Source organism: Nicotiana tabacum, chromosome 1, assembly GCF_000715075.1.
Source record: "Nicotiana tabacum cultivar K326 chromosome 1, ASM71507v2, whole genome shotgun sequence".
Taxonomy (NCBI): domain Eukaryota; kingdom Viridiplantae; phylum Streptophyta; class Magnoliopsida; order Solanales; family Solanaceae; genus Nicotiana; species Nicotiana tabacum.
Window position 1 is genome coordinate 76553508 of NC_134080.1, and position 72089 is coordinate 76625596.

At 37.6% G+C, this 72089-nt stretch overlaps 2 protein-coding genes across 2 annotated transcripts; one reads left to right on the forward strand and one right to left on the reverse strand.

Moving 5' to 3' along the window:
• Positions 1-24896: 24896 nt before the first annotated feature.
• On the reverse strand, positions 24897-27198 carry LOC142162908 (uncharacterized). Its single transcript, XM_075220012.1, has 3 exons — positions 26435-27198; positions 25442-26186; positions 24897-25169 (listed from the first exon to the last, which is right to left on the reverse strand). The coding sequence occupies exons 1-3, from the start codon at positions 27196-27198 to the stop codon at positions 24897-24899; spliced, it is 1782 nt and encodes a 593-aa protein (XP_075076113.1).
• Positions 27199-32493: 5295 nt separating this feature from the next.
• LOC107763904 (uncharacterized) lies at positions 32494-40617 on the forward strand. The gene is made up of 6 exons (XM_075220018.1): positions 32494-33363; positions 33624-33807; positions 33914-34203; positions 40094-40119; positions 40248-40404; positions 40522-40617. Exons 1-6 carry the CDS (start codon positions 32494-32496, stop codon positions 40615-40617), a joined length of 1623 nt encoding a protein of 540 aa, XP_075076119.1.
• Positions 40618-72089: the final 31472 nt, after the last annotated feature.

Sequence of the window (72089 nt, forward strand, 5' to 3'; positions counted from 1 at the left end):
GATTCTTTCAAAGCTTCATTGACTTTCTTTGGCTCTATTGAGATATGAGTTCAACGTTAGCCTTTTTCTTTAGAGCTCCTCTTGATTTTATTCCATCAGTTGGATTTCCAATGAAAAACTTTTGAGGATATTCAGGCTCTCTTCTCCATTCGTTGGGTACTGCTTCAGTATGTTGAGTAGTCGGCTTAGTTTGAGATTTATCATGCTCACTAATTTCTTCATTAGTCGACTGTGGGATTTTATTTGCACTATCAGCAGTTTCGTTTGGATTTATCTGTTCACTGATCATGGATTAATTTTGACTGATCTCTTCATCACCTGCAACATCTCTTTTCTTGGCCATAGAATTTCTATAATCAAAGATAGCATGAAATGATTCTTATACACATAAAGTATGCTTATTATTAATTCTAAATGATCTACTATTATTAAAGTAACCGAGAAATATACTTCATCACTTCTTGGATCAAACATATCAAAATTATCATTACCATTATTGTAGATAAAGCATTTGCTTCCAAAAGGATGAAAGTGTCAAATATTAGGTATCTTACCTTTCCGTAGTTCATATGGAGTCTTTTTTGGGATAAGTAGAATTAAACACCTATTAAGATTGTGACATGTTGTGCTGACTGCTTCTGCCCAAAAGTAATTTGGTAGGGAGTGCTCTAGTATCATGGTTCTAGCTATATCTTGCGGAGTTCTATTTTTACGTTCAACCACTCCATTATGCTATGATGACCTTGGTGCTGAGAAGTTATGAGTGTATCCTTGGTCATTGTAGAACTCCTCAAATTATCTGCTTTCAAATTCTCCTCCATGATCACTCTGAATAGTTGAGATAAGGTACCCCTTTTCTCTTTCTGTCATTTTGCAGAAAATCTCAACGTTCTTTAGAGCTTCTTATTTGTGTGCCAGGAATATTACCCATGTAAAACGTGAGTAGTCATTAACAATAAAAAAAACATACCTTTTTCCTCATATACTAGCAGTTCTAGTAGGTCCAAATAAATCCATATGCAGTAGTTGATAAGGTTTGCTAGTGGAAACTATATCCTTGGGTTTGAAAGAGTTTCTAGTTTGCTTATCAAGTTGACATGCATCACATACATGGTTCTGGAGTAGTTTAGCTTAGGAAGACCATGACTAAATCATGTTATAGATAGCTTTTCAATCAAATGCATGATGGCATGACCAAACTTTTTGTGCCAAAGCCAAGGATCATCAGTGATGGATGCTAGACAGATATGACTTTCCAAATTATCAATGCAATCTAAAATGTAGACATTTCCATACCTCTTTCTTGGAGGGATGATTTTACCTGATTCATCTTCAATGGCACATCCAATTTTCTTGAATTTCACTTCATATCCAGAATCACATAGTTAATTGATGCTTATCATATTGTAATTTAGTTTGTCTACAAGATAAACTTTAGCGATATCACAGTTATTGTCAAATGAAATAGTTTCGGTACCGATAGTTTTGCCTTTTGAGTCATCAGCAAACTTAACGTTTCCTCCATTGATTTTGGTGACTTCTTTGAAGAGATTTTTAGCGCCCGTCATGTGATCGGAACACGCACTATCTAGATACCATTTTTCTTTTTCACTTTTCATGTGTTGTTCCTGCAAAGAAAGATTATTACCTTCTTTTAGGTACCTAAGCTTTCTTTGGTCCTTGTTGGTTAGTTCTACTAGGATCAGGGCTATTTCTGGGTTTCCAAATCCATTCTAAAACATTTGATTTATGAAATCTACAAAATGAATACTTATGTCCAACCTTGTTACAGTAAAGACACATAGGGTTGATCCAGTTTTTAATCTACCACTGGTGTTAGTACTTCTAGACTCCGTTCTGACAGGTCCTTTTCCAGTTGACTTTACGTCACTTGGTTGGACTTGATAGAACTGTGACTGGTGGATTTGTGCATGCCATTAAGTTGCATTTGCAATTCGTGAACCTCATCTTGAAGAACGTCTCTTTCAATTTCACAGACTTCAAGTTTGAGTTCCCAGTCCTTATTTTCCCTATTGAGTCTCTTTAATTCATTTAGCATTTTTTAGACTCTTTTACGGTAAGATCAAGAATATCCTATAATTTGTTACATTTATCACAGTTATAAGGTCTTACCTCACTTGTTTCACCTTGTGCCATGAAGCAATTTTTAGTATCTTCTTTACAGTTGTCGTCTGATACATCTTCATCAATCCAGCATCCAGAGTATTTATTCATATCATTTTCTAAAATCGTCATGAAACACAGATTTGCTATTTCCTCATATTCTGAATTATCTTCATCGCTTCGGCTTCCAAATAATTTTCTTTTTTTGAACCCTCTAGAGACTTTTCTTTTAAGATCAGGGCATTCAGCTAGAACATGGCCATACTTTCCACATTCAAAATACTTTTCATCATTTTTGACTTGTTCATTGTATTGTCTGTTTCTCCTGGATGACATCCTACCCTTTTTGTGTTTATGTATCTTCTCATCAATCCATTCATATTCTTGAAACCATACCAATTTCTTATTCTAGAGCTTCTGCATCGTCATCAATATCATTCTCAGGTCCTTTAGTTGTAGCTTTGAAGGAAACTGTTTTCTTTTTTTCTTCCTGACGTGTTTTATTGAGATGTGTTTTCTTAAATGCTATAAGATCTCCACATAGCTCATCGTATGACAATTTGTCTAAATCTTGAGATTCAAGAGCAACTACTTTTGTCTGCCATGTCATAGGCTTTCCATAAGATTTTTCGAACCTAATCACCACGTGAGCAGGGTTTACGAAAAGCTTTCAGATCGGCAATGATTTTGTTGAAACATGCAAACATTTCCTCAATAGATTCACCTTCTTTCATCTGGAAGAGTTCATAGTTGTGAACCAATAGATTTATCCTGGTTTCTTTCACTTTGGTAGTTCCTTCATAGGTAACTTTCAGTATGTCCCACATTTCTTTGGCCGTATCACAATTTAAAACTTTCTCATATTCTTCTCCACTTATAACATTGTAGAGCAAATTTTGTGCCTTAGCATTCACTGGAACAACAGTCATTTGATCTTCCGAGTAGTCGTCTATATCTTCAGGATCAACGGGTAATTGTCCTTTTACTAGGAGTGGATAGTTTTCTTTTTTGAACACGCCATACTTTGACATCATAGGACTTTGCATAAAACATGCGCTCCTTCCAATGAGAGAAGTGTTATCCATTGAAATACGATGACCTTGCTTGCGAGGTCCCTTCTTGAAAGAGTGCACTAGCAGTTACTTGAGTTGACATGATCTTTATTCACTTGCTGTTAAGCAAATATTTTAGTCATGCTCTAACACCAATTCAAAGTGCAGGGGGTAAATTGTAATTTTTCTTTTCTTTTATGGGGTAGTCGACTAATTTTTAGTCGACTAGACTCTCGATGTGAGATGTAAACAAGATACAAAAAAGTAAATTATAGAAAATAAATGACACAGGATATTTATACTGGTTTGGATTCAAAATAAATTTTACGTCCAGTCCACTTGGATTGTAAGAGTGTTCTCTTTCAAGTATTTAAAGTTTCTTGGTATAGGATGGTTGGTGTTGTTATACACCAACAACATCGTCACTATTTGTTTTTTCCTCTCTTCTTAGTACAATGCATCACTAGTGATTTTTCTCTCTTTCTTCTCTCCTTAGTTACACAGTAAATCTATAATAGACTACAATGCTTGTTTGGAGTAGAACAAAAAGATTGATAGTGGTTCGATCAAAGTATATCCTTCATTTGTATCTCCTATATTATATATATGAATTGGGCTCCATTCTTCAAAGCGCGGCAGATCCATAGATGGAGGGCAACCCAAGGGAGTTGATTCTCAGAATCAATAAAGATTGATTTTCTTCCAAGAAAAAAATGGAGCTTCCTTTACTAGTCTGTTGCTTTCGTGACTTCCTTTCCTCCGCAAGCCATTGTGATTGAATATTCTCTGTGATATGTGATTGAATATTCTCTATAAATCTTCTACACTGATTGATGAATGCCTTCAATAAATAGCTAGATTAAATATTTGTTTTCCAAGAAGCTCGACCTTGATTCTTGCTTCTGGATCTTGACTTGCACATTTTGAGTCATTGATTCTTGCTTCCAAATCTTTACTAGAATCGTTCCATTTCTTGTAACTTCCTTCTTTGGAATTATTTTCCTCCAAATAGAATTAAGTTATTTTCTATCATTAAATTATATATCTAACATAGGTGTGGGCATGGGATCCGTACCGAAACTGGTCAAACAATCTTAGGTATTTTGATCACGGTGGACAAAAAACATCGAAACAAGATACAATTTGATTCCCGAAATTAGAACCAAAATTAGGGTAAATTTGAAGAAACTAGCATACCTTATCTAGGAAATCACTCTTTAACTTATCTACAACTTAAGAACAAATAAGAAATCCACACTTTACAAGCTATACATAAGTATCTCACAATATTTCTCATAATTTTATTTTTTTTAGCCGGAGCCTCGCGCTCGTATTTGTGCTAGAATCCGTATCCTTGAATCTTAGAATTTACATTTTGAAGGATCTGACCTCTAGATCCACATCCGTGTCAAATACCAGCACCCGTGTCCGAGAAACTTAGACTATAATTGTCATGGAGTTTACGATTTACTTCTATGATAATATTACGTATGATAATACTAATATAATAATATCAAATAAAAGCAAGAAAGAAATAAAGTAGAATTAGCAAACTCAGACTTTCTTTTACGTATGATATTAGTCATATTACTATAAATGAGAAATGTCCCGATCATTCTGGCTTGAATGCAAATTAACTTGTAAGTCGTTATCTTTCTCCTTCAACCTGTCCAAAAGAAACTTAAATTTCATAACTTAAATATATGACATGGCAACTCCCATACCCTTCTTATTGAAAGTATAAGGAGGGGAGTGAATTATTTATTTTTATATTTTAATCACTACAAGTTAACTAGTTTTATAATTAGTCGACTAGATGCAATAACGAGATAATAGTAAGAGCAGAATTTAAGGTGCATAAATAAAGTGCAGGAATTAAAGACACCGGAAATTTTATACCGGTTCAGATTCAATGTGAATCTTAGTCCAGTCCCCTTGGGTTGCAAGGGAGTTCTCTTTCAGTGAATGAGTTTCTCGAGTACAACTTGAATGGTGTGGTTTACACCAATGGCTCAGTTTCTATGTCACTCGTTTCTTTTTGATACGATGCCTCACCAGTATTTTTCTCTCTTTCTTCTCTAACTTGTTATACAGTAGATCTAGTAGAGCTACAATATTTGTTTGCAGTAGAACAAAGAGAGAATATTTGGTTCGATCAAAGTATATTTGTCTAAAGCTTAAGGAAGTGTATAAATACTATGTAGGAAGCTGTTTCTGAAGAGATTTGACAACCCAAGAAATTTGATCCTTGAAAAGAAATTGATTCTTTCCAAGAATAAGGTTATTTGTTGTTGCTCTTTCTTGATGAGAGGACTTTAATAACTTTCCTTCTATAGGTCTTGATGGGCCCGGGTTTACTCCTTAATTTTTGGTCCTTCTAGAAATAGCAGCTTGATTGATCATCTTGCAAGATTTTCGATGCTTCTTTTCCGCTTCAATCAATCTCTTATTAATTTCCTTGCCGGATCTTTAGTTGGTTGATTGATTTCTTCATTGTGGTTTCTTCGATCTTGGATGCTTTCCTTGAGTCCCTATACCCAAAGCAACTATATTATTTTTCATCACTAAAACTAAAACCTAACAATCTCTCCCTTTTTAGTGATGACGGAATAATATTTGTAAACATCATATATGTAAAAATCAGTTGACTTTCCTGTATTTTACTCCCCCTCAATAGGGCTTCCTTTAGCCGACTGCTTCTGCAGGATCCCTGACTCCCCCATTGGGACTTCTTTTAGTCAACTTTTCATGTAGTATCTATAGTCAACTTCCCCTGCAATGGATGTACATGCACTACCTGCACGAATATACATATCCTTTTCCCCTTTTGGCATCAGCAAAGAAGGGACAAAATAACCACACACTATACACTAAAACACGATTTATAGCATGATATGCTTGCAGAGTTATGGCAAAATAAAACATATTGTCTAAACAGCACAAACAAAAGCAAACAACAAAAAAATTATCCAACGACTGGTTATCCAATCTAAAACAGTACAACAAAAAATATTGTCTTAAACATCCATATCAACGATGCAAGAAATAGGTAAGACTGTTGCAAATTGCCTCCCTCAATTGATCAAAGATGGCATTGGCTTAGACAATCACTCCATCAAGCCTGTCGTGTACCTCCTTGAAAGCCTTGACTGCGTTTTCCCTAACTCTAAGAACTGCAACTCTTATCTTCGAAACATCAGACCCTATCTCTTTTGAGATTGCATGAATATCTCCAACAGTTGATTGCATAGAAATAAGAAGATCTTTGATGGCGGACAGCTGATTGTCAATGGCAACTAGTTTCTCAGAAAAAAGACACTTGGACTATGATAGGAAATAGAGGGTTTGGATTTTGGATCAGGTTGAGCATGTTTGACCTCACCTTCTTGTTTATTAACCCATGAGCCCTTCACACACATATACCCCATACTTGCAAACGCTCTAGAATTGTAAAATTTTAAAATAGAGATGAAGGTATATTCAAAGATGGAAATATTATGAGCTTCCAGAATGTGAGTGATAGCCATACCATAAGGCAGACTGGTGGGATCATCAGCACTCTCAATCATAAAATTGATGTCCTAGGAGGACAGTTTGATCTTGAGTTTTGTCACAAGGCAATAGACAAGAAAAGTATCTCTTTGAGAGAAGGTGGAGAAAGAGCCAGTACGAGGAAGTAGAGTAGTTGCAACAATGTGGGTTAGAACACGAGTTTCAAAGCTAACATCACTTGGACCTAACTGGTTTGGGAGAGATACAGATGGACACTCAGCAATACATCGGTTTGCTTGACCAAAAGTGATTTCAAAATCATCAGGCCGGGAATTTTTGAAAAGCCTGGGAAAACCAGAATACTTACACTGGAAAATTGAATCAAACATGACACAATCAAGAACAATGTGATTCCCTAACACTAAGGATTCAAACTTATCAAACTTACTGGAGCGAAGATTTGCATAAAATATTTTCACTAGGGATTCATAGACTTTATGAGGGGGAACAGAAAAGAATTTAGACCAGCCTTGATGAACAAACAAATCTTTTACCTTACAGTTTAGGGCTTCCATGTCATCAAGGCCGACTACTCTCCCATGAGCAATTGGCTTGTCTTTCAAAGTAATGAAAAAATCCCTATTTGGAGAATCCTAGAAATTTAGGTCATTTTCACTAGGGGTTCATAGACTTTAGGAGGGGGAACAGAAAAGAATTTAGACCAGCCCTAATAAACAAACAGATCTTTTACCTTACAGTTTAGGTCTTTCATGTCATCAAGGTCGACTACCCTCCCATGAGCAATTGGATTGTCTTTCAAAGCAATGAAAAAAATCCCTATTTGGAGAATCCCAGAAATTTAGGTGAGACTCCAAAGAACTAGAGAGATCTATTTTCGACTTCTTTGGAGTAAAGGATTCAGGGGTTTCTTCCATAGGTCTTTTTCCCAGGGCTTTTTCTCCTAAAGTATGAGAATAATCTGAGAGGTCTTCCTGAGATGAGGCAAAACCTTCTGATTGGTCGAACCCTAGGTCTACTTGTTCTGGAGATTGAGATGGGGGTTTTGCTATGGAGTGAGTACTCTTCCTGGCGGAAGCAGAAGGATTACTTAGGAGCTGACTGAAACCTGACACATTTACAAACACTAAACATAATATCTGGTCGAATGGCAGTTAGATAAAGAAGTGAGCCAATCATTCCACGATACTTAGTTTCATCAACAGGAATTCCCTGTTCATATTTGTCGAGACTTGTTGAGGGACTCATTCTCATACCGAACTTTTGAATCAACTCCTTTGTATATTTTGTTTGACATATGAAAGTTCCTTCTTCAGATTGTTGAATTTGAAGTCCAAGAAAGAATGCTAGCTCTCCCATCATACTCATTTCGAACTCACTTTAAATAAGATTTGAAAATACCTTGCACGGAAGAGGATTAGCACTACCAAAAATAATATCATCAACGTAAATTTGAATAATGAGATTACCTTCTGATGATCTTTTAATAAATAGGGTAGTGTCTACTTTACCTCTTGTAAATCCGTGATCAATAAGAAATGAGATAAGTTTTTCGTACCATGCCCGTGGAGCTTGTTTCAGTCCATACAACACTTTGGTCAGTTTATATACATGGTAGGGAAACTTTGAATTTACAAATCTAGGAGGTTGTTTCACGTATATTTCCTCTTCAATGAAACCATTCAAAAAGGCACTTTTAACATCCATCTAGAATAGCATGAATCTTTTAAAAGATGCATATGCAAGAGAATTCGTATAGATTCTAGTCGAGCTACTGGAGCAAAGGTTTCATCATAGACGACTCATTTTTGTTGTGAGTATCCTTGAGCAACTAATTTGGCCTTGTTTCTCACAACTTTTCCATCATCATTCAGCTTATTTTTGAAGACCCATTTTGTTCCAATTACGGGAGCATTTTCAAGTTTGGGCATCAGTTTCCATACTTGATTTTGTCAAATTGGTCTAGCTCTTCCTGCATTGCTTGCAACCAGCTTGAGTCTTTCAGAGCTTCCTCTATTTTCTTTGGCTCAATCTGAGAGATCAGTGCTATGTTTGCTTTCTTCTTGAGAGCTCCCCTGGTTTTCATTCCTTTGCTTGGATCTCTTATGATGAATTTTTGAGGATATTCAAGTTCATTTCTCCATTCATTTGGACGAACTGTATGAGTAGTTGACTCCTTCGCAGATTCTTGTTGACTGTTGTTGATCTCATTAGTTGACTCTATCATACCATCAGATTTATTAGTCAACTCTTGAGATTTACTTGTCTCTTGAATTTTTTGAGTTTGATCTTCATCACTTGCGATAATTCCTTTCTCGGCCGAAGTGTTATTCTCATCAAATATAACATGTATTGATTCTTCCACAAACAATGTGCGTTTATTATAGACTCTAAAAGATCTACTATTTAATGAATAACCTAGAAAAATACCTCTGTCACTTCTTGGGTCAAATTTTCCAAGATTTTCCTTACCACTATTGTGAATGAAACATTTGCTTCCAAACGGATAAAAGTAACTAATATTGGGTTGTTTACCTACAAGTCATAAGGTGTTTTCTTCAAAATGGGCCTTATGAGACATCAGTTGAGAATATGACATGTAGTACTTACTCCTTCTGCATAGAAGTGATTTAGCAATGAATATTCTAGTATCATAGTTCTTACCATATCTTTCAAGGCCCTATTTTTCCGCTCAACGACTCCATTCTGTTGGGATGATCTTGGGGGTAGAAAAGTTGTGGGTGTATCCTTGATAATTACAGAAATCTTCAAATGCTCTGCTTTCAAATTTTTCTCCATGATTACTTTGGATTGTTGTAATCAGATACTCATTTTCTCTTTCAACCTTATTACAGAAAATCTCAAAAAAATTCAAAGCTTCATCTTTATGAGATAAGAAAATCACCCAAGTAAAACGTGAGTAATCATCAACAATAACAAAAGCATATTGTTTCCTCCTATGCTAGCAGTTCTAGTAGGTCCAAATAAGTCCATATGAAGCAAATGCAAAGGCTTAGAAGTAAATACATTATCTTTGTTTTTTTAAAGAGTTTCTAGTTTGTTTTTCAATTTGACAAGCATAACATATATGATTTCTAGAGAAATTTAGTTTAGGCAAACTAATAACTAAATCATGCTTGGAAAGTTTTTCTATCAAATGCATGCTTGCATGACCAAGTTTCTTATGCCATAACCATGGATCATCAGATATAGATATTAAATAGATATGACCATCTATATTTTCAAATCCATCAAGAATATAAATATTTTCATACCTTTTACCTGGGAGGATTATTTTACCTGTTTCAACTTCAATAGCACAACCTGTTTTCTTGAACCTTACTTCATACCCCGAGTCGCATAGCTGACTTATACTCAGAAGATTGTAGTTAAGTCTGTCAACAAGATAAACCTCAGTGATATCACAATTATTATTGAAAGGGACTGTTCCGGTGCCAACTATTTTTCTTTTTGAGTCATCACCGAACTTGACACTTCCTCCGTCTAATTTTGTAACTTCCTTAAACAGGTTTTTGTCACCTGTCATGTGACTGGAACACGCATTATCTAAGTACAATTTTCCTTTGCAACTCCTCCTGTGGTGTTCCTTCAAAACATAATAATTACTTTCTTTTAGATACCCAAGCTTGCTTGGGTCCTGGTTGGTTAGTATTACTCGACTCGGGATTGTTTTTGGGTTTCCAAATCCATCCTGAAACATTTGATTTACAAAATCGACAAAAGGATATTTGTGTCCACTTTTGTTACAGTAGTGACAGGTAACTCCTTATCCATTTTTGGATCTTTTATTAGTGTTAGTACTAGTGGACTCTGTTCTAGCTGGTCCTTCTCCAGTTGACTTGTAAGTCGCCTGGTTTGACCTGACAGAACCATGGCTGGTAGATTTTCGCATGACATTGAGTTGCATTTTCAATTCCTCGAACTCTTCTTGAAGTACTTCTTTTTCAATTTCACATACTTCATGCTTGAGTTTCCAGTCTTTTACTTCTTTGTTGAGTCTCTTTAGTTCATTCATCATTTTTTGAGACTCTTTCAAAGTAAGGTCAAGAATATCTTGCAATTCATTATACCTTTCACAGTTATAAGATCTTATCTTGCTTGTTTCACCTCGTGCCATGAAACAATTCTCATTATCATCATTGCATTCATCGTCTGAAGTGTCCTCATCTGTCCAGCACCCTAAAAGTTTGTTCATGTCATTTTTCAGAGTTCTCATGAAGCAAAGGATTGCTATTTCTTTGTGTTCGGAATTGTCTTCATCACTCCAGCTTCCAAATAATTTGTTCTTGTTGAAGCCTCTGGAAATTTTCCTTTTTAGATCAGGGCATTCAGCTTGAACATGTCCAAATCTTCCATACTCATAGCATTTGTCATCATTTTTGTCTTGTTCATTATATTGCCTAGTTCGCCTAGGTGGAATCCCTCATCTTCTACCATTCATGTATCTCCTCATTAAACCATCCATATTCCTAGACACCATGGCAATTTCTTCTTGAAGATCTTCAGGGTCATCATCAATATCATTTTCTGCTTTTTCAGTTGTGGCCTTGAATGCAACTATTTTCTTCTTTTCTTCCTGGTTTGTTTTCTTGAGATGAGTTTTCTCGAAAGCTATGAGTTCTCCTCGAAGTTCATCATATGATAGTTTGTTCAGATCCTGTGATTCAAGTGTAACCACTTTTGTCTACCAAGTAGTGGGTAGACTTCTTAGAATCTTCCTAAATTGATCACCTTGAGTATGGTTTGCCAAAAGCTTTTAGATCGCTAATGATTTTGCTAAATCTGGCAAATATCTCTTCAATAGATTCTCTTTCTTTCATCTGAAAGAGTTCACAGTAATGAACCAACATGTTGATATGAGTTTCTTTTACTTTACTGGTTCCTTCATACGTAACTTCAAGTTTATCCCATATCTCTTTGGCTGTATCGCAACTAGAGATTTTCTCATACTCCTCACCATTTATAGCATTATAGAGCAGATTCCTTGCCTTATTGTTAACTTACACAACTGTCATTTGCTCATCTGTATATGAATCTATATCTTCAGGATCAGCAAGTGATTAAGCGGTGGCCAGTATAGGGTAGTTCCCCATTTTGATAACTCTCCAGACTTTGACATCATAGGCCTTTGCATATATTTCCATATGCAGTTTTGATGAGAGAAATATTGTCCATTGAAATACGGTGGCCTCACTTGCGATGTTCCTTCTTGGAAGAGCGCTCCGATAACAACTTGATTTGCCATGATCTTTTTCTCACAAGCTGTTAAGAAAAAGAAAAATGTGAGTCTCGCTCTGATACCAATTGAAAGTACAAGAGGGGGTGAATTATTTATTTTAATATTTTGATCACTACAAGTTGACTAGTTTTCTAATTAGTCGACTAGATGTAATAACGAGATAATAATAAAAGCAGAATTTAAGGTGCAAAAATTAAGTGTAGGAATTAAAGATACTGAAATTTTTATATTGGTTCGGATTCAATGTGAATCCTAGTCCAGTCCCCTTGGGTTACAAGGGAATTCTCTTTCAGTGAATGAGTTTCTCGAGTACAACTTGAATGGTGTGGTTTACACCAATGGCTCAGTTTTTATAAAACTCGTTTCTTTTTTATACAATGCCTCACCAATACTTTTCTCTCTTTCTTCTCTAACTTGTTATACAGCAGATCTAGTAGAGCTACAATATTTGTTTGCAGTAGAACAAATAGAGGGTATTTGGTTCGATCAAAGTATATTTATCTAAAGCTTAAAGAAGTGTATAAATACTATGTAGGAGGCCGTTGTTGAAGAGATTTGACAACCCAAGAGATTTGATCCTTAGAAAGAAACTGATTCTTTTCAAGAATAAGGTTATTTGTCGTTGCTCTTTCGTGATGAGAGAATTTTAATAGCATTCCTTCTACAGGTCTTGATAGAGCCAGGTTTACTCCTTGATTTTTGGTCCTTTCAGAAATAGCAGCTTAATTGATCATCTTGCAAGATCTTTGATGCTTCTTTTCCGCTTCAATCAATCTCTGATTGATTTTCTTGCCGGATCTTTAGTTGGTTGATTGATTCCTTCTTTTTGGTTTCTTCAGTCTTGGATGCTTTCCTTGAGTCCCTATACCAAAAGCAGTTATATTATTTTTCATCATTAAAACTAAAACGTAACACGTATTAGCTAGCTTCAAAGATGGGGCTAGCTCTTGGTGCCACAAGTTACTAATTCCGCTAGTTATAGTGATTATCTTGTATTATTTTTAAGGTGATATGAGTGTAACAATATTTTACAGTGTTAGTATACAAAATTTAAACCTTTTCTAATTGAGAATAATTTGCACTTAAGTGTTGAATAAAAGGAACACAAGCGAGCGTATGTCATTCAACTACTTGGTTCATCAAAAAAAAATTAGATTAAAGGTCCAGTTTAGATGAAAAGGCTGTTTTTGAACTTTATTTATATAATTTCATATTACATGATTTAATTTGCTGACATGAAAAGTGTAAATACAGCATACGAAATGAAATTGTCATGACCTCAAAATCCCACTTTAAGAATCGTGATGGCACCTAGTCTATAAGATTAGGTAATTATAACATACATTGAGAATTTAGCATAAATAAACTATTAAGCCATTAAGTTAAACTGATTAATGACATAATAAAATCAAAGCGGAACAACAGTCATATAATCCCCCAAAACTAGTGACACTGAGTCATAAGCTCTAAAGAAGTACACTATGAATCTCTAAATATAACACTATTTTGATATGAAGATAAACAGTAGTAGAGACAAAAGCAGAAGGTGACTCTGAGGCCTATGAGCATCACGCAGGTATACCTTGAAGCCTCTGAAATGTCTGAATCAAATCACTGGTGTTCAGCACGGGCGGAAGTACCTGGATCTGCATAAAATATGCAGAAGTGTAGTATGAGCATACCATAACGGTACCCAGTAAGTATCAAGTCTAATCTCGGTGGAATAGTAACGATGTCATGTCAAGACACCTACTACAGGTAAAAACCTATGTAGAATATTAGCATAATCTAAGAATAGAGAAATAAAGGCAATAAATGACAAACAAAGTAATTTACTAATACACGGCTAGCAACGAAAATAAAAGCAACAAATGACAACAAAGAACGTATATATTATAAAGACAACAAGTAATCAATTATAATCAAAATACGAATGGAATAATGTAACGAAACAAGAACAATAACCATTCAAATCAGCAAGGCTTTCCAACATAGTATGTACAACAAGAATCACAGCGAGGTACTACACCTCATATTCACATTTCACAAGTCACAATCACAATTTTTCTTATATCGCCGCGTGAGCGTTGCATTTAATTTTACAAATATTTTTTCTGAAATAGCTTCACACGCTTTAGCCCACTTATCTCACCGCGTGGTTTCAAGTAATTCTCTTACTAGCAACACGTGCATAAATCTCACCTTATCTCACTGCATACGTATCAATACACTACTCTTCTACCACTGCATGCACATCAATATCACAGCACAATAATTAATTCGTATCACACGTGCCCATATGCCACAATATTGCCAAAATCAACAATATCAATGTCACCACAACACATAGTCCATGGCTCAACCACAATGTGTACAAGAATCTCAACAACAATAAATAAATAAATAAATAAATAAATAAATAAATAGGGAATAACTCAACAAGGAAATATATTCTAATAATCAACTACTTCAACCACAAGACGTATTAATAGTTCTCAATAACTACAACTTCAATAAACTAAACAATGGAAGTATTTCTATGAAATGGAAACTTCAAATTCAAGTGTATAACATAAGCTCAACAATAAAAGAGATAGTGTGAAGTAGCAACTACGATTAAATGCATGAGAATAACTCAACAATGGAGAAGATGGCATGTAATAACAACTATAAATAAAACATGTAAGAATAAAGTTGACAACAAACGATAGAATGAATAATAACAATTTCAATTAGATGATTATAATTAACCTAAGAGTCGAAACGGGTCAGTTTTTACATATACTTGTTACTTCATGTACACGTCTTTTACATAATTCAATTAGTATAATCAAACCAAATCCTAAGGAGTAATTTCCCTCACACAAAGTTATGCAAGATACTTACCTCAACTAGGCCATATCAATACTCAAAAAATGTTTTCCCCTTAAAATTTACCTCCGCACGGCTCAAATCTAACAAAAAATGACTTAATATCATCAAACAATGCAAGAGAAACCAATTTCAATTAATAAAATTAAGATCTTTACACAATTTCACAAAAGTCAACAAAAGCCAACCCCGGACCCTCCCGGTCAAAACCCGAGTCCAAGAGTAAATCCCGACTACCCATAACCCTACAAGTCCATATATGTATGTTATTTTCAAATTTGAGTCCAATTCGACTCTCAGATCTCAAATTTTTATTTTTCAGAACATAGACAAAATTCTCCAAAATTTCTCTTAGAAATTCATGAATTTGATGTTAAATCTCATAGATAATCATATTATATAATTGAGAATTGATTAAAATTACTTACACAATAGTTGTAGGTGAAAATCCCTCCTCAAAATCGCCTCCTACCATGCCTAAGATTCTAAAAGTATGAAAATAAGACTAAGTCATGTTTTCCCGGCCCTTATGTTCAGGTGCAGGAATTGCGAACCCTCGCAAATGCGGCGCCTGACAACCCAAGGAAATGTCACATATGCAACAATGACTTCACAAATGCGAAGTTTGTCCCTCTCACAAATGCGACCAAATGGTCACAAATGTGACCTACCCATCCTAAGCCTACGCAAATGCGATACCTAAGACCCCCTAGCAATTGCGATGCTGGTGCTCGCAATTGAGATAACTGGAGCACCAACACAACAACAACCTGGAATGAGTTCAAACCAATCCGAAGCACGTCCGAAACTCACCCGAGCCCTCAGGGCTCCATACCAAACATCCACACAAGTCTAAAAATATCATATGAACTCGCTTGCACGATCAAAACACCAAAATAACATCTAAAAAGTCAAATCGGACATCAAAACACATAAAATATTAAAGGAAACTCAAAAACCTCTAGAATCACAACCAAGTGTCTGAATCATATCAAACCAATTCAGAATGACACCAAATTTTGCAGACAAGTTTCAAATAACAAAAAGGACCTATTTCAATCCGAAAATCAAATTTCGAACCCGATAGCCATAAAGTCAACCTACAGTTAAACCTAAGTAATTTCTAAACCATCAAATTGCCAACCTTCGGCAAAACAAGTCAACTCAAGCTAAGGACCTCCGAATTCAATTTCGGGCATATGTCCAAGTCCAAAATCGCGATACGAACCTATCGGAACTATCAAAATACCGTTCTGGAGTTGTTTTCTCAAAAATCAAACATTGGTCAACATTTTCAACTTAAGCGTCTAAATCAAGAGCCCAAGGATCCAAGTCATTCCAAAATATTTCCGAAACGAAACCAACCATCCCCGCAAGTCATAAACCACAAATACGGAAAGTTCCAAAAAAGGAAACGGGGCTCAAATACACAAAATGACTGGTCGGATAGTCACATAAATATTCGGAGAGATCCCATTTCTAACCAAGAAATTAATTTTTCTGGTACCAAATATTAGTCTGTGAAATAATAGTCACAGACTCATCAAATATTGTGCTGAGGACAGGCACAATTCAGTGTATCAATATCAATTCCAAGACAAGGTGGCTGAATAGTTCCATCTTGGTACCAATATCCAACCTTTTGTTGGCAAATTTAGATACGAAATTGTCAAGCATTTCAGGTGTAACACCAGGCATAACGACCACATGAGCCATATCTCTTTCACATGAGAGCTTCCATTTAAGAATAAACTCTGTGTCCATAGGTCTCTAGAAAACGACTGTGATGCTAAGCTCATTCAGCATCGCGGTAGCTAATTCCTGACTTACAAAGGATTTCCTTAAAATAACGAGCATTTCTGAGGCATATCTTCTTGAAGTGTCAAATATATAACACTTTTTGCTCAACCGTACAATAAGAAAACTGGTGCATGACCACCTCTCTGATATAGTGGTATCTGTAGAAGCAATATACTCAATATTTGTAGTCTGTAGAGAGTATGTCACCGTGCTTTCATTTCTTCTTGCTATTTGTAGGAGTTTTTCCGTTCTTAAAACTCAACTATCAGTTATAATACTTAATTAATGCTATAGGGCAATAGGTGGGTACTTTGAATGCTTACTAGCCAACAAAATTCAACTCTTCTTGTTCGATATTTTTTGGTAATTTGGATCAGCTCAATAATTAATATTGGTGATATTTCATAAGATATGGTAAGATAGTCATCGTCATGGATCGTTGAACAGTTAAAAAGAGTTTCACAAGTTAAGAATGAAAAAAAATGTATACGTATTCCACGTTTATACCAAATCACATAAATTTATTATGGTTACGTAACCAATCAAGTAAGAATATATATTACCTATGTTTATGTAACAAATTCACTAGTTTTTTTATTTTTCAAATATTTGGTTGGAGTATACATTCATATGAACTTTTAGTGTATTTTCCTGGAAAGCATATGCACAGAATACAGATACAAGAAAAGGGTTCTCTTGTCTCTTGCGAAAATGGATGACAAATGTGACTTTATTATTAAAAAGAAAAAGAAGGAAAAGCTTCATTCAAAATTTGGAATTTGATGAAATAGCAGCTGGCTAAGTAAAGTTTATTTGTTTTTTGGGCTACAAAAGCACGTAAGGCCTAGAATTAGCTTTGGACCCCTTAGGTCTCTTTACTTCTTAAGGCCTCTACACTTTGATTATGATTTCTGCTAATTGGACTTGGAGACCCAAATTCTACGTAATAATAAATGGGCTGAAAATTTGTGCTCAAAACCTCACGGAACTCAGCAACTAACGTGAAAATGGCGTGTAGTAGCCACTACATAAGGGTGTATTTAATTTTTATCCACTATTTAAAATGCTTATCAAAAATAGCCACTACTAAGGGGGAAAAGACACAATTACCCTTTCTCTATTTCTTGTATAATCCCAAAATCGACGAAAACCCTTATTTCATTCGTTCAGAGTTCTGAGTTTCTTCATCTTCCTCGTATGCAAACTGCAATCTCAGTTAAACTTCTGCTCCTTCATCTTCTCCGTCATCTTCATCTTCATCTTCTCCGTCATCTTCTGTCCTTCATCTTCTCCGTCATCTTCGTTTTTCTTTATTTGTAAGTTGGTTCAATGCCGTGTGAAGTATGTGTGAAATTTCAAAAATTAGCATTATATGTTGATTCAGTGTAGTATATTTTGTGTGATTCTGTTTTTGATAAATTTTTAGTGTGTGAAATTTGAAATGTGTTTGTGGTTGATTCAATATATTTGATTATGTAGGTATATTTCATAAAAATAGTCGTAGAAATTCATAAGCTTACTGATTATGAATTTTCAGTTAACTGTGTTCATTAAATGTAAAGAAGAAACGACATTAAATTTTGTAGTTGGAATTCAAAGTTAAGGACTGATTGTCCTTAACTTTTGCACATGAAACTTGAAGTTAAGGACAAAGTGTCCTTAACTTTGGATGTTGAAAGTATATGTTAAGGATTGTATTTCCTTAACCTATGCACTTACAATTTAAAGTTAAGGACTGATTGTCCTTAACTTTTGTACATGAAACTTGAAGTTAAGGACTAAGTGTCCTTAACTTTGGATGTTGAAAGTATAAGTTAAGGACCGTATTTCCTTAACCTTTTCATTTACAATTTAAAGTTAAGGACTTATTGTCCTTAACTTTTGTACATGAAACTTGAAGTTAAGGACTAAGTGTCCTTAACTTTGGAAGTTGAAAGTATAAGTTAAGGACTGTATTTCTTTAACGTTTGCACTTAAAATTTAAAGTTAAGGATTGTATTTGCTTAACTTTTAAACTTGAAATTTTAAGTTAAGTCCTAATCTTTATTTGTTTTTCCTTCTTTTCTAGTGTTATAATGGAAGGCGATCATTTTTTTGATTTTGACGATTGGCGTAATTTTCTGGTATATTGGAAAGGAGATTTTCAATATAAGGAAACAATTAAAAGTTTTCTGTCGAATAGCCAATGGAAGAAATTGAGGGAAAATATGTTTGGCAACTTCTTCAGATTACAAAGTGTGAAGTTCTCGGGTAAACTTATGCACTGTGTATTGCTTTCTGAAATTGTTAGTAATGAACCTGATTCGATGACCTTCAAGGTATTTGACCGCGATATTAAGTTTACTCGTGATGCATTCCATATTATTACTGGTTTGAAGTCTTATTCGTCGCTTGACATGAAAGGTTTAAATGAGCAAGAGAATAGGCTTTTAAGAGTCTATTTCCCTGGAAAGGACAAAATTGAGTTGGCTGATTTGTATAGTTTTATTTCTAGTCGCCCACATGGTACAACTTCATCATTTGCTGGCAGTGATGATGATGCTTTGAAGTTGGCAACACTCTATTTTGTTGAGTCGGTTTTGATGGGCAAGAGGAAAAATAGGAATGTGTCGGAGCAAATAATGAAAATTGTTGACGATGATGCACTTTGCGCTTCCTTCAACTGGGGCTCTCTTGCTTATGAGACGCTATTAAAATCATTGAAGAGTTGCTTGAAATCAAATGAGAATGATGTTCAGAAGGAGAAAGAGAAAGAAAAAGATATTGATAGCTACACTTTAGTTGGCTTTCCTTTTGCGTTTTGTGTCTGGATTATGGAAGTACTTCCTATTTTCCAAGAGAAACAATTTGTGAACTTCAAAGAAGTTGGTTATCCTCGAATGTTATGTTATTCTGAAATGAAGTCTCCACAATTTGATTCTCTTTGTAGAAAATATTTCCATAATAAAAAAGTAAGTTAATGTAATTACTATCTCTTTTTTTGTTTATTTGTTTTAGTTATGTATACTTATGTTTAGTTTTTCTTATATAATAGGTGTTTAAGTTGATTGAGGTGTCACCCTTTATTTCCGTGGAAGAAGAAGATACACAACCTCTTTGTGTGGAGGAGCCAGTTTCACAAGATCAAGGCTCAAGGTCTTCTTCCACACAATTTGACGAAGACGTACTTAAGGAAATTGTTAGAGTATGTGTTTCTGCCTTTGAATAGTATTAGTTTTTTATTTGATTATTTCTTGCTTACGAACACCTTTTTTTTATATTATGTTTTTTGATTCAGAGATTATCAGAGAGTTTTAAGAAGGATTTGCAAGCAGAAGTTACCAGAGTTAATCAGAAAATTGTTGTATCAGAAAAAAAGATTGAGAACGAAATCAAGGTAATTTCAGTTAGTCCAACTTTAGGATTTTGTGTCCTTAAATTTTGAACTTGGAATTGAAAGATAAGGACTTCTTGTCCTTAACTTTTGAACTTTGAAATGAAACTTAAGGACATCATGTTCTTAAGTTTTGAACTTGGAATTCAAAGTTAAGGACTTCTTGTCCTTAACTTTTGAACTTGGAGTTCAAACTTAAGGATTGCATTTCCTTAAGTTTTGAACTTTAAGTTCAAACTTAAGGACTGCCTGTCCTTAAGTTTTAAACATGTCCTTCTCTTTGTAACTTAGTTGCTTTCTCAGGATTTAAAGAAAACTCTAGGATCAAAGCTTGATACTTTGATGAACATGTTTGGGAAAGTTGATCAGATGAACACAGATAGAGAATCTAGTGTTCCAATTAGAAAATATGGAGTTGATGATCATTGTCGTGCTACTGAGCGTACTGGCATATTCAACCAAGATGCAGGTGGTGTTGAACGTGATTATATGGATGTGCATGCAGAGGGTCAGTATGAAAAAGAATTTAGAGATGCACATCTAGATGATGAAACTGAAATTGTTACTGATATTGGGAAAGGTTAGTTATAGATTTTGATTTTGATTTTCGTTGAAATGTATATTCAATAGATTAATACATATAAACTATGCATGTGCATGCAGAAGTTTGTGGAGTGCCGGAGAAAATTTGTAGAGTTTGTGGATTGCAATCACAGGAGGATTTAACAAGTCCATTGGGGACAAGTGTCAGCGAGATTGTATGCAAATACTTAGAAGGAACGTATGATCTCTCTACACCGCTATCATACAAAGAAAAATTTGGAGTTCAAACTTGTGCCAGTCAAGGTTAGATAAAATTTTTATTATATATTGTATCTTTATTTCATTATATATTGTATCTTTTGAAGCAGCAAGCGAAGAAGCTGGAGTGCAGTATCAAGAGAAAACTGGACTACAATCTCAAGACATAGGCAGAAGTGAGATTGGTTCCAAATCTATAGATGCAACTTGTGATGATGATGATGTAGGTGGAATGTTCTTGGATATTGCAAATGGTTAGGTAGTGCTTTTTTAATTTTATATATGTTTGTTTTAATTAAAGATTATTAACATGTTAGCTGTTGTAAATATTTTTGTAGAATCTTGTCAACAAGCATCTAAAGATCATGGTGAACAACTGCAAGATAAAGAAAATGTGGAATTGCAAGAAAAAGAAAATGTTGCACGCAATATTTTAGCTGAGTTGTCTCTTGAAAAAACACAAGAAGGTACTGCGGAGAAGACAGGTACTGATTGTGCCCTAATTATTATATGTACAATTGAAATTTTGTCTCTTCATTTGACCTGTTGCAGAAAACTAATATGAATATGTATATATATATATATATATATATATATAGTGTCGCCAGCAGAGGAAAACAAAGAGGACACCAATGATGACAATCTTAACCAATATACAAGGAAAAGAAAGAGAGACAGTATTGGTTATGATGGTCCGTCATTTTCTCTTCTTACTCCTACTCCTCCAAGTATACAAATGGACATTGATGCGACTTTGACTATGGAGGGTGAAGGAAATGTTGAAGAAGAACTTTGTCGAGGTAAAAGGAACAAGAAGTTAAGCTGGCAGTTGAAATCTCCTTTTGATAAGGAAGGAAAAGCAGTAAGTTCCAAGGCAGACAATCAAAATACTCTGAAGAGTTCAGGTTGGATAAAATCAACCTATACTCGTAGGTGTATTTTTCATTATGCCAAAGAAGATGAAAAATTAGTGAAGAAATTCATTGTGTGGTTGGGCAAGGAGAAAAGGAGAGGTCGCAAAAAAGAGTAAGTCTCTTAATGTGTTTCACTACATCCTTAACTTCTGTGATTGTAAGACTAATTTTAGGACTAACTGTCCTTAACTTATAGATTCAAGTTTAAAACTTAAGGACTTCTTGTCCTTAAGTTTGAATTCAAAATTCATAAGCTAAGGACATGCAGTCCTTAAGTTTGAGTATCAAATTCAAAAGCTAAGGACACTTGGTCCTTAAGTTATAGATTAAAGTTTTCAAAATTCTAACTTGACATTTTCAAAATTTTCAGGGGACAAATTGATTTATATGCTGATGATAATAGTTTGAGGAAAAAACCATACAAATTGTATCATCAAAAAATCAGTAGCAAAATGTTTTTCCTTGAGCTTTCAGATAACAAATTTGTTCTTGATGATAAGGTTAGATAATTCACAAGGCATTTATTTTTTCTATTATTAATTTATCATTTTTTTCATTATTTTATGACTGATTTGTTATTGATTTGTTTTATTTTTTTGCCTTTTTATGAAGCATATTGACATTGCTCTCTATTATCTGAGAAAGAAGGAATTCTACCACCCTCGCGATCATCATTTTCGATGCACAACTACTGATGTTCTTTTTGATAATTATATGACACTTGTGTATAAAGATTTCAGTGAAGATGCTAGTGATGAGTTTTGGTGTACTGGTGATAATCAGTTATTTCTGACACCATATGTGTGGGGGGACAGCCGTAGATGTGGAATTGCATGGACTGAGGGTGACAAAATCTTTTTTCCATGTCGGCTTCCTTCAGAAGATGATGAAGCTGTGACACACTTTTTGTTGGGAGTATTGGACTTGAATCAAAAAAAGATTGATGTATATGATTCCATATACAGTGAGTCATATGAAGCAGGAATGAACTACATGCAAATGTATGCACGCATGATCCCCCATTTGCTAAAGTTCTCACAGTTTGACAAAAATCACAAGTCTTTTGGGAATGTCTTCAACAAATTTGATATACAGTGGCAAAGATCACCACACCAAACTGGATCGTACGTGTTATTATTTGTTATATTATTTATATGTACTTAAGATTTATTGTTTAATTCACTGCATATCTTACATTTCTCTTAGGACTGATTGTGGTGCATTCCTGGTCAAATTAGCCGAGTTGCTGATGATTGGAAAGGACGTGCAGCAATTCCAATCCGAAGACATAAAAGACTTTCGAAAAGAACTTGCTGCAAATCTTTGGGCACATGGTGAATGGAAAAGAAATTCTAGTTATGATACTCCACCAGAAAATGTTGGTGATGATTATGAGAGTGAAAATCAAACATTTTGTCCAAAGAAGTTGTAAAGAAATTGTGGTGTTATTTTTGTATAAAATTGCTGTAAAGGTGACATCGGAATTATGCCAGTTTAGGATAGTTCTGAAATATTCTGTAAATTTGTGAAAAGGCACTTATATTTTGTTTTGTTGGCATAGCGTAATTTTTTGTAACAGCTATGCAAAATTACAATTTCAAAAGTTATGTCAAGGCATTTTGTTATTTATTTCGTTGTTTCTCTCAACTGTTGATTTGTCCATTGAGTTCGTTAGTATTTGTTCATGACTAAGTGTAAGTGAACTTCAAATTCAAAGTTAATGACCAAATGTCCTTAACTTTTGAACTTGAAATTCAAAGTTAAGAACCGACAATCCTTAAGTTTTGAACATGGGACTATAACTTAAGGACCTCATGTCCTTAACTTTTGAACTTGTATTTCAAACTTAAGGACTCCTGTAGTTAATGACAAACAGTCCTCAAGTTTTTAACATGGGACTATAACTTAAGGACCTATGTCCTTAACGTTTGAACTTAAAATTCAAAGTTAAGGACAGACAGTCCTCAAGTTTTTAACATGGGACTATAACTTAAGGACCTCATGTCCTTAACGTTTGAACTTAAAATTTAAAGTTAAGGACAGACAGTCCTTAAGTTTTTAACTTGTATTTCAAACTTAAGGACTCATGTGGTTAATGACAAACAGTCCTCAAGTTTTTAACATGGGACTATAACTTAAGGACCTATGTCCTTAACGTTTGAACTTAAAATTCAAAGTTAAGGACAGACAGTCCTCAAGTTTTTAACATGGGACTATAACTTAAGGACCTCATGTCCTTAACGTTTGAACTTAAAATTCAAAGTTAAGGACAGACAGTCCTCAAGTTTTTAACATGGGACTATAACTTAAGGACCTCATGTCCTTAACGTTTGAACTTAAAATTTAAAGTTAAGGACAGACAGTCCTTAAGTTTTTAACTTGTATTTCAAACTTAAGGACTCTTGTAGTTAATGACAAACAGTCCTCAAGTTTTTAACATGGGACTATAACTTAAGGACCTATGTCCTTAACGTTTGAACTTAAAATTCAAAGTTAAGGACAGACAGTCCTCAAGTTTTTAACATGGGACTATAACTTAAGGACCTCATGTCCTTAACGTTTGAACTTAAAATTTAAAGTTAAGGACAGACAGTCCTTAAGTATTTAACTTGTATTTCAAACTTAAGGACTCCTGTAGTTAATGACAAACAGTCCTCAAGTTTTTAACATGGGACTATAACTTAAGGACCTCATATCCTTAACTTTTGAACTTGAAATTCAAAGTTAAGGATAGACAGTCCTTAAGTTTTTAACATGGGACTATAACTTAAGGACCTCATGTCCTTAACTTTTGAACTTGAAATTCAAAGTTAAGGACAGACAGTCATTACGTTTTTAATATGGGACTATAACTTAAGGACCTCATGTCCTTAACGTTTGAACTTAAAATTCAAAGTTAAGGACAGACAGTCCTTAAGTTTTTAACATGAGACTATAACTTAAGGACCTCATGTCCTTAACTTTTGAACTTGAAATTCAAAGTTAAGGACAGACAGTCATTACGTTTTCAAAATTGCAAGTTGAACTTACTGACTCCTGTTAATAACTTTTAATTGTTGAACTCAAAAGAAATTAAAAGAACGTAACAAGATATAAATATTGAAAATCTAGGCATCCGCTCAAATTAGAATAATAATGAATACAATCTATAGAAAAAACTTAAAAGAGTCGATAAACATAAGTGTATATTTCTACTCTTCTCTATGCTTTCTTGAAAATGGATGGAGTGCCGGAGAATATATACAAGCTGTTCTATTATGACCAATTCTTCTGCAACGACCACATTTGAATGTTATTTTTGATGGCTCGGTAGCAGGAATATGCCTTTTCTTTTGCCTTCTACCTGGTGGCACTTTGAAATCTGGAGGTTTAACAATTTGTGACTTAACACTCTCTGGTACAATCCATGAATCAGTATATCCTACAGGATGTATTTGTCTTTCATATGTTTTCAACCAAGATTCCTTTAAGTACCAGTGCGAACAAAAGTCAGACTTCTTGATGTTTCTCTTCTCGATAGTTGCAATTGCATGTATGCATGGTAATTCATCAAGTTGAAATTGAAAACAATCACATGTTCTTTTGTTTAAGTCCACCAAGAAAGTTATTCCTTCTTCTTCAACTCTAGAACGCCATGAATCAACAGGGAAGACCTTCAATGTTGAAAAATTATAAGTTAGTACATTATGTTAAAAAATGTCAAAATCATAATATAAACATAAAACATAATACTTACGTTCAAAGTAAATGCTAAATCTATTCTGTTCTTCAATTCCTCCTCTACCCAACAAGAAACATCATAAAATGTTCCTTCTGCTTTATTTCTTCTTTCATAAAACCAATGTTGTAGCTTCACTTGAATGAAATCCATCATTCTTAGTATAGGCAGCTCCCTTGCTTCTAATAGCACTGAATTTATCGACTCAACTATATTTGTTGTGAGCATGTCATATCTTCGTTGTGGACTACAAGAACGTGCCCATCTTTCCGGTGGTTCTTCCATCAAGTAGTCATAAGTTTTCTTATCTACATTTGCAATATCTGACATGTATATGTCAAATTCTTTACGCTTGTATACTCTTGCAGCACTTTGAAAAGGTTTTATGACCTCACTTTTCACCTTTCTTCGCTTTAGGTTCTGCTCCAAATGATAGATGCAAATCCCATGATGGCTTTCAGGATATACCTTTACAATGCCATTTGCAATAGCTTGATGCCTGTCTGATAAAAAAATCAAATTCTCACGGCTCCCAATTGCATTGCGAAGCTGACTAAAGTACCACTCATATGAATTGTTGTTTTCAGATTCTGCTATTCCAAAGGCTAATGGGAAAATTTGGTTATTTGCATCTTTTGAAACTGAAATCATTAAAACACCACGATATTTTGACTTCAAAAAAGTCGCATCAATAGCAATCACTGGTCTACAATGATTCCAACCAGCTATCGATGATCCATATGCGTAAAACATATAAAGAAACCTGAAAATACAATATAAAACAAGGTTAAAATACCCGAAGTTTAGGACAGTCAGTCCTTAACTTACATTTACAAGTTATAAAGTTAAGGACATGCTGTCCTTAACTTTTATTTCAAAGTTCAAAACTTAAGGACTGGAAGTCCTTAACTTTTAATTACAAGTTCAAAACTTAAGGATAGGCAGTCCTCAACTTCTGGTTATAACTCAAAAGTTAACAAGGCTAAAGACAGCATGTCCTAAATTGTTTACATGTTGTTGTCGTCTATCTTTATGTTAGTATAAGTTCCCGGGTTTTTACTTGTCATCATATACAAGTATGAACACAATAATTCATAATTTTCTATGGGACTTCCTCTTATTAAAGCGGAAGCATGTTGAATAGCACGCCACGCCTTGTGATATCCAATGTCTAGTCCATGCAATTTTTGCATCTCTGCCATGACAAAAGCTGGTGTAACTTCAAATCTTGGGTCCCGAAGATTATCGATAATGTAACCACTAATCAACTTTGAAGTAGCATGCCTTTGATCTGCTTTCCTAGTGTTAACAGAGCAGTCATGCTTTTTCTCAAGCTTTACTATCTTGAATAATGTTGAGTCTTTAATTCTGAAAGCACGCACACACCAACGACACCTATCATTATTGCATGTCAACGAATATCTTGTTGATCTTGATCTAACAACTTTGAATTCAAAATGTCCTTTGATTGCTACATTAGAAAAACAATTAATTATGCTCTTCTTCTTGTCAAATACTGATCCGACTTTTATTTGATCCAAAGAAGCATTTTCTCTTAATATCATAGTTGGGGATTCTTTTTGTTTCAAATTTGATCTTCGTTTAGTTATTTGAGTGCAGGTTTTGTCAGCAACTACTTCGATTACCGGTGCACTCTCTAAGACTTGATTACCCAAAGCTTGTTCGTTGTCAATCTCTATAATGCTTTGTCCTTCTACTTGAATAGAATCAAATATTTGATGCACCTCTTCATTTAATGGTTGAGCTTCAACCATATCTACTTCAACTATCTGTTGGCATCGCTCTTGATTGTCATGTTAAGTTTTTGTGTTGGCATGTTCATTGCTTGTTGATGCAAAAACTCTTTCCGAAATATCAACTATGAAACGACAGCTCTTGAAGAGTGAATGAGTTTTTAGAAACTCTATACATGTGTGAAGATCTAAATCTTTGGATACAAGCATTCCTTTGCTTGTTCCAAGGTTGATATCAAACCATATCACTATTTCAAACTTTTCACTATCCAATTCAATAAGCTCAAAAATCTGTTTAACAAAATCTTCAAATTGAATTGACTCAGGTGCTAGGAAAAGCTTTGTTTGATGATCAAGATATTTATAGTCTTCAGTCCATCTACCATTAAAAGCAACTATTATGTATATTGTTTCCATCCTACAAGTCAAGAGAATGGGAAACAAAGGACATACGTTATAAAACAATCCTTGTAGAATTAAGAACAGGTGTACTGTAAGTGCAAGACCAAGATAAGGACTGTCTGTCCTAAACATTTAAACATGTAATTAAAGTTAAGGACTGCCAGTCCTTAACATTTAAACATGTAATTAAAGTTAAGAACTGTCAGTCCTTTAACATTTAAACATGTAATTAAAGTTAAGAACTGTCAGTCCTTAACATTTAAACATGGAATTAAATGTTAAGGACTGCCAGTCCTTAAGTTTTAAACATGGAATTAAAAGTTAAGGACTGTCAGTCCTTAACTTTTGAACAAGAAATTAAAAGCTAAGGACTGTCAGTCCTTAACATTTAAACATGGAATTAAAAGTTAAGGACTGCCAGTCCTTAACTTTTAAAGATGGAATTAAAACTTAAGGATTGCTAGTCCTTAACTTTTGAACCAGAAATTAAAAGCTAAGGACTGTCTGTCCTTTAACATTTAAACATGGAATTAAAAGTTAAGGACTGTCAGTCCTTAACATTTAAACATGGAATTAAAACTTAAGGATTGCTAGTCCTTAACTTTTGAACCAGAAATTAAAAGCTAAGGACTGTCTGTCCTTTAACATTTAAACATGGAATTAAAAGTTAAGGACTGTCAGTCCTTAACATTTAAACATGGAATTAAAACTTAAGGATTGCTAGTCCTTAACTTTTGAACCAGAAATTAAAAGCTAAGGACTGTCTGTCCTTTAACATTTAAACATGGAATTAAAATTAAAAGTTAAGGACTGCCAGTCCTTAACATTTAAACATGGAATTAAAACTTAAGGATTGCTAGTCCTTAACTTTTGAACCAGAAATTAAAAGCTAAGGACTGCCTGTCCTTTAACATTTAAACATGGAATTAAAAGTTAAGGACTGCTAGTCCTTAACATTTAAACAAGTATTTAAGAGTTAAGGACTGTCTGTCCTTAACATTTGAACCAGAAATTAAAACATACAATTTGAAACTCAAGCTACAGGACTTTGTATACAGAAGAACAACAACAAAGTGAAGGACATTTTGTCCTTAAGTTTTTTTATTCAATTTGCAAAATGAGGCCAGTAGAATCAAAGTTAAGGACATAGTGTTCTTATTTTTTTGAATTCAATTTCCAAAATGAAGACACTATGTCCGGAATACAGAATTATCATAGGAGGCGGTGTCTATAAATTTATCAATCCAGAAATTCAAAAAAAATCAAATTCTTATCTAATATATAATCAAAACAATACAGATCTAAAAAAGTATAACTATAGCGAAATAAAAATTGATAGAAACACATGAAATTACAACTTACTGTTTATCTATGTTGTTTTTTTTGGATTAGATTGCTGAATTTTTGAAATCGGGAAGAGAAATGGTGGTTCGTCCTCAGTTGATCGCCGTTGCTGCTGTTTCTCGCTTCTTCTCTTTGTGTTACTGCTGCTTGTGTTGATAGCGTAGGTATAAGTAATACCAGAAGGGTATTTTCGTCCAGTCAGGTATAAGCCTTTTAAAAGGAGTGGCTAAAGTCTAAATACATTGAAAATAGTGGCTTTAAAATAAAAGCCACAACTTTTAGTGGCTATTTGTGCCGTTCGCCCGCAACTAACTGCTCAAATCTCATTTAACTCCCTCTTCCCCTAAATAAAAATAGTGAAATAATAATAATATAGAAAAAAATTATTGTAATGAGAAAGATTGAGAAAAATAAAAAGAGAATAAAGAGTTTAATGGGATTCTTAGCTCCCGTTTGGTCATAGAAAGATTGAATATATATTTTCAAGTTTCAAAATCTAGTGGACCAGCTTTTGGGTGAAATTTTTTCTTTCAATGATAAAAGCTCAATATTTTTTCAAGTAAAATACATGTTCAAACACAAAATTAAAACTCTTTTTTTCAAGTTTCAAACAAATTTATGTCCAAACGCTAATTCAAATTTTGGTCAATACGAGGTGCCAAGATCTTTTGAAATTTGGGCTTTATTTTATTCTCAGGATGAGGTACCTCTTTTTGTATCTACTTCTTTATAGCAGATTTCTTTCAATTGTGTCACACCAAAATTATTTCATGTCTCGTAAAAATCCTGATTTATTGCTTGCTTCACTCAAAAATAAATCAATAATTTAACTTGACCTATTGATATGATGCACTAGGCATCATCGCATTGTTCTTAGCTAAATACCACCATTTTATTGCATATGACTTTTGATGCTACATCAATTTGGAAGGCTCATTTCCTTTCTCGACTTATATTTAGTCGCATGTCGGAAATTTCTTATCCATATTGCAAATGTCCCTACTCCCTACCCTAAATGGTTGTTTCCTCAAGAGACAATTTTATAGTTTTCTCTCCCATTTGTATTCGGCAATTTCCCACTACAGATGAAATTAGGAAACATTTGGTTGGCGGGATAAAGGATAACAATTCCAAAATAAAATATTAGTGTATTTTATTTCCTGTTTGGTTAAGGGTATTAATTAATTTTGAAAATTATTTTTGTATTAAAATAGCGGGATTAGCTATTCCATATAAAAAGTTGGATATTCTTGTCTGTCTCATTCTGGTAACCAAAGGAGTAGTTTCCATTTTCGTCCTTGTCTGTCCATTTTCACTAAAAAAATGAAAACAAACAAGGGAAAAAATGCTACAAGGATCTTGACAAAGGAAACAATATATTCCATTACAGATACTAATGGAATCAAATACTCAATATTTGTAGAAATATCTTCGATTATTGGGGGAAACTCGATATAATCCTAATATCAAATCAGGATTAACTAGGATAGAAATAAAGAATTATGTGGAACTCTTTCTTGGTGTCTAAGGTAATAACTATAAAAGGTCGTATGCTGTTATAGAATGCTAACCAAAACATCAGCCAACGATGTCCAATTTGATAGAAGTAGAGGTGGCAAAATGGTTTAAAAAAATAGTTATCCACCCATATTATTCATCAAAAAGTTGGTTGGATAATAAATCATTTAAAAACGGATCGAATATGGAAAAAGAACCATATTATCCACTTAGAAAATGGTTAACCAAATGGATAACTAATGTGTTTAATTTTTATATTTGTAAAGCCTCAAATTGAAGTTCCTCAAGTTTGGAAGATAAGGAATTCGCTCATAAGTGATCATATTTAAGAAGTCATGGATATTATGGATATCCATATTATCCACAGGATAAACCCTTTTATCAGTCTTAAATACGGTTGGGTCGGGTCGGATAACTTATCCGGTTTTTCAATTATCCGTTTTGACCTGCTCATATCTGACCCGCCAATTTGCTACCCCTAGATAGAAGTGACAATAATGTATATTATCATAAATGTGTGTGCTCAATTAACATGTCTCCTCTCTCGATTTTGTGGGGTCCATCCCATGATTTAAGGCTTTGATAAAGACTTCTAAGTCTCTTTCTTTGAAATTGGTAGCCATCGTTTCTGCATTGTCAAATATGGTAGGCATGCAGAAGGAAAATGTCAAGTGTAGTAGGCGATGTTTTGCCTATAAAAGGAGATCTTCGGCTCTCATTTCTAACACACCAAAATCTCAGACAATACATCAAAGTGAGAGAGAGCAAGGTATTCCACAGACTATAAGAAAATAGTCTGTGAAGAAAAATAGAGCGTGAGAGATATTGTAGTGAGATAGAAAAAGCAAAAGAGTATTTTTTCTTTTGAGGGTGTAGTGGTCTTAGGAGTATTTGTACTCGTTACTAGACAGTGTAAAATTCTCCGCTATAATGATATAAGTTGCTCTTCTTGGCTGTGGTTTTTTCCCTTATTTAGAAGGGTTTCCACGTAAAATCTTGGTGTCATTATTGCTGCATTTCTATTCTTGCTGATTTAACCATAACTTAGTGTTCTGCATTTATTACTAATACCGTGAATATTATTTTTACGGGGTTTATTCCCAACAGATTTTTATTCTCCAAAAACAAAATAAAAAAAGATTTTAAAAGAATAACGATATAAAAAGAAATCATTCTAATGCAAGTACCCACATATGTATCAGTGCCTTGACTTCTCGAGCAAGCAAGTAGCACAATTTTTTTCATAAATATTGAAGGCTCCCTTCCTTAATATTGCAACAAATTTTCACAAAAGATGTACTAAATAACGTACACGATTCTACATTGGTGGACTATGCAATTATTAGACATCATGAACAATTTATTTTGGGGAAAGTAACATTAATGCAGCAGAATGTCCAGTTTCACTTATGTGCTGTCTATGGTAAGCATACAGTACATGACAGGAAGAATCTATGGGAGGAGATGCTAATATCAGTGGTCAATATAAGGAGTCCCTGCCTTATAATGGAGAACTTTAATGCAATTCTAACTAGTGAAGATAGAATCAATAGAAATCATGTACAGGAGATGAAGACAAGGGAATTTAAACAATTCTTAGTGGATGCTAAAGTAAATGAATTGAAGATAGTAGGGAGAAAATACACGTGGACTAATAACCATGTGCACAGTAAAATTGATAGAATTTTGGTAAATGCTGAATGGATACAAATGTGGCCTAACATGGAGGGGATATCTATGAATCCTGGATTCTCTGATCATTGCCCTCTAAGCGTAAAGTTTGATACAAGTGGCCAAGCTGGAGGGAAACCTTTCAAGTTCTTGAATTGCCTAGTAAACTTGCAGTTTTTTGAAGGTACAATGCAGAGGGGATGGGAGCTTGGGAAGAACAGACAAACAATGTTGACAGTTTGGAACAAACTTAAGAAATTAAAAGGTCCACTTAAGCAGATGAATAAAGAGAAGTTCAATAGCATTGATAGTAAGATACAGGAGGCTAGAGAAAGATTAGAAAGTATACAGAACCAAATGAGATGTCTTGATTAAGGAGAAATGCAGATTGAACTGGAAAGAACTACAAAATTGGAGCTGGAGAAATGGATAATGGTGGAGGAGAGTATTATGAAACAGAAGTCCAGAGTACAGTGGCTTAATTTGGGAGATTTTAATACAGTTTTTTATCATGCTTGTATGAAAAATAGACAAGCAAGGAATAACATTGGCAGGCTAACTGACAGTAATGGGGATATAATGCAAAGTCCTGAAGAGGTGAAGGCAGAAATTCTAAATTTTGATAGGGGACTACTTGGTAGTTCAGCTACACAACTACCAATGATCAACTATGACATAATGAAGAATGGCAATGTGTTGAACATGAGTCAACAACTACAGTTAATCAGACCAGTCAGTAGGGAAGAAGTGAAGCAAGCTTTATTGGGCATTAATGACAACAAGGCACCAGGGTGTGATGGATATAACTCCTACTTCTTTAAAAAGACATGGCATATTGTGGGAGAGGAAATAACTGCAGCAGTTCAAGACTTCTTTGAGAATGCTGACATGTGTAAAGCCATTAACTGCACAACAATCACACTGATTCCAAAAATCCAGAATCCAACAAACATAAGAGACTTCAGACCTATTTCATGTTGTACAGTTTTATACAAGCTCATCTCTAAAGTGATAACCACAAGAATGCAAGGAGTAATGGATAGACTGGTGGATAACTGTCAAGCTGTTTTTGTTCCTAGAAGGCTGATTACAGATAACATTTTGATGAGTCATGAGCTAGTGAAAGGTTATAGAAGGAAGAGTATCTCCCCTAGATGTATGCTTAAGATTGACATGCAAACAACATATGACTCTGTGGAGTGGAGTTACATAGAACAAGTGTTAAGGTCACTGAATTTTCCAGAAATATTTGTGAGATAGATAATGGCTTGCATCAGTACAGTGACTTATTCAGTTCTAATAAACAGCAGAACAATAGATCCTTTTGAGGCAAAAAAGGGGCTCAGGCAGGGGGATCCTCTCTCACCATTCTTATTTGTTTTAGCTATGGAATACCTGAGCAGGTCATTGAAGACTTTGAAGGAAGACAAGAAGTTTAAATATCATCCCAGGTGTGCCAAGTTTAACATAGTGCAACTGGGGTTTGTGGATGATTTACTACTGTTTTTTAGAGGGATGTGCAATCTGTGCAGATACTGCATCAGCATTTTCAGAAATTCTCTGTAGCATCAGGAGTGGTTGCTAATCCAAACAAGAGTTGCATCTATTTTGGAGGGGTAAATCAGTTGACTCAACAACAAATTATGGATATTCTTGGATATAAAAAAGGGAGAATTGCCTTTCAGATATCTAGGAGTTCCATTGAGTACTAAGAGACTATCAGCTATACAATGTAAACCACTAATTGAGAAAATATTGCACAGAATTCAGAACTGGACAACAAAGTATTTATCATATGCAGGTAGAGCAGTCCAAGTAAAGAGTGTGTTGTTTGCCATCCAAACATTCTGGGCACAGATCTTTATACTGCCTAAGAAGGTTATACAATTCATAGAGACCATTTGTAGAAGGCTTCTGTGGACAGGAGATGCTGAACCAACAAAGAAGGCCTTGATAGCTTGGGAAAGACTTTGCTCACCTAAGGTTGCAGGGGGATTGAACTTCATAGATGTGGCATTATGGAATGAAGCTGCTATCTGCAAACTGCTATGGAATATATGTACTAGAAAGGAGAAGCTATGGGTTCATTGGGTACACACTTACTATGTCAAAGGCCAAGCAGTGTGGAGTGTAGAACCAAAGAATGCTTCCTAGGCAATTCAGAAGATATTTCAAGCTAAGGAGTATTTTACTAAGGCTGGAATGAATGAAGATGATGTCCAGCTAATGGAGAAATGCCCAATCAGGGGAATTTACAGATCACTACAAGGTGTATTTCAAAAAGTAACATGGAGGAAACAAGTGTGCAATAAACAAGGACAACCAAAATGGATATTCATATAGAAGCTAGCAATACATCAGAGGCTAGCTACCAAAGACAGTCTGATACGATGGGGGATAGATATAGATCAAACATGTGTCAAGACCCTAACCCCGAACCCGGTCGTGATGGCGCCTCTCGTGAAGACAAGGCCAGCCAGACCAAAAGAGAACACCTCACTTAAATAAATAAATACCATAAATAGTTCTAAAACAAGATATAATAGCCATAATTTGCGGAAATAACGATAATAATAGTAGAAACCATCCCGACACAGCCCTAACTAGGGTGTCACAAGTCATGAGCAACTAATAAATTCGGATATCAGTCTACTAGATACGAAATCTGATACAGAAGTTCAAGAACATAAAAATAGTAAGATAAGGGAGGCACGGGGGCTGCGGACGCCAACAGCTACCACGTAGTCTCCAAAAACACTGCCTGGACTGGGAGGATCAGCACTCAGGAGCGGACTCTGTGATGCCTGAATCTGCACACACGGTGCAGGGAGTAATGTGAGTACTCTGACTCCGTGAGTAATAATCATAAATAATGGCTGAAAGCAAGAAAATACGTAAAGGCACAAAAAAATTCTATATCAAGCAGTAAGATCATTTAAAGCAGTAAATCCATGAAGAAGTCAAATGAAATTCCTTTAAACTAAGTAAAACAGGTAATTTAGCAGGTAAATAACAAGTAGAAATACGCCCCTCGGGCATAGTAACAATCGCTCAGAACAGTATCAGCCCCTCAGGCTCACGCTCAGTACAGTATCAGCCCCTCGGGCTCACTCTCAGATCATGATGGGTACCCGCGCTCACTGTGGGTGTGCAGACTCCGGAGGGGCCCCTTACGGCCCAAGCGCTATATCAAGCAACCTCGTGGCATCATCTCTCGGCACTCGGCCTCATATCACCCGGCACTCGGCCTCACATCACTCAAGTCACCCCGTGGAATATAAAGTATCTCAGGACCTCAGCCTCATATCACTCAGCATATCCTCATATATGGCCCTCGGCCTCACTCAGTCCGAAAATCATCACAAGCCCCTCGGGCATTCGTAAAACAGTAGTTCTCAGCCCAAAACATCATTTAGAAATATCATTTAAGTTTCAGATCTGAGTAAAGGTGGCTGAGTTCGTAAAATAGTAGATACCAACAGGACTGAGTTCAAATTATAAGTCAAAACAGTGAGGAAACAGTGATAAAAATCCCCGAAGGATTCAAATAGTTGGCACAAAACCCATATATGGCAATCAGCCCAAATCATGATGATAACAAATAAGTTTCTGTCAAATATGTGGTAAAATCATCGATCGGGACGGACCAAGTCACAATCCCCAGTAATTAAAGACCCCACACTCATCATCCAGCGCGTGTCTCACCTCAATATAGCACTACAATGTGCTATCCGGGGTTTCCAACCCTCAGGACATCATTTACAATCATTACTCACCTCGAACCGGCTACAACTCTAGCTCGCGATGCCTTTGCCCCTCGAATCGGCCTCCACGCACGTCAAATCTATCCAAAATCAGAACGAATACATTACAATATGCTAAGGGAACAAAACCCAAGCGAAAACAATCGAAAAATATCGAAAATCCTGAAATTAGCAAAATCCGAGCCCCGGGCCCACTTCTCAAAACTCGGAAATTTTCACATCTTTAGATTCCTTATCACCCCACGAGTTCATACATACCAAAAGTTCTCAATTCCGATCTCAAATGGTCCTTCAAATCCCAATTCAAAAGTTCAAAATCACAAGCCCTAGTTCTTCCATTTTTAGCTTAAGTTCCAAGAATTTCTAGGTTAATTTCACAATAGATTCGAGTTTTAGGTTCGAAAATCTTACCTCCTATCAATTCTCCTTAAATCCTTCTTTAATCACCTTCACAAAGCTCTCAAAATACTCAACTATGGAGGAAAAATGGCTCAAAATTGCAGATAAAATTACTTATAAACTTTTTGCTCAGGGGTTTTCGCATCTGCGATCCCACTACCGCTCCTACAGTACCGCTTTTACAGTAATTCCTCCATATCTACGAAAATCACTTAGGGGGCCAGGTTTCGCATCTGCAGTCCACGAGCCGCATCTGCGACTCCGCAGGTGCGGTACATATGCCGCATCTGCGGTCCCTGGCTATTCTTCCCAAACCGCTTCTGTGGCTCTTTTTCTGCATGTGCGGAACCACACCTGCTGTCCCCAATCCGCAGGTGCGGAAATACCAGAAGCAGCAACTTCTGAGATCTCTTAAGTCCAAAATCTTCCCGTTAACCATCTGAATTCACCCTGAGGCCCCCGGGACCTCAACCAAAAGCACCAACATGTCCCAATACCTTATTCAAACTTTTTCCAATGATTAAATCACCTCAAACAACATCAAATTACCCGAAACACATCGGATTCAAGCCTAGTTTTTGAGAAATCTTCCGATAATACATTTTTGATTGAAAACCCAACCAAACCACGTCCGAATGACCTGAATTTTGCACACACATCCCAAATGACACAACGAAGCTATTGCAACTCTCAAAATTCGATTCCGACCCTCGGATCAAAATCTCACCTACCAACCGGAAATCGCCAAAATACTAACTTCGTCAATTCAAGCCTAATTCTACACCAGACCTCCGAAACCAATTCCGATCACACTCCAAAGTCATAAATCACCTCCCGAAGCTAAACGAACCATCAAAACTCACATCCGAGCCCTCTAACACATAATTCAACACACAATTGACTTTTCCAACTTAAACCTTCTTAAAAGAGACTAAGTGTCTCATTTCTTACCAAATCCTCTCCGAACTCATTCTAATCAACCCGATCACCTAAAACATGAATAACGAAGCATAAAGAAGCAGAAATGGGGGAAAATGGAGCGGTAACTCATGAGACGACTGGCCGGGTCGTCACATCCTCCCCAACTTAAATAAACGTTCGTCCTCGAATGAGTTAAGAAACATACCTGAAACCTCGAATAGGTGAGGATATCTGCTCCGCATCTCCCGCTCGGTCTCCCAGGTAGCCTCCTCTACGGCCGACCTCTCCACTGCACTTTCACTGAAGCTATATCCTTTGACCTCAACTTCCGAACCTGACGACCCAAAATAGCTATTGGCTCCACATCATAGGTTAAATCATCATCCAATTGAACCGTGCTGAAGTCCAAAACATGAGATGGATCCCCAATATACTTCCGGAGCATAGAAACATGAAATACCGGATGCACACTCGACAAGATGAGTGGCAAAACAAGCTCATAACCACCTACCCGATCCTCCGAAGTACCTCAAAAGGCCCAATCGACCGCAGACTCAACTTTCCTTTCTTCCCAAATCTCATAACACCCTTCATGGGCAAAACCTTCATCAGACCTTCTTACCAACCATGTAGGACACATCTCGGACCTTCCGGTCCGCATAAATCTTCTGTCGTGACTACGTTGTACGAAGCCTCTCCTGAATCACCTTCACCTTCTCTAAGGCATCCTGAACCAAATCTGTCCCCAATAGCCTAGCCTCTGTGAGCACGTGATTTTTGCCTCGCATGAATTACTCCCATAGAATTCCCAAAATTAGGATTTTTCTTTTAAGTATTTGATTTTAGGAATTATTGCATGATTTTGTGTTTGTTTGCATTTTTGTGTTCATGTTTAATTTATTTAATGTATAAAAATACAAAAATAGGTTGCATTAGAATTTAGGGTCCTATTTTATATTTTAGGCTAACTAGTTAATTAATGTTATAAAAAATGAAAGAAAATGACAAAAATAGTTCATTTTGCATTTTAGCTTTTGAATTTTTATAGTTTTCTCTTAATTTAGGATCTAGTTAATTTTGGAGAAGCAATTAGTCTATTAATTTAGTTTTGAAATTTAGTTAGATTTTACCTTTTAATTGGTAATTATAAATAACAAAATCTGAACATGAAAAAAATGAAATAAAAAAGAGAGTTCTAATAAAAGACCCAATTTTAGGCCAACCCACCAAATACCCATCCAAAACCACCCAAATACCCGGCCCATACCCGTTCCTACCCGGTTCAGCCCCCTTCTCATCAAAACGACCCCGTTTAATTTGAGTTCAATCTGGGCCGTCGAGGTTCCAAGATCCAACGGTGGGGAAGCTGGGGTCATTTGACATATATATGTCCGAACAAGACCCCGTCCCCCCCTCATCGTCTCTCATCTTCCCCAGTTCAGAGAACACCCCACCAAACCCTAGCGCCGCCCTAACTTTCCACCGTCTCCAGCCGGCGGCGCCAGCCCCAATCGACCCCAAATTCACACCATAGAACCTCCATAACTCCCTCATACCAAATCTCTAATTGTTTTCCCTTAAATATGTCCAGAACTTCTCGAATCTTAAATCTGAATTCGAACCCTAAAAGTCTAAAATTATTTTCCATCAAACCCAGTGGCATGCATGATCATAGGGTGCTGTTTCTTTCGAGTTTTGAAGTTTTGATTCAAGAAAAACTGATGTCGTTCAGTTGTTCTTGACAAAGAACAAATGATCGACATTAGTTTTGTTAATTCAATGTCTCTGATGGGTCTTTGATTTCTGATTTGGTAAGTGTTTTCATCTTTTGTTTGTTTCATCTTCTTTTCCTCTTCCTCTCTTTAGTTAGATTTTTTTTACTCTGTCTGAAAGCTCGACCAATTTTCTGAGTTTAAATTGTTTCTGTTCGTTTGTTCCCTTCTGTTTAATTTTCAAATCGTAAAAGCTGTTTCTCTGATTTTTTTTGGTCCGTTAAGTTTTTTTTAGTTGCATCATTTGAACCCCTGATTCTCCTATTTTTTTGTTTAGTCATCTAGTTTAACTTATATAGGTTTATTCTGGTTTAATAAATTAGTTAATTCCATGATCACTTGTGTTTAGTAATCAGTCAATTAGTGTAGGTTTTAGTTTTCGAAATCATCTGAGTGTTTTTCCCTTTGTTTGTTTACTGATTTGATTTTGTTTCATTTTACTGTTTGGGCTTTGAATCCATTTCAGACCTCACTCTAAGGGGTTGATTTAGGTCATTGGGTTAGAATTGAGTCCATATTTGGTTTAACGATTGGGTCAATTTGACCCATGACCCATGGGTTTCGGGGGTAAATAACCGGGGTCTTAAAGGGTAGATTAGGAAATTTAGGTGAGAGAATCTCTTTTAACTGATTGAGGAAGCTTCCTAGAAGCTGGGGTGGGGACTAATGTGAAATTTGATTTCTGAACCTAAGGCTATCTAAGCAAGAATGAAAATATCAAAAGGGTAAAAGTGCAAAAAACTGAATTCATTCTGCTGCCCTAAAAGTTTGCCTATAAAGGCACCCTTTCTTCAGGCTCAAGGCAGAGATTTTAGGGACTGAAAAATTCTGAAAAGTTAGAAATGGCTAGATTTAAAAAGCTTCGAAAGATAATACTAAGATCCCTGCATTTTGGAAAGCTGAGAATTCTGTTTGGTTTTAGTGTTCTTTGATTTCATTGGTTAGCTGAAATTTGTGAAAGTTTCAAAGACCTTGCACTTGGTTAAAATGGCTTGAGTTTTGGATTTTAAAGCCTGGTTTTGAGCTGCTGTCATAATCCTGTTTCATTGCTGGTTTTAAATTGATTTCTGTTGCTGCTTGATTGCTAATTTCTTCACCTCTTCTGTTTTCCCTGTTCATTACCAGGTATTTCCTCAAACTATTGTCAACAAGTGACTAAGAACATGTATTTCAAGTTGAGGCCTGACTGAATACAAGTTGTTTTGAATGTCATTTCATTTGTTTTCCTCTATTTCTTTAATGTTCTGTAATAAGTCCTGAATTATACATGTTATCTTAGCTATCTCATGTCTTTAGTATGCTGCATAAATGAACTTGTGCTCTCTAAGAGTTTGGGTGTTGATTTTTGGATTCAAGCAAATTGTGCTAGTTCCCCAGATTTTGTTACTGATGATATTGAAAAAGAGTTAATTGGGTTGAAGTTTCAGGTTGTGTTTGTAAGTTTAGCTTAGGTTTGAACTCAAGCATGAATATTTGTCGATTTAATTATCAGTGTAGTTAAAGTTGAGCATATGATTTTAGTAGCTTTTGAAATTTCCTTACGTTCCATTTAGTGTGGAGTGATGAAGCTTATCATGTTGTTGTTGGGTGCGATTGGCATTTTCGTTGCTGGCAAGGACTCGATATTGAGTCCTGATCCTCAGCTGTGACTTTGGCAAGGTTTGGGTTTCTTGAGCCTGGACTTTGAAATCATTAGCAAGGGAGGACGATATACCATTGCTACTCGGGCTTGTTTCTTGAGCCCAGTAGTTCGTTTGTTTACTGCTAGATTTTCTTAACAGCAGATTTGATCCAAAAATGCATAAAAGATAAAATTGGAAACTCAGTTAGTTGATGTACTTGATTAGTTTAAATTCAGAAGTTTAAAGGGTAATTTGATTTCGTGTTTCATATAGCAATAGTTGATTTGCGTTTAATTGGTTTTGCAAATTGTTTGGCTCTAAGCGTTGGGCCTAATGCTGGCCCAGCTTATGAATGTTTATCTTTTTGATTTAATTACATGTCCCCATGTCACTTGGTGTTTGTCATCTCACTAAATCTTGGGCTAATTTTGGGCCCAAGCTTGAAGAGGCCGGCAAAAGGGGATCATATACTTTACACCAATTGGGTCTGCTTTGTCGAACCCAGTCCTTTGTTTAGTAGTTGTTGGTGAAGCAACTTCTCTTTAGATAATTGGTCATTCAGCACAAGGTCCGTTAGATGATAAGTAGGTTCGAACCTTGAGTCAAAAATGATTAGAATTCTATTAAGCCTTCCTTAATTAATTAGGTCCTTAATTAGTCGAGGTGTATCGTGCCAAATAAAATCTCAAAATGCATGGCCCTCTTTTATTTATTTTTAATTACTAGAAATCGAGGTAAGCCATTTAGTTGAATTTTTCGTGGCCCTCACAAATTTGAAAGTGCGTAGTTGCTTTAGGCGCATTATTCTAATAATATTACCTTCCTAAACTCGGGTGTGCATTTCATGTGACCCAAATCCAAATCTCAACAACGTTGAATAAGATGTGTTTCGGATTGCGGGTGCATTTCATGTAGCACGATCCAAAGACATGATGTAAATGACGTTAAATCTTCTTTTAAATTAATTAAAAACGGGTAATAAGTTAAAAATTGTACCATAGGTTAAAACATGTATTAAAATCAGATAATATATTGATTATAATGGTTTAAGTGACCGTGCTAGAACCACGGAACTCGGGAATGCCTAACACCTTCTCCTGGGTTAACAGAATTCCTTACTTAAAATTTCTGGTTCACATACTTCAAAAAGAAAGTCGAATCTTCCTCGAATTGGGATTTTAAAATAAATCGGTGACTTGGGACACCAGAAACAAACCATCCCAAGTGGCGACTCTGAACTTAAATAAAATAATCCCATTTCGATTTATGTCACTTTAATTGGAAAAACTCCTATATCCCTCTCGGGTGGTAAAAAGGAGGTGTGATAGCTCTGGCAACTCTACTGGGGATCGAACCCAAAATCTCTGGTTCAGGGTTCAAGAATTCGAGCTTAGAATAGCTATTATGATTGGCTTTACCTATTATCTGATTTTCCTACATGTTTGAGCCTAATGTGCTAAATGCTTTTACCGCTTTGATATTCTGTGAACTGTATATAAATTGCTATGAAACTCTTCCTCTCTCTGAGCCTTCTAAATCATGGAGAAGGGTGCACTTAGTGTGACTTCTCTTCTGTCTAGAGTCTTATCCCATTTTAGAACGAGGTTCGGACAAGTTGCTAAGCCAGTGAAGCTTCTGTATTCCCGGTACGCTTCCCTCCCCCGGCTCGAGTTGTCCGCTCGGGTAAGCCAGGTCTAGAACAATAAACCCAGCTTTTAAAACTAGTATAACAAAGCCTCATGCCGGATCCCTAGTAGAAACGTTTGTTTGCATCACGTGCATTTGACTTAGGAGGCTCAACACAGGGGTTGGGTCTGTCTAGGACAGGTGTACCTGAAAAGAAAAGACCATCCTGATGCATTCTACTTGCTACTTGTGCATTTATTGCTTCGAATTTGCATGTTGATCGGCTTGTGGATAATAGAAGAAATTGGGAAAAGAAAATAATAGTGTGAAGGTTCAGAGAGATAGTTACTTGTTTTGAAAAATCAGTGTCCAAATTATACCGAAACTCTGCCAAATTTTTGGAAAAAAAAGAAAGAAAAGAAACAAAAAAAGTTTTGTCTTTTGAATTAGCTGGTTTTCATTTTTGTCAAATCTGCCCGAACTACGTCAGTTTGATTCTCACTGGATGTGGGATACGTAGGCAAGCCTCATCGAGTCCAACTCCCCTTTTGCAAAAATAGCCCAAAAATAACAAAATTTTATTTTTGTCACAAATAAGCAGGGTGATGTCATTCTTGTTTAAAATAAGCCGAATGTCCCCAAAAGAGCGCCGGAACGCTATTTTTACAAGTGCAGCCACCTTTGGTCATTTTTTTATTTTTCGACCGGTTAGCAGGCACAGCCTTAAAATCTTATTCCCCGAAGTGCTGAAAGGTCGTATCTACAAAACCGAGTTTTTTTTTTAAGTAAAATTTTGAAAAAATGGTGTTATTCTTTTGGGTCAAAATGAGTTATTAAATCACCTTAATAAATGTGCAGGATGAGCACAAATGAAATTGAACCCTTCACAGCCTTTAAAGAGATCCCCTTACAACTCCACATGTGGTGGAATGATCTAGGAAAAGGCAGTAGAGAAACTATGGTAAAGGTTCTGGGAGGCCTTGTCAGACTGTTGAACATCAAGCCAAGGTTGGACATAATTGAAGCTCTAGTACCTTTTTGGGACCCAACTCGCAATGTGTTTCGTTTCTCTGACTTTGAGCTCACACACATGTTGGAGGAAGTTGCGGGTTATGCGGGCCTTAATGGAAACCTTAGAAGTCGATATCCAGTGTCACTAAGACCGGTATCTCCCCATAGTTTTCTGGATCTGCTGAGTATTAGTCGGGATATCCAGGATGGAAATTTATCTGAAGGTTATTGCACTCTCCAGTTCTTGTATCAACGCTATGGTAACCCCCGAGGTTTTGAAGAGTCGAACACTGGTCTGACCCATGCCGGGAATAAAGACAAATGGGAGGCAAGGCGGGGCTTGGCTTTTATAGTAGCATTCTTGGGTGTTGTGGTCTGCCGGCGAAAAGATGGTAATATAGAGGTAGGTCTCGTCGGAATGATCGATGTTGCAATCAAGAAAGCCAACGACACTGTGGTTCCCATGATCTTATCTGAAATCTACCGATCCTTGACTATCTGTCGGGAAGGGGGAAAGTTCTTCCAAATGCTGCAATCTGTTACTACAATTATGGATGCAGGAACATCTCTGCCACCGAGTTGGGTATATGAATTACAGTATGACCGGTTTGAGTTGCATTGAAGAATTTGAAAGCCGAGTAGTGGGTATTGAATTCCCCAAGGGTACTGAAGCTTGGCTTGCACATTTGAGCTCCTTGACTACCGATAAAATTGAGTGGGCATTCGGATGGCTTCCTGTCACCGAAAGTAGTATACATGTCAGCTGAAGTGTGTTATCTCCTCCTGATGGGCATCCGAAGCATCCAGCCATATGCTCCCCACATGGTTTTGCACCAATTAGGAAGATTTCAAATCGTCCCCCATGATGAAGATTTGAGTGAACATGTCATTGAATTGGGTCCAAAAGCCGTATTTCCAGAAGGGAGAATTCGCCAGGTGTGGAATGAATGTATATTTCTTGAACCTAAGACTATGGTGAGGGATCTAGCTAGAGGTGAAGTAGACCTCAAGTACATTATTTGGTTCGGTAAAAGATTCCAGATTACTGAGAGACCTGCTAAGAGAGCTCATGTTCAGCAATTCACCAATGACTCACAAGAGCAGTTGGGCTGGTTGGCAAAAGAATAAAGCTATAGGGCCAAAATAAGTAAATTAGAGAAACAAATTGGGGACCTCAAGTTTGGCAACAGTATCCAGGCTACTGCAGATGAAGGGGAAAAGAAAAGGCTAACTCAGGAAAACAAAGCCCTCAAATCTCAAATCCAGAAAATAAGAATAGCTGCTAGAAACCCGGAAAGAAGCCAAGCGGACGAAAAGCTTATAAGCAGTCTGAGAAAGAAAGCACTTGAGTGTCAAGGTGACCTAGAAAAGTCTGAAGTCAGTCTAGCAAAAGTTTGAGCCCAATTGGCAAAGAATGCAGAAGGGCGGGCACAGTTTGTGCATCAAATGAAAAGAAAATATGAAGGGACAATCACCAATCTGAAGAGAAAGTTAACTACCCTTAAGAATGAGGCGGCCAAGCAGGCCAAAGACTTTAAAGCTGATATGGAACACTGTTATGATTTGATGGCTCAGATGGAGGAAGGAATACAACAGTTGCAAAATCAACACCTTCACGACTCTCAAGTGTTGGAAGCCCGGAATCAGTAGATAGGGCGATTGCTTCAGGAAAAGGGCAGAATCCGAGAAAGGATCAGAGCCATTGCTGACTACATTACCGTGAAGTGCCAAGCGTGCGAGGACATGACTCGTACCACTTTCTTCGCTGTAGTGATGACTTTTGTTCGCCAGATAATGAGTGATTCGGAGCAGATGCAAGGGGATCTCGTACGCGGCGAGACCGAATGATATCCTTAGGGCCCCAGGAGCATTAATGTATTCCTGATTTTCACTTTAGTCTGTTTCTATTGGAGTCTGTCAGTTTATTTTTGGGTATGTATTTTCTTTCCGTCGGAGTCTGTTAGTCGGTTCTTGAGTCTGTATTGTCAGCTTGTTGTTAGATTCTGTTGGCTTCCTTTTCGAGTCTGTTAGTTTTGAGTCATTGTAATCAAAGCATTTTCTTTTTTTATGAAAAATTGAAAATCCCAAAATATTTTGTTATTTCTTTTTTTACATTTATTATCTCCAGAGCTACACCCGGTCTGATTCATGTGGGGTCATGATACGTAGGCAATCTCCATAGGATTCGACCATAACCAAAAAAAAAGGGAAAGAGTGGGAGTGGAAATAAAAAAATGGGAAAGAAAAAGAAAAGCCGGAATGAAGCATGCAACCGATGCAAAACATGTAGAAATACATTTAACTGTATAGGTGCATCACACCCCCAACGTGCGATTACCTGTCTGTTATTTGTTCCAAACTAACCGTTTGTTGATGTTATACCCAGCCCAGGTTTTATAGAAAGGTGGTTGGTTTTGTTGTAGTCTAGCTTTGCATCCATACTTCACGAGGTCGAAGGGAAGCATTGAAATGTCTTCAGAAATGACTCTACCAACAGTTCCTATTGCAGATGAGAGTCCGATCTCGGGCATCCCAACTTCAGAATCGACAGTTGCCGAGGAAAACAGGTTACTGCGTCTCCGCATGATGGAAATGTGGGACGCCTGGGCAAACGGAAGAGAACCACCAAGTGCAATCCCTTGATTTCCCGAGCTTTTTCCCAGGGCAAGTGGGATTTCCAACATCCCCATAAACTATCCAAATACCCCACTAGGATACCTTACTATTTCCGCCAACTTTGTGGGAACACCTTTTGAGGCTCTCCCCCAGGTGTTAGCTTCAGGTGCAGCTTCAAATATCTTCACTGCTCTGCCTTGCTCGGCTACGGCACAGCCTACATTGCCCAGGCCCAGCTTTGACCCATCATCCTTCACCTTCCAAACACCATCTTTCCCACTGGAACCTACATAGTTTCCCACCTATACTTACTCCCAACCACCCCTGTATGAGTTCACCGTAGGGAAAGAGAAAGCCACCAAAACCCTTGAGCAAGAAGAGATTGCGAAGAAGATGAGGAGTATGGAATAGAGTCTCAAAAGCATACAGGGCTTGAGTGGACAGAAAAGTGTATCCTATGCCGACTTGTGTATATTCCCTCATGTGCATCTGCCATTGGGATTCAAAACCCCAAAATTTGAGAAGTATGAGGACATGGTGGTCCTATTGCTCATCTCAAGAGATATTGCAACCAGCTACGAGGAGCCGGTGGGAAGGAAGAACTCCTCATGGCCTATTTGGGAGAAAGTCTGGTCGGCATCGCATCTGAGTGGTACATGGACCAAGATATATCCCGGTGGCACATCTAGGATGACCTAGCTAGAGATTTCGTCAGGAAGTTCCAGTACAACATTGATATTGCTCCAGATAGGAACTCATTGACAAACTTGAAGAAGAAATCCTCGGAAAGCTTCCGAGAGTACGCAATTAAATGGCGTGAACAGGCCTCCAAGGTAAAGCCTCCGATGGATGAGATTGAAATGGTCACAGTTTTCCTCCAAGCTCAAGAGGCTGACTACTTCCAAAATATGATGTCCGCAATGGGTAAACCGTTCGCTAAAGCTATCAAGTTTGGCGAAATTATGGAAAATGGGTTGAACACGGGTCAAATTCTAAGCCAATCCACCATCAGAGCTACCTCTCAAGCCATTCAGGGTGGGTCTGGAGGAGTGGCGAAGGGCAAGAAAAAGGACGAAACATCCATGGCAGCATCGGGTGCAAGAAAACACCGCACTCCCAAATCCTTTTTCTCAGAAAGGGCACCGCAACACTATTACCCCCACCAAGACGTAGCCTATGCCCCCAGCCATACACGGTCATGAATGTTCAACCTTATGTCCGGCCACAACAACAAGCCAACCGGAACCAAGCTCCATTTTCTAGAAACCAGCCTCCTTACCAAAACCAATACAACCCCCGGCCTCCACAAAACAATTTCCACCCTCGTGAACCACCCAAGAGGCCAAATTTTACACCAATTGGCGAATCCTACTCCAGCCTGTTACCAAAGCTTGTTCAAATGGGTCTGCTACAGCCTGTTCCTCAAACTAGGCAAAACCCAGCATCACCCGCTTACAGAGCCGGTACCCGATGCGCCTATCACTCATGGGCAGAAGGGCATGACACAGATGACTGTTGGACTCTGAAGAGAGCCATGGAAAACTTGATAGATCAAAAGAAGATAATTCTAAGGGATAAAGATATTCCCAATGTGACTAACAATCCACTGCCGGCCCACAACAACGGGCCGGTAATCGAAATGATTTATGAGGACAAGGAATTTGACCCAGCATTGAAGGCCATCATTGCCATTGCTGATATAGAAAAGAAACCAAAAGCTGCCTCGAAGCAAGACAAAGGGGAGAAAAAGAACAAAACCACCCCTCCAAAGTCAGAAAAGAAAGTTGAAGTGGAAATTGGGGCAATGCCTCCCAAAGATGTTGTTCTCTATGTCCCTCGAGGCCGCAAAGAAAAGCAGATGGCTTTGAGTCCTCCTAGGAGATTCGAACTAAATAAGACAATCCAAATGTATGTGCCCAAAGGAGCTTATGTGATGCGGGGGCCAATTAATCTACCAAGGCTGAGTGAGCCCGTGGTTATTGGTCGCGCACCACAAAGGCCCATGACGGATCCTACCACTGTGCCCTAGAACTACAACAAATCAGTGATGACTTACAAAGGAATAGAAATCTCGGGAGAATTTCAAGAAAATAACCCGACTAAAAAGTATTTCAATTTGGAAGAGGTGAACAATACCATTAGAAAGCGCTTCCCATCTAAGAAGCCTGTAAGTGCCGAAGAAGCGGAGGCCTTCTTTCAAAAGATGAAAATGGCGAATTATGACATAATCGACCAGCTTCGAAAATTTCCCGCACAAGTCTCCTTGTTATATTTGTTGACGAATTCACCGAACATCAAAAGGTATTGATCAAGACCCTTAACGAAGCATATGTGCCTGTTGAGACTTCTGTAGAGCAGTTGGAGAGAATGGCTGAAGGATTTTTCGCAATTAACCAGATCTCCTTCAGCAAAAATGACTTACCCCCAGAAGGGGCCGCACATAACAAAGCCCTACACCTGACAGTCAAATGCGAAGGGTACTACGTGAAAAGGGTTATGTTGGATGGAGGCTCTGGGTAGACATTTGCCCACTCTCAACTTTGCAGCGTATGGAAATTGGTACTAAGAGAATCCGACCCAACCATGTCTGTGTACGTGCCTTTGTTGGTATCAAAAGGGACACAATTGGAGAGATTGATCTGATTCTGACCATCGGCCCTGTAGACTTTGAAGTAACCTTCCAGGTTCTGGACATGGACACGTCCTACAATTTTCTCTTGGGAAGGCCATGGATTCATGCAGCGGGGGCTGTGCCTTCTACTCTCCACCAGATGGTGAAGTTCGAACATGAAGATCAGGAGATTATGGTTCACGGGGAAGATGAGCAATCAATTTATCGGGACCCGTCAGTCCCATGTCTTGAAGCAAGAGAAGGAAGTGAGCACATAGTCTATCAGGCCTTTGAAATTGTGGTCGCTGATCAGTGCGAAGAAGGAAAACCTTGTCCTCAACCCTTCCTTTCTAATGAATCAATCATGGCAGCCAAAGAAATGATCAGGCACAACTACAAACCTGGGAAAGGGCTTGGGAAATCATTGCAAGGAATAGTTGAACCTATCACCCTGACCGCCAGTGAAAAGTTCTTTGGGGTAGGCTTCCGGCCTACTCCAGCTGATGTAAGATGGGCAGATGATAGAAAGAATGATGGTTGGTCTTGCCTCAGCCAGTGCCGCATCTGTACAAAACATTTGTCAAGCCAAAATACAATGAAGAAAAGGAACATAAGGCCTTTACGGCCGAAGAAATCGAAGAAATCTGTGGGGCCATGAGGAAGATATTGTATAAATCCCACATGGTTCAACCAGGGGAAGGCACAAGCACCGCTGAGGTGCTGTGTATGGGACCTAATGCCAAACTGCAGAATTGGAAGGCTACGCCATTCCCAATCAGGCGGGAGTCCCGGTAGACCTGTCCTGCCACTTTTTCTGCGTCACGAGTTATTCCAGGGTGTAACTCGGATGTTTTCTTTAGTTTCCTGCCTTTTAATTTCCAATGTAACCCCTGTTATCTTCAAATTCAATGAATTGAAAACAATATTTCATCGTCCATTTCTCTTTATTCTTTCTAATTTGGTCTATTTTCTCTTTTATTTCTTCTTTCAGTTCTAATAATGTGGCTTTAAGTAACATGACATGCTTGCGGACTTCATGCCCAGATCCAAACACGCTGTCTAACTGTGAAATAATGAACCAAAAACCGGAACATGATGAAAAAGAGGCTTTTAGGGAAATAAATCGGGAATTAGAACAGTTTGAGAATAAACCTAAGCCAAACTTGAATGATACTAAGCCGATTAATTTGGGTAGTTCTGAAGAAGTCAGGGAAACCAAGATAAGCATTCACACAGATTAGAAAACCCGGGATGCATTGATCCAACTTTTGTTTGAATTCAAAGATGTGTTTGCTTGGTCATATGATGACATGCAAGGACTAAGTGTTGATTTGGCGGTTCATAAGTTGCCAACTTACCCCCATTGTCCCCCTGTCCAGCAAAAGCAAAGAAAATTTAAAATCAATATCAGTGACAAGATTAAAGAAGAGGTCACAAAATAGTTGAAAGCGGGGGTGATCCGAGTGGTTCGATACACCACATGGTTAGGCAATGTAGTTCCAGTGCCAAAGAAGGACGGGAAAATTCGAGTGTGTGTGGATTACAGAGATTTAAATAAGGCAAGTCCCAAAGATAGCTTCCCTTTGCCGAACATCCAAATCCTTGTTGATAACTGCGCCAAACATGAGATACAGTCTTTCGTGGATTGTTACGCAGGATATCACCAGGTGTTGATGGATGAAGAAGATGCAGAAAAGACAGCTTTTACCACACCTTGGGGTACATACTGTTACAGAGTCATGCCATTTTGTCTGAAGAACGCCGGGGCAACCTACATGAGAGTCATGACTGCCATTTTTCATGATATGATGCACCAAGAGATAGAGGTATATGTGGACGATGTAGTCATCAAATCCAAAACTCAGGACGACCACGTTCGGGACTTGAGAAAATTTTTTGAGCGGTTGCGCAAATATGATTTGAAGCTGAACCCAGTCAAATGTGCATTTGGGGTACCATCCGGCAAACTTTTGGGATTCATAGTCAGTCAGAGGGGCATCGAGTTGGACCCAACAAATATAAAGTCTATTCGAGATTTGGCTAATCCAAGAACCAAGAAAGATGTTATGAGTTTGTTGGGAAGATTGAACTACATCAGCTGATTCATTGCTCAGTTGACATCCACGTGTGAACCCATATTCAAATTGCTGAAGAAAGATGCGGCAATCAAATGGACAAATGAGTGCCAAGAGGCTTTTGATAAAATCAAAGAATATATGTCGAATCCGCCGGTATTGGTCCCACCGGAGCTAGGGAGGCCTCTATTCTTGTATCTGACAGTATTGGAAAATTCTTTCGGCTGTGTCCTCGGGAAACATGATGTGACCGGAAGGAAAGAGCATGCCATTTAATATCTGAGCAAGAAGTTTACCAGTTATGAAGCCAAGTACAATTTATTGGAAAGAACTTGTTGTGCTTTAACATGGGTCGCTCAGAAGCTGAGGCATTATTTGCAAGCTTACACCACTTACCTCATAACCAGGCTGGATCCTTTAAAATACATATTTTAGAAACCAATGCCCACTGGGAGATTAGCAAAGTGGCAGATCTTGCTCACAGAGTTTGACATAGTCTATGTCACTCGCACGGAAATGAAGCCCAGGCGTTAGCAAATCATTTGGCTGAGAACACGGTTGATAATGAATACCAACCTTTGAGTACCTACTTCCCAGATGAAGAGGTAAATTCAATTGAGGCAATATCTGAAGACACTCATGCTTGGAAAATGTTCTTTGATGGGGCGGTAAATGCAAAAGGTGTTGGAATTGGGGAAATTTTGATCTCACCCACCAGCCAGCATTATCCAGCCACAGCCTGGCATCGGTTTTTTTGCACAAACAACACCGCCAAGTATGAATCCTGCATTATGGGTATGAACATGGCAATTGACCAAGATGTCGAAGAGTTGTTAATCATGGGAGACTCGGATCTGATTATCCGACAAGCTCAAGGAGAATGGGAAACCCAAGATGTCAAGCTTATTCCTTATAGGAAACATGTGGAAGATCTTGGCAAGCGATTCAAGTCAATAGAGTTCAGGCACATCCCTCATTGCCATAATGAACTGTCCGATGCGCTTGCTATTTTGGCCTCAATGCTACCATACCCAGGCAATGCCCACATTGATCCCTTGGAAATCCAAATCAAGGAAAGGCATGGCTACTATAATATGGTTGAGGCAAAACCAAATATTCAGCCATGGTATCATGACATCAAAAGATTTTTGAAAACCAAAGAATACCCCGAGCAAGCCAGCAGGGACCGAAAGAGAACCATTAGACGGCATGCAAGTGGTTTCTTCTTGAGCGGTGATGTTTTGTACAAAAGGACTCCGGATCTCAATTTGTTGAGATGTGTTGACGCCGAAGAGGCCGGAAGAATCATGTATGAAGTACATGCATGAGTGTGCGGGCCCCACATGAATGGGTATGTTTTGGCAAAGAAAATCCTCCGAGCGGGCTATTATTGGATGACCATGGAAAAAGACTGTTTTAGCTTTGTTCGTAAGTGTCATCAGTGTCAGGTGCACGGGGATTTGACTCATGCACTACCTACAGAACTGCATCCCATGTCAACACCTTAGTCATTCGTTGCCTGGGGCATGGACGTCATTGGGCCGATCGAGACAAAAGCCTCAAATGGACATAGATTCATATTGGTCTCTATCGACTATTTCACAAAGTGGATTGAAGCAGTTACTCTTAAATCTGTCACCAAGAAAGTTGTGGTAGACTTTGTGCACTCTAACCTCATCTGCAGTTTTGGTATTCCTACAACTATCATTACGGATAATGCTGCAAATTTGAATATTCATTTGATGAGGGAGATATGCGAACAATTCAAGATAACACATCGGAACTCTACCCCTTATCGTCCCAAAGCCAACGGTGTCGTTGAAGCAGCAAATAAGAACATCAAAATGATTTTGAGAAAGATGATCCAAAGTGCCAGGTAGTGGCATGAAAAGTTACCGTTTGCATTATTAGGGTATCGCACTACTGTGCGCACATCGGTCGGAGCAACCCCGTACCTTTTGGTTTATGGCACTGAAGCTGTAATACCCGCAGAAGTTGAAATCCCTTCTTTCCGGATCATTGTTGAAGTTGAAATTGAAGATACTGAGTGGGTCAAAGCCCGTCTGGAACAGTTAACCCTGATTGATGAAAAGCAGATGGTCGTCTGCCACGGGCAATTGTACCAACAAAGAATGGCCCGTGCCTACAACAAAAAAGTACAGCCCAGAAATTTTGAAGTGGGACAACTTGTTTTAAGGCGTATTCTTCCTCATCATCATGAAGCAAAAGGGAAATTTTCTCCTAACTGGAAAGGCCCATACATTATCCGAAAGATATTACCAAGGGGAGCGTTATATCTAGGCGATATTGAAGGAAACGATCTCGAGGCAGTTGTGAACGCAGACGCGGTCAAAAGTTACTATGTCTAGTCCTTCTGTAATGATAGCGTTATCTGATTGAGATGACGAAGTCTTTCATTATTGCTACCCCACACTCAATCCTTTTGCTAACCATTTGAGCTGTTTACTCTTCTTTGATTACCCTCTTTGGAACCCGAAAGTGTTGTTGAAAAAAAAATAAAAAATAAAACAAAAATGTTTCCCTGAACTACGTTCGACTTGATTCTGAAAGGATACGTAGGCAGCCTCTCTCTAGGGTTCAGTGTTACACCCCAAGTTTTCATACGTGAGAGTACGTCGTAAGTCATTGATGTAAGCTCGGAAATGAGATTATATTTGGAAGAAAATAAAGTAAGTTAATCATGTTACCTTGGAGGTTACAAATATTTAAGATCATGAATAACGAGTACCAAGAGGGTTGGAAATCTTAGAAGCTAAACCAATTGAAGAAAATAAGTTTCGTCAAAAGTCGACAAGTTTGAAATGTTATAACATGTACTTTGGGGTGAGACTAGGGTTCTTAACATGATAAGGAGGTTATTCTATGATATATTTTAGTTGTATGATATTCATTTTCTAAATTTTGAGGGCAAGCAAGTTGTGGAACAAGAGTTGGCAAAGGTCATCACAAGTTACATTCATAAATTTGCTGAAATTTAGGTCAAATGTATCTGAGAATTTCTCCAAATATACTTTTATACATGGGGTGTTCTACCTACCAAATTTAAGATCTACGAGTCTAGTTTCTAACGCATTAAACCATTCGTCAATACAACATCGGAGTAGAGAGATATTCGTATTTTTGTGAGACCGCGCAAGCAGCTCCCAATGGGACCTACTTAGGCGGTGGTTGACCTACTTCAATTTATAAACGATTCGGACGCCTATTTTTGCTCATTTTTCAACTAAAATTCATCTCCAAACTTCTCCTAACCCTCCTAAACATATACCATGGTTTGAAGTGAATCCAAAGTGATTACACCATATTTCAATATCAAAACTTAGTTCTAGTGAAGAACAACACTTCTTTGAGGTTGTGTTGTCATTGAGGATTGTTGTGGGCTGTATTTGGATGAAATTCCAAGTTGTTGCTGCTGTCTAATGTAAGTATAACAGCCTACTAATTGTGCTTAAGCTTGCTTGTATGTTGGTTAAGTTGTTAGGATGATAAACTACAAGATAATACTTGGATTAGCTTAAGTCACTTCTATGGTGTTGTATTGCTATTGAGGGTTGTTGTAAACTGAATATAACTTGGATTTTGACTTGAAGTTACTGTAGGAGGTATGTATATTGTGTTCTTGCTTGTTCCTAAGATTATCTTGATGTTGATTAAGTTAAATGGATGGGATAGACATAAACTAGTGATAAAGTTGCTAATTGAGGATAGTTGAAGTTGTGGATTATTTTAGTTGTTATATATATATGGTATAAGGCTGGAATCATTGATTAATGACTTTATTATCATGTTAATGATACTTTTATGTTGAAGTAAGAAGTCTATAAGGATTGATAAGGGGTATACGGATTCCAATCGGAGCTTGCCGCTCGTCGTAATATAGTTGTGACTTGTTGTTATATGGTGTCTTGATATTGATAATTATGTATTGATGGATTGCTCTGGTCATTGTTGTTGGTATATGGTATTGGAGGAGGCCCTTGTTACAAGGGAGATGCTGCCCAAATTTACGTAAACGATCTACTAGCTTAAGTTATAGACTTAGCCTTTGCTCAGCACTGATTTTGAATCTCCTTATACTATGATAGATTGAGTTGACTTGTTTGAAGAGTTGCTTGGAAGGGATTAAGGACTCAACGGGTTTAAGGTATGTTAAGGCACTTTCTTCTTTCTTTTTGCATGATCTAATATGAAATAAATACGCTACTTCATAACAGATCTACTCCTAGCAACTAAGGTTGTCCATGTTGTTCTTTCCTTATAAAATTATTCTAAGCAAGTGTGTATGATCCTTGAATCCTACTAAGGTTCATATTGAGGGTATGGATGTCCATAATGTTCTTAAGTCACTCCAAAAGGTTTAGAAGGTGATTCCATGAGTCTAGCATGCATTATATATAGTATCTATTTTACTCTACCGAGCCGCTCTATAGTCGGTCGGGTATGGCACCTATTGTGAAACCACTGATCAGTTGGGTTTACCGAGCTCCACCTGGCCGGGTACGATTCTACTGAGCCTTATGATGGTCAGGTACACTTTTACCGAGTCCTCTTTGAGGTCGGGTATGATATGATGATGATAATGTCCATAGAGGCGAATGTTTATAAAAAGTTTATGTATTATGCATTTCATATCAGTAGCCCCCAGAGGCACTCAGACATCTCCTATATCTCTCTCTTTATATTATTGTTCTTGTTTATGATTTCCCGCCTTACATACTCGGTACTTTATTCGTATTGACGTCCCTTTTGCCTAGGGATGCTGCGTTTCATGCCCGCAGGTCCCGATTGATAGGTTGATAGTCCTCCTAGTAGGCTATCAGCTCAGCGAAGGTGTTGGTGCACTCCACTTGCTCCGGAGTTGCCTATTTGGTCAGTATGCTTTGGATATGTATTGATTGGTATGGCGGGGCCCTATCCCGACCTTTATGATTTTATGTACTCTTAGAGGTTTGTAGACAGATGTCAGGTGTATGGATACTTGTATGGCCTTGTCGGACTATGTTTTGAGTTTACAAATGGTCATGTCGGCCTTATAGGCCCGTATGTCACATATATAAGTTTGTATATCATGTTGGGTCTTCATATGTTGAGTATTCCCTTATATTTTATTCTTTTTATCTCATGATGGGTTTTCTGGCTCATTTACTCATGATAGTATGATAAGAAAGATATGTTATGTTGGTACTTGGTTGAGTAAGGCACCGGGTGCCCGTCGCGGCCCTTCGGTTTGGGTCGTGATTGAAGTGATATCAGAGCAGTTCTGTCCTAGGGAGTCTACAAGCCATGTCTAGTAGAGTCTTGTTTATGGGTGTGTTGTGCACCACACTTATAAGCAGGAGGCTACAGGGCATTTAGGTCTGTCACTCTTTCTTCTTACTCTAGATCGTGCAGTAGAGCTCAGTTGTAAGAATTCAAACTCCTAAATTTGACTTTAGTCATAATAAGACGATACCTACATCCACAAAGATAGTTGGTAAGAGATTGCATGTGGATGTGGAAGAGTTGAGTCAGAGGAACTCGATTTCACATCATGCTTATGATGAGTAAATGTGAGGTCTTCAACAGATCATGTGTGTACTAAGATGTGTATGCTTCTTAATAAGGAGCCTTAAGACAAGGATATTCATTCATGAATATGGTGAAAATCTATGAGGGATTCAGAAGCTAGATACAAGTTTCAACAAGTAAAAGAAGTAAGGTGAAGAGGGGTACGAGACATCCAGATAGTGAAGATTATCAATATTTTCAAATCAGGCAGAGAAATATAAGCATTTTGGTACCTTCATCAATGACAGAGGTAAGTACAGTTGGCCACACCCATCTCAGTTATGTTCTATGGGAGCTAACAGATATTATTTAAGAGAAAGATGGGATATCAGGATCCAATTGGAGTTAGAGTAACCCAAAAATTGTGGATAGGTTGTCATCATTAACTAACGTTTCCGAAAGATGGTGCAAATATGGTAATAGATCTCCTTCTAAGACACCCAAATGGTGAACTCTAGAGTAGTACAATCAGATACGAATACTGGAATATTCAAAAATTTCAGAAGATAGGCAGTTGGATCCTAGAAGGGACAAATATTTACCTTAGTATGACTCTAACCCCGAGTAAAAAAAAAGAATGTTAGGAATTCCAAAGAGCCAGTGAGATGAAGCTAGGGGAGCTTAAAGGGAGAACTTTTGTTGAAGTTTTCAGAATAAAGTGATAGAAAAAAATATTATCCGGAGAATAAGAAGAAAATAAATGAAACATCATGAGTAAGATGTGATATATGGGTGATAACAGTAAATCAAAATATGATACGATGACAGAGTCTATAGTCAAGTGAAGGAAAATACAAGAGGTGACAATCCTTAAGACAATAAAAGAATATAAGCCATAAAGTCATATCCTTATTTCGAGAAATGAGTTGGTGACTTTAACGTGATTACTAGGAGGAAAGGTTAGACCCCAGAGTAATAAAAATTAGTATAGGCTGGTGAACAAGATAAAACCGAACATGAATTAGGGACCGGAGGATTTGATAATGGTCGACATCGTGATAATTTCAAAGATCGTGCTCCAACAATAATAGAATAGACAACAGACGAATAACCTTTAAAGGCCATTTAGGAAGTCGCTTACCTAAAGCAAGCACTCTGAGCAGAGTTAATCTTAAGGGACTAAGTATGTCAGTTACAGTAGGTGTCACCTTCGTGCGTAAGAAATTTAGTTATCCCTGGTACAGAAGGTTACCATAAGGTGATTAAGGTTCATTGATAATGTGAAAAGATGCCAAAGATGAAGAGATAAAACAACTATAGGTAGATCGTCGTAGTACTAAATCTTAGTACTCCCCTAAAGGGGGGAATATGGTGTGATATGGTATTAAGTCGGAGTTAAGCGGTTCAGTTAACTATGGAATGGTAAAGGAAAAATGTGGTAAAAAGGAGTAAGGATATGAAAAGGTGAGTGAGAAGGTGACGAGAATATGTATGTCCTCGGGATTAAACCCATCAAAACAAGGGAGCTGATGATTTCCATATGTAATAAAAAGCTCGGTACAGCCTGAATGACCACAGAGGAGTCTGAGACTAGGTGCGTTTAGAAGAGATGGAATGTTGTCCTGGCAGTAGAATAAGGGTGTAATTGTGATAGATAAGAGGATGATACTTAGGCCTTTGATTGAGTAACGATTTAACGAGAAAGGGATTTCATTAATTACACGGGATTACAATACCCCCATAAGATGAATCGCGTTGGGATGCAATGAAATACGGTTATTGAAGTATAATATTATCCCTAGGTGGATCAGGAAAATCACTTGAGATGTTCCCCGATAAGATGTGAGCCCTAGTGACAGTGTATTATGTAAGAGGTTGCAAGTTATCAGTGATAGATTATAGATCAACATTAAGGTAAATAAACAATAGATGGGTATAAGTTCCAAAGTACGAGATGAGATTTGTTTATTATTATTAAGATGAATAATAATGAGGAAGCACTAAAGGACTTAGATTTATACATATAGGATAAGCAGCGAGAGAGTAACCTGGAGTTGGGTAGCAAACCTCGGTAATAATAAACCGAAGTAAGTTTTATGGTATAGTATAACCTACCTAGATGTAGTAAATCCATAAGGATAGATATACAAGGCTGTGAAACAAGAGATAGAAATAGTCTTAAGTTCGATAAAGTACCAAGAAAAAGACATCAGTACACCTATAGATGCCTAGAGTGACAGCTTGTCATAATTCTATATATGTTCATAAAGTGAGGCTTAGAGATTGGCTAAAAGATGGAGAAAAAAGAGAAGACGAGTCGCTAGACACTCATACAAGGACACAGTCGTACATACTGCATGACATAAGGTAGCAAATGTTACGATGTTAGAAGAATTCCGACCACATGTCATGGCGTGACAAAGAGGCCTAAAAAGGGGGAATGCCCAAGCGTTTGGATTTATTCACAAAAAAGTTGCTTAGATGGAAAGATGAGCATTAAAGTATTCATAAGAGCCATAGTTTATGAAACTAATATGCGCATCAGTCAACATTCAAGGACGAATGTCCCAAAGAGGGGAATGATGTTACACCCCAAGTTTTCATACGTGAGAGTACATCGTAAGTCATTGATGTAAGCTCGGAAATGAGATTATATTTGGAAGAAAATAAAGTAAGTTAATCATGTTACCTTGGAGGTTACAAATATTTAAGATCATGAATAACGAGTACCAAGAGGGTTGGAAATCTTAGAAGCTAAACCAATTGAAGAAAATAAGTTTCGTCAAAAGTCGACAAGTTTGGAATGTTATAACATGTACTTTGGGGTGAGACTATAGTTCTTAACATGATAAGGAGGTTATTCTATGAGATATTTTATTTGTATTATATTCATTTTCTACATTTTGAAGGCAAGCAAGTTGTGGAACAAGAGTTGGCAAAGGTCATCACAAGTTACATTCATAAATTTGCTGAAATTTAGGTCAAATGTATCTGAGCATTTCTCCAAATATACTTTGATACATGGGGTGTTATACCTACCAAATTGAAGATCTACGAGTCTAGTTTCTAACGCATTAAACCGTTCGTCAATACAACATCGGAGTAGAGAGATATTCGTATTTTTGTGAGACCGCGCAAGCAGCTCCCAATGGGACCCACTTAGGCGGTGGTTGACCTACTTCAATTTATAAACGATTTGGACGCCTATTTTTGCTCATGTTTCAACTAAAATTCGTCTCCAAACTTCTCATAGCCCTCCTAAACATATACCACAAGGGTTTGAAGTGATTCCAAAGTGATTACACCATATTTCAACATCAAAACTTAGTTCTAGTGAAGAACAACACCTCTTTGAGATTGTGTTGTCATTGAGGATTGTTGTGGGATGTATTTGGATGAAATTCCAAGTTATTGCTGTTGTGTAAGGTGATTATAACAGCCTACTAATTGTGCTTAAGCTTGCTAATATGTTGGTTAAGTTGTTAGCATGATAAACTACAAGATAATACTTGGATTAGCCTAAGTCACTTCTATAGTGTTGTATTGCTATTGAGGGTTGTTGTAAACTGAATATAACTTGGATTTTAACTTGAAGTTACTGTAGGAGGTATGTATATTGTGTTTTTTCTTGTGCCTAAGGTTATCTTGATGTTGATTAAGCTAAATGGATGGGCTAGACATGAACTAGTGAATAAAGTTGCTAATTGAGGATATTTGAAGTTGTGGATTATTTTAGTTGTTATAAATATATGGTATAAGGCTGGAATCATTGATTAATTACTTCATTATCATGTTAATGATACTTTTATATTTAAGTAAGAAGTCTATAAGGATTGATAAGGGGTATACGGATTCCAATCGGAGCTTGCCGCTTGTCGTAATATAGTTGTGACTTGTTGTTGTTATATGGTGTCTTGATATTGATAATTATGTATTGATGGATTGCTCTGGTCATTGTTGTTGGTATATGGTATTGGATGAGGCCCTTGTTACAAGGGAGATGCTGCCCAAATTTACGTAAACGAGCTACTAGCTTAAGTTATAGACTTAGCCTTTGCTCAGCACTAATTTTGAATCTCCTTATACTATAATAGATTGAGTTGACTTGTTTGAAGAGTTGCTTGGAAGGGATTAAGGACTCAACAGGTTTAAGGTATGTTAAGGCACTTTATTATTTCTTTTATCATGATCTAATGTGAAATAAATACGCTACTTCATAACGGATCTACTCCTAGCAACTAAGGTTGTCCATATTGTTCTTTCCTTATAAAATTATTCTAAGCAAGTGTGTTTGATCCTTGAATCCTACTAAGGTTCATATTGAGGTTATGGATGTCCATAATGTTCTTAAGTTACTCCAAAAGGTTTAGAAGGTGATTCCATGAGTCTAGCATGCATTATATATAGTATCTATTTTACTCTACCGAGCCGCGCTATAGTCGGCCGGGTACGGCACCTATTGTGAAACCACTGATCAGTTGGGTTTACCGAGCTCCACCTGGCCGGGTACGATTCTACCGAGCCTTATGATGGTCAGGTACACTTTTACCGAGTCCTCTTTGAGGTCGGGTATGATATGATGATGATAATGTCCATAGAGGCGAATGTTTATAAAAAGTTTATGTATTATGCATTTCATATCAGTAGCCCCCAGAGGCACTCAGACATCTCCTATATCTCTCTCTTTATATTATTGTTCTTGTTTATGATTTCCCGCCTTACATACTCGGTACTTTATTCGTATTGACGTCCCTTTTGCCTAGGGATGCTGCGTTTCATGCCCGCAGGTCCCGATTGATAGGTTGATAGTCCTCCTTGTAGGCTATCAGCTCAGCGAAGGTGTTGGTGCACTCCACTTGCTCCGGAGTTGCCTATTTGGTCAGTATGCTTTGGATATGTATTGATTGGTATGGTGGGGCCCTATCCCGACCTTTATGATTTTATGTACTCTTAGAGGTTTGTAGACAGATGTCAGGTGTATGGATACTTGTATGGCCTTGTCGGACTATGTTTTGAGTTTACAAATGGTCATGTCGGCCTTATAGGCCCGTATGTCACATATATAAGTTTGTATATCATGTTGGGTCTTCATATGTTGAGTATTCCCTTATATTTTATTCTTTTTATCTCATGATGGGTTTTCTGGCTCATTTACTCATGATAGTATGATAAGAAAGATATGTTATGTTGGTACTTGGTTGAGTAAGGCACCGGGTGGCCGTCGCGGCCCTTCGGTTTGGGTCGTGATTGAAGTGATATCAGAGCAGTTCTGTCCTAGGGAGTCTACAAGCCGTGTCTAGTAGAGTCTTGTTTATGGGTGTGTTGTGCACCACACTTATAAGCAGGAGGCTACAGGGCATTTAGGTCTGCCACTCTTTCTTCTTACTCTAGATCGTGTAGTAGATCGGAGTTGCCTATTTGGTCAGTATGCTTTGGATATGTATTGATTGGTATGGCGGAGCCCTATCCCGACCTTTATGATTTTATGTACTCTTAGAGGCTTGTAGAGAGATGTCAGGTGTATGGATACTTGTATGGCCTTTTCGGCCTATGTTTTGAGTTTATAAATGTTTTGAGTTTACCCAAACCTTGTTCAAGTCCTTCCGATCAATCGGCGAAAAGTTTTCAAAATCGGAGAACGCAGTTGTTTGGATCCGAAGCAACCAAAATAAGAGAAATAAAATGAGAGAGTCTTATTGGTAAAAACTCACACGGGCACCATGAGGCGATGGTAAGAAAAGAAATGAAAAACGAGAGTGTCTTATTAGTGAAAACTCGTAAAGAGCACTATAAGGCGATGGTGGGAAGAGAAATGAGAGAGGTCGATTGGCGAAAACCCGCAAAGGGCGTCGTTGATCGAAAAGAAGAAAACCTCACCACCATTGGTATTGAAAGAGTCCTGGCAGGGTTCTCGATTTTAAAACACGGGCCACAATGTATTTATGAGAAGTTGGATAGCTGTGCAGATCGGGTATCCAGTCCAAGAAGCATGTCATGTTTATTGAAGTCTGCATGTACCCCAGATAAGTCCTTTGTTCCTCCCCGAAAGGGACACTTCTCCTTAAATTCATTTTCTTGTCCTTTGTTTACTTTTCCTTAAATCCCTTTCGGTCTAACTCTGTTCCGAAACTAATACAAAGAAAAGGTGGTAAGATTGGCTTTATAGGGTTCTGCCTAACAAAAGCTAAATAAAAGTATCCAGCCTCAGCGGGTGCATCAAGTCGATCTCGACTGGCCATGATGGCTAATGCTCTGAAATCAAAGTTATTGGAAGGGAAGAGAAAGCCAAGGGCAAAAGACTAAAGCCGGAATAAAGTGAAAGGGTCGAAGCCCCACGCGGGTGAGCCGTCATGAAATCTTAAAAGTTGAGTCCCTCGGTTTGAAAGATAGATCAATCTTCAGAAAACCACCAAGTAGCAGAGGTTCTCAACAAAGGTTCAGGCTGATATCGGGTGATCAAAACAATCAAGGCCATAAAACCAACCATCGTTTCAAACTAACAATTGTTCTTTGTTTAAAATTAAAACAGGTGCAGCCCAAGGCAACCGAGCGAAAGCAGGTGCAGCCAAAAAAAAAGCTACGCAAAAGCTAGAAATAGCTTCGCAGTAACAATCAATCCAAAAGGGAAGTTTTCCTCCAAAATTCCTTCCTGCATTTTATTGAAATAAAATGAAATGAAAAAGTAAAATGAAAAAAGAAAAAGAAAATCCAAACAAAATGATAGTTCAGAATCCCCAATCTCAATCTTTTACACATTTTGCCAACGTTAGGGTCCCAATCCCTAAGTTGAGATTTTTAGACATAGGGCCTCCATTCCCTAGTCGCCTTTTTACCAACATTAGGGCTCCAATCCCTGAGTTGAGAATTTTAGACATAGGGCCTCCATTCCCTAGTCGCCTTTTGCCAACATTAGGGCTCCAATCCCTGAGTTGAGATTTTAGACATAGGGTCTCCATCCCCTAGTCGCCTTTCTTTACCAACATTAGGGCTCCAATCCCTAAGTTGAGATTTTAGACATAAGGCCTCCATTCCCTAGTCGCCTTTTTGCCAACATTAGGGCTCCAATCCCTGAGTTGAGATTTTAGACATAGGGCCTCCATCCCCTAGTCGCCTTTCTTTACCAACATTAGGGCTCCAATCCCTGAGTTGAGATTTTAGACATGAGGCCTCCATTCCCTAGTCTCCTTTTTACCAACATTAGGGCTCCAATCCCTGAGTTGAGATTTTAGACATAGGGCCTCCATCCCCTAGTCGCCTTTCTTTACCAACATTAGGGCTCCAATCCCTAAGTTGATATTTTCAGATATAGGGCCTTCATTCCCTAGTCGCATTTCTTTACTAACATTAGGGCTCCAATCCCTGAGTTGAGATTTTAGACATAAGGCCTCCATCCCCTAGTCGCCTTTCTTTACCAACATTAGGGTTCCAATCCCTAAGTTGAGATTTTCAGACATAGGGCCTCCATTCCCTAGTCGCCTTTCTTTACCAACATTAGGGCTCCAATCCCTGAGTTGAGATTTTAGACATAGGGCCTCCATCCACTAGTCGTCTTTCTTTACCAACATTAGGGCTCCAATCCCTGAGTTGAGATTTTAGACATGGGGCCTCCATTCCCTAGTCACCTTTTTACCAACATTAGGGCTCCAATCCCTGAGTTGAGATTTTAGACATAGGGCCTCCATCCCCTAGTCGCCTTTCTTTACCAACATTAGGGCTCCAATCCCTGAGTTGAGATTTTAGACATGAGGCCTCCATTCCCTAGTCTCCTTTTTACCAACATTAGGGCTCCAATCCCTGAGTTGATATTTTAGACATAGGGCCTCCATTCCCTAGTCACCTTTTTCTCCTAAAGACACAATCCTTATTTTGTCGCTTTCAAAAAAAAGGTTTAAATCTTAGTTACAAATGACTCACGCAATTTTCCTAGTGAAAACTGGGGCAGAAAATTTTGTTAGTTTGTTTGTTTTGGTTCTGAGCAGGTTTTACCTCGAGGCACAAGATTCGAGATGACAAAAAGAATGAGTCTCAATCCAGAACAAAGAAAAGAAAAAAAATAAAGAAGTGAACTCAAAGGTTGAAACGGAGAAAGATACGGACTGCTCAAGATATGATTGAAGTCACAAGCTTCGCATGTCCCGCCTTGATCCAAAGATGAAGAAAGAACCAGTACCTACAGCTGACGAGCATCAAGATTCAGATCAGAGTCCACAACAAGAACCAGCCGAGACTCAAGACCAGCCTCAAGAGATTTATAGATAGGAATCTTGTAACACGTAGTTGATAGGTTTAGCTAGCTTAGCTTTTTTCCATTTTGGTGTAATAAGGAGTTCAGCAAGCAGCAGTGAAATCACAGCTTCCCGGTAGTCCCAACTACAAAATTTCCAGAACTACACTGACTTGATTCCTTTATAGCCAAGGATATGTAGGCAACCTTTGAAGTAAGGTTCAGTCAGACTCTTTTCAAAAATGCTTCTCATGGAGTGTCAAACAGGAAAAATCCCTCATGATTGCTCATTTTATCTTTGCCCGAAAACCCTTCGTGTTTCCGAGCAAAGAGGGAAAGCTGTGAGCACGTGATTGTTGCCTCGCATGAATTATTCCTACAGAATTTCCAGAATTGGGATTTTTCTTTTAAGTATTTGATTTTAGGAATTATTGCATGATTTTGTGTTTGTTTGCATTTTGTGTGCATGTTTAATTTATTTAATGCATAAAAATACAAAAAATATGTTGCATAGGCATTTAGGGTCCTATTTTATATTTTAGGCTAACTAGTTAATTAATGTTATAAAAAATGAAAGAAAATGACAAAAATAGTTCATTTTGCATTTTAACTTTTTAATTTTCGAATTTTTATAGTTTTCTATTAATTTAGGATCTAGTTAATTTTGGAGAAGCAATTAGTCTATTAATTTAGTTTTGAAATTTAGTCAGATTTTACCTTTTACTTGGTAATTAATAAATAACAAAATCTGAAAATGGAAAAAAAAAAAGAAAAGAAAATGAAATAAAAAAGAGAGTTTTAATAAAAGACCCAATTTTGGGCTAGCCCACCAAATACCCGTCCAAAACCACCCAAATACCCGGCCCATACCCGTTCCTACCCGGTCTAGTCCCCCTACTCATCAAAACGACCCCGTTTAATTTGAGTTCAATCTGGGCAGTCGAGGTTCCAAGATCCAACGGTGGGGAAGCTGGGGTCATTTGACATATATATATGTCCTAACAAGACCCCGTCCCCCCCTCATCGTCTCTCATCTTCCCCAGTTCAGAGAACACCCCACTAAACCCTAGCGCCACCCTAACTTTCCACCGTCTCCAACCGGCGGCGCCACCCCCAATCGACCCCAAATTCACACCATAGAACCCTTATAACTCCCTCATACCAAATCTCTAATTATTTTCCCTCGAATATGTCCAGAACTTCTCGAATCTTAAATCTGAATTCGAACCTTAAAAGTCTAAAATTATTTTCTATCGAATCTGGTGGCATGCATGATCATAGGGTGTTGTTTCTTTCGAGTTTTGAAGTTTTGATTCAACAAAAACTGATGTCGTTCAGTTGTTCTTGACAAAGAACAAATGATCAACATTAGTTTTGTTAATTCAATGTCTCCGATGGGTCTTTGATTTCTGATTTGGTAAGTGTTTTCATCTTTTGTCTGTTTCATCTTTTTTTCCTCTTCCTCTCTTTAGTTAGATTTTTTTTACTCTATCTGAAAGCTCGACCAATTTTCTGAGTTTAAATCATTTCTGTTCGTTTGTTCCCTTCTGTTTAATTTTCAAATCGTAAAAGATGTTTCTCTGATTTTCTTGGTCCGTTAAGTTTTGTTTAATGGCATCATTTGAACCCCTAATTCTTCCCCTTTTTTGTTTAGTCATCTAGTTTAACTTAATTAGGTTTATTTTGATTTAATAAATTAGTTAATTCCATGATCACTTGTGTTTAGTAATCAGTCAATTAGTGTAGGTTTTAGTTTTCGAAATTATTTGAGTGTTTTTCCCGCTGTTTGTTTGTTGATTTGATTTAGTTTCATTTTACTATTTGGGCTTTGAAGCCATTTCAGACCTCACTCCAAGGGGTTGATTTAGGTCATTGGGTTAGAATTGAGCCCATATTTGGTTTAACGATTGGGTCAATTTGACCCATGACCCATGGTTCCGGGGGTAAATAACAGGGGTCTTAAAGGGTAGATTAGGAAATCTAGGTGAGAGAATCTTTTTTAACTGATTAAGGAAGCTTCCTAGAAGCTGGGGTGGGGACTAATGTGAAATTTGATTTCTGAACCTAAGGATATCTAAGCAAGAATGAAAATATCAAAAGGGTAAAAGTGCAATAAACTGAATTCATTCTGCTGCCCTAAAAGCTTGCTTATAAAGGCACCCTTTCTTCAAGCTAAAGGCAGAGATTTTAGGGACTGAAAATTTTTGAAAAGTTAGAAATGGCTAGATTTAAAAAGCTTCGAAAGATAATACTAAGATCCCTACATTTTGGAAAGCTGAGAATTCTGTTTGGTTTTAGTGTTCTTTGATTTCATTGGTTAGCTGAAATTTCTGAAAGTTTCAAAGACCTTGTACTTGGTTAAAATGGCTTGAGTTTTGGATTTTAAAGCCTGGTTTTGAGCTGCTATCAGAATCCTGTTTCATTGCTGGTTTTAAATTGATTTTTGTTGCTGCTTGATTGCTGATTCTTCACCTCTTCTGTTTTCCCTGTTCATTACTAGGTATTTCCTCAAACTGTCAACAAGTGACTAAGAACATGTATTTCGAGTTGAAGCGTACTGAATACAAGTTGTTTTAAATGTCATTTTATTTGTTTTCCTCTATTTCTTTAATTTTCTGTAATAAGTCCTAAATTATACATGTTATCTTAGCTATTCCATGTCTTTAGTATGCTGCATAAATGAACTTGTTCTCTCTAAGAGTTTGGGTGTTGATTTTTGGATTCAAGCAAATTGTGCTAGTTCCCCAGATTTTGTTATTGATGATATTGAAAAAGAGTTAATTGGGTTGAAGTTTCATGATGTGTTTGTAAGTTTAGCTTAGGTTTGAACTCAAGCATGAATATTTGTCGATTTCATTATCAGTGTAGGTAAAGTTGAGCATGCGATTTTAGTAGCTATTGAAATTTCCATACGTTCCATTTACTATGGAGTGATGAAGCTTATCATATTGTTGTTGGGTGCGATTGGTATTTTCGTTGCTGGAAAGGACTCGATATTGAGTCCTGATCCTCAGCTGTTGCTTTGGCAAGGTTTGGGTTTCTTGAGCCTGGACTTTGAAATCATTAGCAAGGGAGGACGATATACCATTGCTACTCAGGCTTGTTTCTTGAGCCCAGTAGTTCGTTTGTTTACTACTAGATTTTCTTCACAACAGATTTGATCCAAAAATGCATAAAAGATAAAATTGGAAGCTCAGTTAGTTTATTTGTACTTGATTAGTTTAAATTCAGAAGTTTAAAGGGTAATTTGATTTCGCATTACATATAGAATTAGTAGATTTGCGTTTAATTTGTTTTGCAAATTGTTTGGCTCTAAGCGTTGGGCCTAATGTTGGCCCAGCTAATGAATGTTTATCTTCTTGATTTAATTGCATGTCCCCATGTCACTTGGCGTTTGTCATCTCACTAAATCTTGGGCTAATTTTGGGCCCAAGCCTGAAGAGTCCGGCAAAAGGGGATCGTATACTTTACGCCAATTGGGTCTGCTTTGTCGAACCCAGTCCTTTGTTTAGTAGTTGTTGGTGAAGCGACTTCTCTTTAGATAATTAATCATTCAGCACAAGGTCCGTTAGATGATAAGTAGGTTCGAACCTTGAGTCAAAATGATTAGAATTCTATTAAGCCTTCCTTAATTAATTAGGTCCTTAATTAGTCGAGGTGTGTCGTGCCAAATAAAATCTCAAAATGCATGGCGCTCTTTTATTTAATTTTAATCACTAGAAATCGAGGCGTGCCATTTAGTTGAATTTTCCGTGGCCCTCACAAATTTGAAAGTGTGTAGTTGCTTTAGGCGCGTTATTCTAATAATATTACCTTCCTAAACTCGGGTGTGCATTTCATGTGACCCAAATCCAAATCTCAACAACGTTGAATAAGATGTGTTTCGGATTGCCGGTGCATTTCATGTGGCGCGATCCAAAGACATGTTGTAAATGACGTTAAATCTTCTTTCAAATTAATTAAAAGCGAGTAATAAGTTAAAAATTGTACCATAGGTTAAAACATGTATTAAAATTCGATAATATATCAATTATAATGGTTTAAGCGACTGTGCTAGAACCACGGAACTCGGGAATGCCTAACACCTTCTCCCGGGTTAACAGAATTCTTTACTTAGAATTTCTAGTTTGCAGACTTCAAAAAGAAAGTTGAATCTTCCTCGACTTGGGATTTTAAAATAAATCAGCGACTTGGGACACCAGAAAACAAACCATCCCAAGTGGCGACTCTAAACTTAAATAAAATAATCCCATTTCGATTTATATCACTTTAATTGAAAAAACTCCTATATCCCCTTCGGGTGGTAAAAAGGAGGTGTGACAGCTCTGGCGACTCTGCTTGGGATCGAACCCAGAATCTCTGGTTCAGGGTTCAAGAATTCGAGCTTATAATAGCTGTTATGATTGGATTAACCTTTTATCTGATTTTCCTACATGTTTGAGCCTAATGTGCTAAATGTTTTTACCGCTTTGATATTCTGTGAACTGTATATAAGTTGCTACGAAACCCTTCCTCTCTCTGAGTCTTCTAAATCATAGAGAAGGGTGGACTTCGTGTGACTTCTCTTCTGTCTAGAGTCTTATCCCATTTTAAAACGAGGTTCAGACAAGTTGCTAAGTCGGTGAAGCTTCTGTATTCCCGGTACGCTGCCCCTCCCCCCCCCCCCCCCCGGCTCGAGTTGTCTGCTCGGGTAAGCCAGGTCTAGAATAATAAACCCAGGTTATAAACCTAGTATAACAAAGCCTCATGCCGGATCCCTAGTAGGAACATTTGTTTGCATCACGTGCATTTGACTTAGGAGGCTCAACACAGGGGTTGGGTCTGTCTAGGACAGGTGTACCTAAAATGAAAAGACCATCCTGATGCATTCTACTTGCTACTTGTGCATTTATTTGCTTCGGATTTGCATGTTGACCGGCTTGTGGATAATAGAAGAAATTGGGAAAAGAAAATAACAGTGTGAAGGCTCAGAGAGATAGTTACTTGTTTGGAAATATCAGTGTCCAAAATATACCGAAACTCTGCCAAAATTTTGAAAAAAAAAAGAAAAGAAAAAAAAGGTTTTGTCTTTAGAATTAGCTGGTTTTCATTTTTGTCAAATCTGCCCGAACTACGTCAGTTTGATTCTCACTGGATGCCCAAAAACAACAAAATTTTATTTTTGTCACAAATAAGCAGGGTGATGCCATTCTTGTTTAAAATAAGCCGAATGTCCCCAAAAGGGCGCCGGAAGGCTGTTTTTACAAGAGCAACCACCTTTGGTCATTTTTTTATTTTTCGACCGGTTAGCAGGCACAGCCTTAAAATCTTCTTCCCCGAAGTGCTGAAAGGTCGTATCTGCAAAATCGAGTTTTATTTTTTTTTAAGTAAAATTTTGAAAAAATGGTGTTATTCTTTTGGGTCAAAATGAGTTATTAAATCACCTTAATAAATGTGCAGGATGAGCACAAATGAAATTGAAGCCTTCACAGCCCTTAAAGAGATCCCCTTACAGCTCCACATGTGGTGGAATAATCTAGGAAAAGGCAGTAGAGAAACTGTGGTAAAGGTTCTGGGAGGCCTTGTGGGACTGTTAAACATCAAGCCAAGGTTGGACATAATTGAAGCTTTAGTACCTTTTTGGGACCCAACGCGCAATGTGTTCCGTTTCTCTGACTTTGAGCTCACACCCATGTTGGAGGAAGTTGCAGGTTATACGGGCCTTAATGGAAACCTTAGAAGTCGATATCCAGTGTCACCAAGACCGGTATCTCCCCACAAATTTCTGGATTTGCTGAGTATTAGTCGGGATATCCAGGATGGAAATTTATCTAAAGGTTATTGCACTCTCCAGTTCTTGTATCAATGCTATGGTAACCCCCGAGGTTTTGAAGAGCCGAACACTGGTCTGACCTATGCCAGGAATAAAGACAAATGGGAGGCAAGGCGGGGTTTGGCTTTTATAGTAGCATTCTTGGGTGTTATGGTCTGCCCGCGAAAAGATAGTAATATAGAGGTAGGTCTCGTAGGAATGATCGATGTTGCAATCAAGAAAGCCAACGACACTGTGGTTCCCCTGATCTTATCTGAAATCTACCGAGCCTTGACTATCTGTCGGGAAGGGGGAAAGTTCTTCCAAGGCTGCAATCTGTTACTACAATTATGGATGCAGGGATATCTCTGCTACCGGGTTGGGTATATGAATTACAGTATGACCGGTTTGAGTTGCATTGAAAAATTTGAAAGCCGAGTAGTGGGTATTGAATTCCCCGAGGGTACTGAAGCTTGGCTTGCACATTTGAGCTCCTTGACTGCCGATAAAATTGAGTGGGCATTCGGATGGCTTCCTATCACCGAAGCAGTATACATGTCAGCTGAGGTGTGTTATCTCCTCTTGATGGGAATCCGGAGCATCCAGCCGTATGCTCCCCACAGGGTTTTGCACCAATTAGGAAAATTTCAAACCGTCCCCCATGACGAAGATTTGAGTAAACATGTCATTGAATTGGGCCCAAAAGCTGTATCTCTAGAAGGGAGAATTCGCCAGGTGTGGAATGAATGTAGATTTCTTGAACCTAAGATTATAGTGCGGGATCTAGCTAGAGGTCAGCCGTCCACAATCACCCAAATAGCATCAAACTTCTTCAAAGTCCTGGAAGTCCAACAATAAAGTCCATAGTGATCCTCTCCCACTTCCACTCAGGAATAACCATCTGCTGAAGTAAGTCACCCGATCTCTGATGCTCATATTTCACTTGCTGACAATTAAGACACCGAGCTACAAATCCCACAATATCTTTCTTCATTCTTCTCCACTAATAGTGCTACCTCAAATCCTGGTACTTCTTCGCGGCACCAGGATGAATAGAATATCGCGAGTTACGGGCCTACCTAGTTTAGCGCCTGCTGCGCCTCATTGAAAAGACATGACACGTCCACCTCATTCATTTTTGCCTGGTCCTCCTGGTCACATCTCTGGCATCATCATGCTGAACTTTGTCCTTAAGGACAAGCAAATGCGGGTCATCATATTGGCGCTCTCTGATGCGATCAAATAAAGAAGATCGAGAAACCATACACACCAACACCCGACTGGGCTCCGAAATATCCAACCTCACAAACCGATTGGCCAAGGACTGAACATCAACTGCAAGAGGTCTCTCCCCAACTGGGATGTATGCCAAACTCCTCACACTCACTGCCTTTCGACTCAAAGCATTGGCCACCACGTTGGCCTTTCCCGGATGGTACAATATGGTGATATCATAATCCTTAAGCAACTCCAACCACCTCCGCTGCCTCAAATTAAGATCCTTTTGCTTGAACAAATGCTGAAGACTGCGATAATCGGTGAATACCTCACAAGATACACCATACAAATAATGCCTCCAAATCTTCAATGCATGAACTATAGCAGCCAACTCCAATCATGAACGGGGTAGTTCTTCTCATGGGGCTTCAACTATCGAGAAGCATAAGCAATAACTCTACCCTCCTGCATCAATACACAACCAATCCCAACTCTCGAAGCATCACAATATACGGTATATAAACCTGAAGCTGATGGCAAACCAATACTGGAGCTGTGGTCAAAGCTGTCTTGAGCTTTTGAATGCTCTCTTCACACTCGTCCGACCATACAAATAAAACGCCCTTCTGAGTCAACTTGGTCAAGGGCAATGCGATATATGAGAATCCCTAAACAAATCGGCGATAAAAGCCTGCCAGCCCAAGAAAGCTACGAATCTTTATGGCTGAGGACGGTCTTGGCCAACTCTAAACTGCCTCTATCTTCTTTAGATCAACCTGAATACCCTCGCTGGACACCATGTGCCCCAAGAAAGACACT

Coding starts and splice junctions, on each gene's coding strand:
- LOC142162908 (XM_075220012.1), bottom strand. CDS start 27,198: ATGGTTGAAGCTCAACCATTAAATGAAGAGGTGCATCAAATATTTGAT. Junction 26,187..26,434: donor AAGATAGACGACAACAACAT/GTAAACAATTTA, acceptor TTGTATTTTCAG/GTTTCTTTATATGTTTTACG. Junction 25,170..25,441: donor ATTTAGCATTTACTTTGAAC/GTAAGTATTATG, acceptor TGGTACTTAAAG/GAATCTTGGTTGAAAACATA.
- LOC107763904 (XM_075220018.1), top strand. CDS start 32,494: ATGCAGATTGAACTGGAAAGAACTACAAAATTGGAGCTGGAGAAATGG. Junction 33,364..33,623: donor TGAATTTTCCAGAAATATTT/GTGAGATAGATA, acceptor ACTGTTTTTTAG/AGGGATGTGCAATCTGTGCA. Junction 40,405..40,521: donor TGAAGTTTCAGGTTGTGTTT/GTAAGTTTAGCT, acceptor CGTTCCATTTAG/TGTGGAGTGATGAAGCTTAT.